Here is a 72,089-nt window from a genome sequence, read left to right on the forward strand (position 1 = left end):
ATAGGAGTACACCCCTCTTTTTGGTTGGGTGTTATGGAATCCTTGGGGTATAATCCCAGGAGAGGAATTACTGGATCATATGGAAGGTCCATGTCTAGCCTTCTGAGAGTTTTCCAGACTGCTCTCCACAGAGGCTGTACCAATTTACATTCCCACCAGCAATGTAAAAGGGTTCCTCTGTCCCCACAAGCTCTCCAGCATTTGTTGCTGCTGTCCTTTTTGATGTATGCCATTCTTACAGGAGTGAGGTGGTATCTTAGTGTTGTCTTAATTTGCATTTCTCTGACAATCAGTGACCTAGAGCAGTTTTTCATATGTTTGTTAGCCTTTTGGATCTCCTCTGAGGTGAATGTTTTGTTCATATCCTCTGCCCATTTTTGGATGGGGTCATTTGGTTTTTTGGTGCTAAGTTTGCTGAGCTCTTTATATATTTTGGTGATTAGTTTCTTGTCTGATGTATGGCATGTGAAGATCTTCTCCCATTGTGTGAGGGGTCTCTTTGTTTAATAGTTTCTTTGGATGTGCAGAAGCTTTTCAATTTGATGTAGTCCCATTGGTTTGTTTCTGCTTTAGTCTTCCTTGCAATTGGGTTTGATTCATCAAAGATGTCCTTGAGGTATAGGTGGGGAAGTGTTTTACCAATGTTTTCCTCTAAGTATTTGATTGTTTCTGGTCTGACATCTAGGTCTTTGATCCATTTGGAGTTGATTTTTGTTTCTGGTGAGATAAAGTGGTTCAATTTCATTCTTCTGCATGTTATGACCCAGTTTTCCCAGCACCATTTATTGAAGAGAGCCTCCTTCTTCCATTTAATCCTTTGGGCCCCCTTATCAAAGATTAGATATCCGTAGGTGTGGGGATTTATTTCTGGGCTTTCAATTCTGTTCCATTGGTCTGTGTGCCTATTTTTGTTCCAGTACCATGCTGTTTTGATGATGATGGCTTTATAATATAGTTTAAGGTTTGGGAGTGTGATGCCTCCATTTCTGTTTCTTTTCCTTAAGATGGTTTTGGCAATTCTAGGTGTTTTCAGGTTCCAGATAAATGATTGTAGTGTTTGTTCTATTCTCTTAAAGAAGCTTGGTGGAACTTTGATGGGTATTGCATTAAATTTGTATATGGCTCTGGGGAGAATATTCATTAAAAATTATTTTATTTATTTGTTATTTAATAGAGATAGGGAGACCTTGAGAGGGGCAGTGGAGATAGAGACAGAAAGAGATAGAGAGACACTTGTAGCCTTTTCAGCTCTTGTGAAGTTTTTCCCCTGTAAGTGGGGACTAGGGGTTTGAACCTGAGTCCTTATATACTGTAGTGTGTGTGTTTAACCAGGTGCACCACCTCCTGGGAAATTTTCTTTTTCTTTATTTAAAAGATTTTCTTTAACTCTATTAAATTTGACAGGACAGATAAATTGAGAAGTATGAGAGACTGAGAAGTAGTGAGAGACAACTGCAGTACTGCTTCACCACTTGTGAAGCTTTCCCCATTTGAGTGGGGACTGGGGACTTGAACCTGGGTCCTTTTACATTGTAGTGTGTGTGCTTAACCAGGTGTTCTACCATCCTGCCCACAGAAAAAAAATTTTCATCTTTCTTTAAACATTAAGTATGATGTTGGCTATACATGTTCTTTATTATGTTGGGGTTCATTCCTTCTATACCCATTTTATGGAAGTTTTTCATAATAAAAGTATTCTGAATCTTGTCAGTGCCCTTTATGTCTTTTGAAGTGATCATTAGTTCCTCCCCTTCATCCTTTTTGCTACTGTGATGTATCATGTTTATAGATTTGCATATATTGAACCACTGCCTACATTTTATCCAAGGGACTAGAAAGGTGATTTCCCCCTCTGATTATCAGGGTTCCATAAAATGATATTTTCCTATTTGATTTTCCTTGTGTTTTTACTAGCTGGTATGAATCATAGCATTGTATTTTTGTTGTTGGGTTTTTTTTTTTGAAGCCTGGAAGAATGACTGTAGTTTAATTGAATAAACATATTGGTAAATGAGTTTGACAATATACTATGAACTCAAAGAGACTTAGATTCATTGTGGAATCTTTGAGGTAAGAACCCATGTCTTCTGTGATTTCAGTAACTCCCAGTGGTCTGGTATAATGCCATTATTATGTATGTCTGATATTACCAGTCACTTCTATACTGAGCAGTAGATAAGAAACATTTGCACAGTGAAGCATTAAACAATCTTGTTACTGTTAAACTTTTAGAAAGGAAGTAATTGGAAAGAATTACCCAACACTGCCTGATCAGTCTTTCTTTTTTTGCATGAGTATAGAAGGCAGATAAGGTGGAAATGGGAGAGACTAGGGACATTTCTTACTGGGAAACAGAAGCACTGCTTTTCTCCCCCACCATCATGGTATAAAGGAAGAATAAAGTTAGTTTACTTTCCTAAGGAAAACAAGTTCTTTTGTGATGAATGTATTCTAAGTTAAGGCACTTGTCATTTGCTCAAGAGTTGCACCTCACATACATTAATTTTTAAAAAGATTTTATGTATTGATTGATAAGAAAGATAGGAGGAGAGAGAGAACCAGACATCACTCTGGTACTTGTGCAGCTGGGGCTTGAACTCAGGACCTCACGCTTGAGAGTCAAGCGCTTTATCCACTGCACCACCTCCTGGACCACACATATATTAATTTTTATCCTCCCTTGTGATTGGAAGATAGCTTAGCCTTAAAGTGCAAAACTTGGCACTGCAATGCCAGAGAAATTATCTTGTCTCTCCTTTTCTCACACAGTCTCTCTCTCTCTTAAATATGAATGTCTAAATCTTTATATAGTTATTAGTACTTACCAAATGTGCTACTATTGTACTCCTAGCCCTTGTAATAGAGACAAAGAACTAATCTGGGAGCATATCTTAGTGGGGTAAAAGGCTCAGAGGACATTTAAATACAGTTTTGTCTTAGTTCCTGAATGCTTAATAGTGCATTACAACAAAACTTTATTATTATTATTATTATTATTTTTAACACAAGATTTTGAGGTTGATATTCCTGGCAGGTGGATTTCCTCTACACAATGAATCAGGGAACTAGGCTTCTTTTAGTTCTATTCCACAAATTGTTATCAATGTGTCCATCTGGTGGAGAGGGATTGTTCCCCCCCTCTAAAGTTTATTTATTTATTTAAAGATTTTAAAAAAGTGTTTATTTCCTTTTGTTGCCCTTGTTGTTCATGGCTGAGCTGAGAACGCAGTTCAATCTTTATTCATGAGTGGGGATGCGGTTCAACAAACTAATCTAATCTAATCACAACCCAATTCTGTCCTCCATCTCTCCTCCCACGGAAGAGTCAGGAACCAAGGAAATACATACGATAGGGGGCGGGGAGAAGGAAGAAGCACGAACCAGCGATGACTAAACCAAATGTCCCAGAGGTGGGGTGGGGGGGAGACCAAACCAATATCCCGGAGGCAGGGGGTTGCCCAGCCAACAGTGGATGTGCAAACAGAACACATAGCAAGCAACACAAGCAACACAAGTGAACCCAATGTGATGATAGAATCAGAAGGCTTCACAAGCAGAATCCAGAAGCATATCAACAATTCCCCCTTTTCTTTTTAACTAATGGCCATAGTATCAGGAGTGTGGGGTGAACAGAAACCTATATTGTACAGGCATTAAAAAAAAATATTTGGAAATATTGTGCTTACACTCGCTAGATGGGATAGGAGCTCAAATAAGTGTTCATCAAGGAAGAAGGAAGGAAGCTTGATGAAACTGCTTAGATGAAAGGGGGAGAGAGCCCGAGAGAGAGACCTTGGTGGCTACTTCAATGGTATGCTATATATGCAAGTGCACATCCAGTAGCTGGAAGGTCCTTAGGAAGCACTCTTTATAACTTTACTTGATTTTCTAGTGATTTAGTATCTGCCCAATTCTCTTTAGAAGTTTATTTTGTGTTATATATCCATGTTTATTTGGCTGTCAGTAAGATAGATGGTTAGTTTGAATGTATATGGGTACTCAAATTATGCATGCATTATTTTATTATTTTATTGAGTGTATTTATTCCACAAATGACTTTTTTTCTTTCTTTCTTTCTTTCTTTTTTTTTTTTTTTACCTTTGAAGTTGTTGCTGGGGTTGGGTGCTACAAATTCACTGCTGTTGGTGACCACTTTTTCCCCCAATTTTTATTGGATACAACAGAGAGAAATTGTGAGGAGAGGGGGAGATAGAGATAGAGAAAGAGAGAGAGAGAGAGAGAGAGAGAGAACTGCTTCACTGTTTGTAAAGTGACCCCCCTGCAGGTGAGTAGCTGTGGGACTCAAACTGGGATCCTTTGCTTCATACTATGTGCTCTTAACCCTGTGTGCCACCACCTGGCCCCTCAAATTTTCTTTAAATAAAAGAGAAAATAAAATTGAGGAAGGAAGCTATATTACCTGTGCAGCAAGAATAGAATTATAATAGCTTTGTAATTTCTTCTAGGAAAAAAGGCAGCAGTGGTCATTGATGAGCATTTTCCTGCTGTGTCTCTTGGCCTGCACCATTGCCACCGCAGTGGGAGTACTGATTTTTGCGATGGTTGATACAAACATCTCTCAACCTCAGTTACAGCCTGGAGCCCAGGTTCCACCAGTATATCCCACAGTGAAAGAAGTTGTTGACCCCAAATTCTAGTTTCTTAACCATCTACCTAAATCCAAGGTAGGAATCACACACTTTAGGAAAAAGAACCACTTATTCTAAGTAATAATTTAGGGGACAAAGTTTTCATGATTTGTTTGTAAACTCTGTTCTGTGGGTCATCTGGTTAAGAGGAGCTGACAGGATAGAGAAGAATCCTACTGATACTTGCCTGGGGCTGTTCTATTTAATAGGTATTTTTGTTTCTGGCTAGAGGGGAGAAGTACAGGCAGAGAAATGGAGATGCTTCTATTCTCTTGCCAAGACAGATGCCTTTTTAATGCCTATCGGGCTAAACTGATAGTGTAGTCTCGCACCGCTGTAGTCCTTCCTGCTGTCTAGCAGACTTCTTTCTATTCTTTCTCTGGGACTCTTGTTCTCACCTCACTACCACTGCTTTTGCCAATTTTCCCCCCTTCTATTTTGTATGCCACACTGGCCTCACACTCTAGGTAGTGACCTTGTCGATGGTTGCTTGCTTCTAAATTTTCAGGTGTTTGAGTTTCCTGGTGGTGCAATCCAGTGGGCTAGATACAGGAACGATGTCAAAGGCTATCTCAGCATTGAAGAAGAGGCCTTTGGCACTAGCTTGAACACACTGAGATCACAGTTGACACTGGGGACCCGGAGAATAAAAAGCAACAGCCTGAGGGCCCCACACTGGCACTTCAACGCTAATGAACTTGGCTATCTTGTACAGGTATAAGCAGTTGGCCAATTATTCCACTGAAACATCTATGCTGTATGTCTTTAGGCTATTATTTTTGTTGTTGAAAAATCTGCTTAACTATGGAATAGCATCCAGGCTTCGCTTATGCATTCTATTAGATTAGATAGCAGCGCCCTGAAGCATTCGCCTGTTTATTTTAATGATTCTTGGTAGCACTTTGAACCTCTTTCAATTAAATGAAATCACTCTTTACATACTACTGTTGAAATAATACCACTATTCCATCTTTTGAGCCACAGCTAAAACTAGTAGCTCTGATCTGATGATCAAAGAGATGGCAGCAGCTTCCCCCTAAGGGGAAAAAAAGAAAAAAAACAAAAAACCAGCACTGGAATAACATACTAGTTTTCTGTAGTTCAGTCTTTTCAGCCTCGAGTCCCTAAGCCCAGGCCAACTTGATGCCTTTTTGTGGGTCAGCTCTTTGAGACTTTTCTGGAAGTGAAATAGAGCTGGAGGTGAAATGAATATACTTAATTGAATTTCAAACAATTTTTTAATTAGAAAAAGAAATTGTTAGTTCCCTTCTTGTGGTCAGGATACTGTGAAACCTGTGGTGTGTTAAGCCTTCACAGAAATCACCTAAGTTGGGGGTGAGAGTGTTTTGCAGATATCTATTGCAAGGAGATGAAAAGTTGGACCCATGTGTCAACAAAAACTGTACTGTAACTCATTAATTTCTCCTAAAGATAAATAAATAATAGATAAATAAGTAATATTTAAAAAAGATAAAAAAGATCTCACAGAGCTTTTTCAGAGTTTGGTCTTATTCAAGTAAAGCTATTAATAGACTAGCTAACTTTATGCTACAGTTCTTTTTTTTGCTGTTAAGAACTCCCATTTTTGTACTTGAAAATTCATCAGTTTTAGAATTTACAACAGAGTGAAAAGCTACAGTTTCTATATATGAGACTAACCTCTCTGGACAGGGCAGTGGCACACGTGGTTGAGTGCACATGTTACCATGTGCAAGGACCCTATTTCAGGACAGTGACCATTGTGTGTGTGTGTGTGTGTGTGTGTGTGTGTGTGTGTGTGTGTGTGTGTTAGGACAGTGACCATTTTGTGTGTGTGTTTGTGTGTTTAAGCATTGGTCAATTTGGATTAATTATATATAATAGTCTGGAAGGGACCAGATAAGAGATAGATAAGTCAGGGGGCTTTTGCAGCCCCCCAACTAGATGATGATGGTTGCCTATCCAACAGCATTTTAGAAGGGAAAGAATTGTTGTTCACAATGACAGAGTTGACAAGACCTTAGAGTTGACTGACTTACTGCATAAATTTGAGACTGGTGTTTAGGATAACTCTCAAGTTTTCTGACCAGGTCTCCCCTGAGTCTATCAACAACAGCAACAAAAAAAGGTCACTTAATTTATATTAAAGTTTTCAGGAAAGCTGGCAAGTTAGGGAAGTATGGGTCTATTGCAAGTCAGTATCTTGGGGACATGTAGAATTTTCTGTTAGCAATTCTTAACACAAAATTTTTGGTGACAGAAAAGCTATATATTTTCTTTTTGTGATGTCATTTAAAAGTATTTTATAAAACTTTACCTGATTCAGGTTCAAAAGAATATTAATTTCTAAGAGGAGTCATACAATGGACACAATATTGGAAAAATGAAAGTGTACTAAACAACGGAAAAAACTTTTAGTGAATTCCTGAATCACGTAATTGAGAAACATTTTTGTTTTTAATCAGAGTAAGATTCAACTCTGGCCACTGGTGGTGCTGGGGACTGAACCTGGGGCTTCTTATATGCAAGTCCTATGTACTACTTCTAAACTGTCTTCCCAGCCCCCCAAAAATGTTTATCATGATGACCATCATGGATGAAATATAAGATTTATTGACTTCATCCTTGTCTTAGGAAAAAGGCAAAGGAAAGGACCACTCAAACACTGGTTGTTTGGTCAATTTTAATTGAGGCCTCAGTATAGATTTGGGAATTCCTTGATAGGTGTCATTAGTTGGGTGAAAAGACTGGTTATTTGTGGTTTTTTTACTTTCATTTATTTTTAATGTTCTTGGGCTCTATTATATAATGATTAAGGCACATCAGTGATATGAAATTCCAATTCCAATTCTCTTCCTAAAACTTTAACTTTGTGATTAGGTAACCTCCCCACCAAGCTAGAATTTAATTTTATTATCTGTAAAATGTGTAAACCAGTACCAAAAAATCATATCAGTTTTTTAAAAAAATTATTTCTTTGTTGAGGGATTAAGGTTTTACAGTTGACAGTAAATACAACAGTTTGTACATGCATAACATTCCCCAATTTTCCACAAACAGTAAAACCCCTAGTAGGTACTCTGCCATCCTGTTCCGGGACCTGAACTCTTATAAGGTTTTTATAAAATAAAAAAAAAGACATAATAAATGTAAATGACATAAATCAGCATGTTATCAGCAAGGACCACATAAATTTTAGTTATGTTATATTTACATGAATTGTTTCTTAGAGTGTTGACTAAATAACTCAATTTCTTTTTTTTCCCCCTTCTTTTTCTTGTTCAAGCATCCAAATGCCCTAACTCTGAGTACACCCAGAATTTATAGCAATGGACTCTGACAGCCACACTGCCATTTAAATGCAAATAAAATGGGATATGTAATACATGGATGTGGAAAGGTAATTTCTTTTGAAGCACAACTTTTTTCTTTTCTTTTTATTTTGCCTCCAGGGTTACTGCTGGGGCTTGGTGCCTGCACCACGAATCCACTGCTCCTGGAGGCTATTTTTTTTTCCTTTTGTTGCCCTTGTTTTATCATTGTTGTGGTTATAATTATTGTTGCTATTGATGTCATTATTGTTGAATAGGACAGAGAAATAGAGAGAGGAGGGGAAGACAGAGGGGGAGAGAAAGACACCTGTAGACCCGCTTCACTGCTCGTGAAGTGACCTCCCCCTGTTGGTGGGGAGCCAGGAGCTTGAACTGGGATCCCTACGCTGGTCCATGTGCTTCATGCCATGTGCGCTTAACCCACACACCAACACAAGTACACCAAAAAAATAATAATAAATATGACTCATGTGCGCTTATTGCCATGTGTGCTTAACCCGCTGTGCTCCCCCTTGAAGCCCAACTTTTAAAGTTTCTTTCTTCATACAGAAAGAAGCAAGTGGTAAGTATATTTTATTATATAAAATTTATTATTTATTATATAAAAGGACTGGGTATTTCTCTGGACTCAGTTTCCACAAAGGATATCATGGGGCCTTCTAGGTTGTTTTCCAGGTTAATTGTAGCACGAAAAAGGGCTGAGATCATCTTAGACGTTACAAAGAGGTTAGCACTTTAGATGTCATATTTGAGACACCTGCTTAAGTCTTCAGAGTATTGCATTTACAGTACAAGGCTTATTGTGCTGCTTTTTTGGGGGGAATATGAAATCACTGCCTCTCAGTGTAATATGTGGTTGGGGGGGGTGGAGAGCCAGATAGGTGTTTATTGATTCCTTTTATCTAGGTTACTCCTCTTAGTGAAACTGACAACACCCTTTCAACTCCTCAGAGAGTCCTGGCTTGTAGGATCAATTGCCATAAGACAAGTCAAATTGAGTCTCATGTTATAGCTGAGATTTGGTTGGAGTTTTTCTTAACTTTTATACAGCTCCTTGTTGAAATCTACAATAATCCACATATGTAGAACAGGCTTCCTAGCTTGTGCTTGTTTCAATTTTGAAATGAATAATCAAAACAGATTGAAATTCACTGATTAAGTCATTCATAGCAATAGTTTTGCTTTCTGCTTTTAGAAAAAGCTTGAAGATTCTAATAACTCTTCTTAAAAGGACATTGCAGTACTTCATGAGTCATATTTATTATTATTTTTAGTACTTGTATTTGTGTGCAACTTTAATCTATAAACCTTTTAAAAAACTATTTATTTATTTTAATAAGAAGGGTAGAGAGGGAAGGAGATAGAGACACCAGAGCATTGCTCAGCTCTGACTTACGGTGGTGCTAGGGATTGAACTTGGGACCTCAGCGCTTCATGCATGAATGTCTTTTGCAGAACTATTATACTGTTAACCTCTAAACCTTTTAAGGGAGATTCATAAGATGCTGCTCTCCCAGAAGACAGCAGTTCTCTAATCAAGTAGAAAGGAGGGGCATGTGGGTAGTAAAACACTAAAATTTAGCTCTTCCATTACATTAGAGAATGTAATCTCTAATTAAAATATAGTGATGCTTTTATATGATATTCCAACATATTGAGCTCACTAATGCATTTGGTGAAACATTTGCTTAAAGAAGAGGAACTTCTGATTTTTGTGGGGCCATGCGTCAATGTCAAAAGATTCTCATCTAAAGTATGACCTTTGTCTTACATTATTTAGCTTCACTAAGAAGTCCCTGTATAACTGTGGGCTTTTATTCATCTGGTCTTCAATATTTATACACATCAAATGAATTTGCTTTTATTTGCTTAACATCAGCATAGTTTTTTCCTTCTCTAGGTGGACATTATTAATACTCAGGATACCATAGAGTTTGATATTCACATTGGAGATGTGGTGTTTTTTTCCCCAGAGGAGCCCAGCATTATATTAAGAGCACACGTGACAAGGATTTGCTTTTCATTCTTGCATTCAGCACTGGAGAACAGGTGAGTGAGTTTCAGAGAGTATGGAATGCCAAGGATGTGTTATAGTAAAAAAGTAAAAAGTTCTATGGACTTTTGCTTGGGGTTTATCTAAATGGCAGGCTTATTAGATACATAACAAGGAGATGGAGAAAAAAAAAAAAAACTCAGGAGAAAAGGCTATTTAGACATGTGACAGGAGCCATTAGTCCTTAAACTTAGTTCAACAGTGTTCAGCTACAATGTGCGGAGGTTTTGGAAGAAACATATCATGGTGGTTTGGGAAGAAGGTCAGACAGGAACTGCAACAATGGAAGGGAGGCAAGAGCTGAAAGGGCCAAATTTCTGCCAGTGGCTTGCCTGAGTAATCTCCTATACCCACAATCCCTTGTGACATTTGTCATATGCTCTTGACTTCAGCCCAATGTCAGCCATATGCTAATTATGTTCATGTCCCAAAATTCCTTTTGCTCACTATCAGTACAAGTGTTCCCAACAATGTATGGCATTGAATCTGGATCACAGGGAGCCCATGGAATGTTTGTTGAATAAATTAATTGATTTAGTGTGTGAAGAGGAATATCAAACAATCTCTTCAACACATTATAAAGGAACCCAGTTTATCATCATCCCTCTTTATTTCCTGTTTCAAAACAACTGAGGGAAACAAAAACAATGAAGAATAGAGATCTGTGAAATCATCTTTATGACTAATAAAGCAGAGAGAGAACCTGACTATGGGGGCAGCTGGGTCCAACCCCTAGATGTGAGCAGGCCTCACCATCTTAAGGGAGATAAAATTTACTGTGACACAAAGGCTAGACAATTAAAACCTAAAACTATGAAAGGATAAATATGACATTTGAGAAGCATACAAACAAGTCAAAAATTAAACAATATATCAAATATTTTAAAGAAAGATGAGAATTTTTTTTGAGTGAAAAGAAATACTTTTAGAGGATGATCAAACAGGAATGAAGTGAGTTAGAATTTTAGGAAAATTTACTTGATCTCTACTCCTATTCTCAGGAACATCTGATATGTACCCTGAGGAGCTAGTTCCCCTCTAGCACCCCATATAAGTAGGTCATGAGAAGGGCTGCTAATGGGAGTATGTTCTGAATAAAGAATATAATGCAGAAAAATGAGGAGGGGAGGATGAGGAAAGAAGTAGTGGGGTGGGGAGAGAAACCTATGCCCAGTTACAGAAATGGAGACATACAGAGAAATAGGAGGGGAGAGAGACACATGGAGAAGTAGTACAAATACACAAACAGGAGTTATACACACAATGAGGGACAAAGACACAGAGACCTATAAAAAAGGATATACAGACACATATGTTCACATGCACATGGACCTATACAAAGAGGGACACACACACACACAAACCCCAAGGTAGATGGCCAAAGTGACGCATACACACTGACATGGTAAGAGATGCAGAGAAAGATAAGCACAGACACAGGTACAAAGAGATACACACATGCCCACATTAATAGATGGTGATTGAGGAAGAAAGGTAGTACCAGAGGGAAAGAGAGAGAGAGAGAGAGAGAGGAATATAGTGTGTGACATAGAGAGCAAGGATGAATAAGAGTCATCCCAGATGACTGCACTGTGAAGTCAAACACCCTGAGATTATCCACCCAGTAGAGAAAGATCCCCACTTGCTTGGCATTGAGGTTTGCCTCTGTCATGTGCCTTCGATGGTGGTGCTCTGAGAAACACTTTAGTCACTAATTTTTGCTCACAAAGGGGTCTTGATCCCCTTCTCACTAGTCGCTACTACTTCCCAGTGGAATGAAAGTCAGTTCTAAAGAAAGCTTCAGATGCCTCAGCACTTATGAGATTTTCCTTATTCTCAGAGTTGAGAAGGTGAGCTCTCCTCAGCAAGGGAAGACATGCTAAGTGACCTTTTGCAGGAATCCACAAACTGTCCATGTGCCATGACAAGTTCCTATAGTCATGCAAATACCTTGATGACTTGAGATCTCTGGAGGTAGTTTGATACTGATAATCTAATTTTGGTTTCCACTGTCAGCTGCAAACCTTGACATGGACGATTATCTCCAGGCCATAGCAGACTACACCCTCGCCCAGTTTTTCTCCAAGAAGCAAAGTGATTTTAAGAAGATCCCCAAATTCAAAGAAGACCAGGCAATCAACATGCCTTAGATTTTGCTGACCAGTTAATATCTACTATTCCTTCTCTACGTGCTGTTATTTTATTTTTTTTTTCCCTCCAGGGTTATTGCTGGGCTCGCTGCCTGCACCATGAATCCACCGCTCCTGGAGGCCATTTTTTCCCCCTTTTGTTGTCCTTGTTGTTGTAGCCTCGCTGTGGTTATTATTATTGCCATTGTTGATGTCGTTCGTTGTTGGATAGGACAGAGAGAAATGGAGAGAGGAGGGGAAGACAGAGAGGAGGAGAGAAAGATAGACACCTGCAGACCTGCTTCACTGCCGGTGAAGCGACGCCCCTGCAGGTGGGGAGCCGGGGGCTTGAACCGGGATCCCTACCCGGGTCTCTGCGCCTTGTGCCACATGCGCTTAACCCACTGTGCCACCGCCGGACTCCCTGTTATTGTTTTTTTAAAGCTTTTTATCTTATTTTATTTATTTATTTATTTATTTATTTATTTATTTATTATTTTCCCTTTTGTTGCCCTGGTTTTTATTGTTGTAGTTATTATTGCTGTTGTTGTTATCATTGTTGGATAGGACAGAGAGAAATGGAGAGAGGAGGGGAAGACAGAGAGAGGGAGAGAAAGATAGACACCTCACAGACCTGCTTCACTGCTTGTGAAGCAACTACCCTGCAGATGGGGTGCTGGGGGCTCCAACCTGAATACTTACCCGGTTCCTTGTGCTTAGCGCCTTGTGTGCTTAACCCACTGCGCTACTACCTGACTCCCACTGTTAACTGTTTTTAAAGAAGAATAACTTGGAGTTCTCCTGAGAGGATAAGAGAAAAAGCAGTTGCCTAACTGCCTTCTGGGCTCCATGAGCTGATGAGTGCTTATAGGTAGTTCATGTTAAGAGAACATTCCAGTATACACTATAGATTAGTAGTTATAACTATATTTTTGTATGGATTTAAATTCATTTTTATTATGCATATCAGTGAAACTTATAACCAGGCATGCATATATTTTTTGCTCTCAGTTACTCAAAAGGAAGTAAGAGGCTATTGGAACCCAGGTACTCAACCTTGTGTGGAGAAATTATAGAATTTTAGTTTGGAAATTCCCAATACTTACGTTGGAATGGAAATACCAACAGTAAATACAATAGTTTGTACATGCATAACATTTCTCAGTTTTCCGTATAACAATACAATCCCCACTGTCATCCATTTTGAACCTGTATTTCCCCCCCCTACCCACCCCAGAATCTTTTACTTTGGTACAATACACCAACTCCAGTTTAGGTTCTATTTGTGTTTTCTCTTCTGATCTTGTTTTTCAACTTCTGCCTGAGAGTGGGATCATCCCATATTCATCCTTTTATTTCTGACTTATGGAAATACTTTTTAAATAATGTTTAATTTTTATACACTTGCTCATATGGATAATTCTATACTTATATATTCACTGAGAAAATAATGATAAACTAAATATGAATGTAACATCATCTTTAAGTGTATTTGGATTTTATTGATCATATCATTAACTATTAACATGAAGAACAGTTATTCATGCAGGTGAATATGGGATGTTTAATCTATTGACAATGCTGACTGTGTGTCTGGATTTTGGTATAGTTGATCAGACTTTATTAAGATACTAATTAAAATGTTAATCAGAGACTGGTGGTCTCCAAGGTGAAGGCCATTGTCTTAAGTAGAAAATAATTTGCCATTGCACTTCATTGTATTTGGAACGCTCCATAATTTCTGTAACACACTATACAAAATTGTAAAGCTTGTATAGCTAGTCTTTTTTCTTTTTTTAAAAATATTTATTTTATTTATTTATTCTCTTTTGCTGCCCTTGTTGTTTTATTGTTGTAGTTATTATTGTTGTTGTTGTCGTTGTTGGATAGGACAGAGAGAAATGGAGAGAGGAGGGGAAGACAGAGAGGAGGAGAGAAAGATAGACACCTGCAGACCTGCTTCACCGCCTGTGAAGCGACTCCCCTGCAGGTGGGGAGCCGGGGTTCGAACCGCGATCCTTATGCCGGTCCTTGTGCTTTGCGCCACCTGCGCTTAACCCGCTGCGCTACAGCCCGACTCCCATATAGCTAGTCTTAATGTCTTTGATCACCTCTTCATTCTTCCCATAACTTGAAGAGCTTTGCGATATTTTATAGAATGTTTGTTTCTACATTACAAAGTTATATGTTTTTCTCCACTCTGTTCCACAAACACTATCAACAGCCGGCTTTGTGCACTATCAGTATAATATAGAGTGAGAATCAAGAATAGCTCATCTTACTGGTGGGACTAGCCATCTACCTAATACATGGACTCAGAGGTATATTATCCCATAGAGTCACATTACTGTGTATGTAGTTTAGTACTCTTTCTGGGAGAAACATCAGGATTAAACATTGGATATAGGAATAGTAACTTGGTGGGTGTTGTTTTAAGGAGGCTATATAGAGAAAAAAAGATCACCATTCAAGAAAAGAAAGATGCCAGGAAAAGAGCAGGAGAGTGGGAGTATAGGATGATGTCCAGATGGGCAGGAAATAGTCATAAAAGGTAAGTGGCAATGTGAAGAGACAGATTTAAAAAAAAAAAATTTATTTTTGAGAGAAATGCAGAGAGAGAGAAAAACAGAGGGAGAGAGACAGAGAGAAACACCAGAGCACTGCTCAGCTCTGGCTTATGGTGGTGCGGGGGATTGAACCTGGGATTTAGGAGCCTCAGGCATGAGAGTCTGTTTGCATAACCATTATGCTGTTTCCCCTGTCCAAGAGACAGATTTTTTTAAATTTATTTTTTATATAAGAAAGGATAAATTAACAAAACCATAGGGTAGGAGGGGTACAACTCCACACAATTCCCACCACCCAATCTCCATATTCCATCCCCTCCCCTGATAGCTTTCCCATTCTCTATCCCTCTGGGAGCATGGACCCACGGTCGTTGTGGGTTGCAGAAGGTGGAAGGTCTGGCTTCTGTAATTGCTTCCCTGCTTCTTCTTCTAGCGTTTGCCCTTCTTCCGTAGCCAGTCAACAGCGTCAGGTTGAGCCTGATGTAAAGTTTCGAGACCTCCTTTGAATCTGGAGAGGTGGCAGTCGTTGACTATGTGGGTCATAGTCTGTCTGGAGCCGCAGGGGCAGTTCGGGTCGTCTCTGGCTCCCCAGCGATGGAACATAGCGGCGCACCGGCCATGGCCTGTTCGATAGCGATTGAGGAGGGCCCAATCATAACGTGCTAGGTCAAAGCCGGGTTGATGCTTGCAGGGGTCTGTGATGAGGTGTTTGTTCTTTACCTCAGCTGACTGCCAACTCTGTTTCCAAGAGTCTGGAACAGAGAGGTTCAGTGTAGGCGTAGGGGACCAGATTGGGTGACGAGACGTCAAGCGTTGGACAGGGTGGGCGAAGATATCCACGTATATTGGCAGGTCCGGTGGAGCGTAGACGTGGGAAATGAACTTAGATGATGCCGCATCCTGACAAATATCTGGCGGGGCAATGTTGCTAAGAACTGGCAGCCATGGAACCGGGGTGGAACGGATGGTTCCAGAAATTATCCTCATGGAGGAATATAATTTGGAATCGACCAAGTGGACATGAGGACTACGGAACCATACTGGGGCACAGTATTCTGCAGTGGAATAGCATAATGGCAGAGATGATGATCATAGTGTGGAAGCGCTCGCACCCCATGAGGAGCTTCCCTGCTGAACATGGACGTTGACTGGTCGGTCCATACTCCCAGTCTGCCTCTCTCTTTCCCTAGTAGGGTGGGTCTCTGGGGAAGCGGAGCTCCAGGACACATTGGTGGGGTCTTCAGTCCAGGGAAGCCTGGCCGGCATCCTGATGGCATCTGGAACCTGGTGGCTGAAAAGAGAGATAACATACAAAGCCAAACAAATTGCTGAGCAATCATGGACCCAAAGCTTGGAATAGTGGAGAGGAAGTGTTAGGGGGTTACTCACTGCAAACTCTAGTGTACTTCTGCTTTCAGGTATATATTTTGCACTGGTTTATGGATACGTGTGAACATATGCTCTCTCTCACAGAACCTGGTGTATATCTAGGTTTTGGGACTTTGTTAGAAAATGAACCATCTGGGGTGGAATTAGAGAATACTATGAAAGGAAAGGTCTCACCCAAGTAATGAAACTGAAGAGTTGTCATTCCACATGTGAAGTCTCTGGACACAGTCTGAGCTGAAGCATGTTGAGGTGGCAATCGTTGTGTTGATTAGGTTGTGGTCGGCAGATGCAATATTATTTGATATGGATTGGGAGAGGCATGTGGGAAAGTGGGCCCTATCCTAAGGTTCCAGGACTGGGGGAAATATAGGCTCTATACTGGAGATGTGAGGTTCCTGCTGCAAGAGACAGATTTTTATCTGCATTATTTTTTTTTAAGTTCAGGATTTATTTTTTCTATCAGGATTATTGCTAGGGCTCTGTGCTTGCATGATTCTACTGCTCCAAGCAGCCATTTTTTTCTCTCTTTTAAATTGAGGTTGAGAGACAGAGAAAGATAGGCAAGGAAAGAGACAGAAGGCAGACACCATAGAATTGCTCACTGTTTATGAATGTTACCCTATAGGCACTCCCAAGTGGTGGCTGGGGGGCTAAAGCCTGTGTCCTTTTCCAAGGAATTGTTTTATAAATTATAATCATTTCACAATTAATTGCTATCTGACCATATCATAAACATTGTATGAATCTTTTTATACTATTTTGTCAATGATATTTTTAATAAAAATATTTTTATAGTTTTGTGTATTGAAACATTATTTCATTTCCTATACACATACCTGAAATGTGATTATTTTATTACCTAAGGAAATACAAGGACTTGTTGGAGATGTTGTAAATTCAGTTCCAGACCACTATAATAAAGCAAATATTGCAAGAAAATGAATCATAAAGCTTCAAGTTTCTTGCTGCATATAAAACTTATGCTTACCATATATAGTAATCTGCTATGTCAAGGGGACATTTTTGGCAAATTTTATCTGTTGTCTGCATAGAAAAAATTTTTATCAGCCATGAGGCTCTTTGACTTATCATTTATATGAACATTAGCATAACACTTTAATTTCCTTCAAAAATGTTTCCTTTGCATTAACAATTCAGTTAACTGTTTGGTAGATGAAGCCTGGCATTCAGACTTTGCTTGGCTCTTGGTGTATCTTTTTTTTTTATATTTATTTTACTTATTTTTTCCCTTTTGTTGCCCTTGTTGTTTTATTGTTGTAGTTATTATTGTTGTTGTCGTTGCTGGATAGGACAGAGAGAAATGGAGAGAGGAGGGGAAGACAGAGAGGAGGAGAGAAAGATAGACACCTGCAGACCTGCTTCACCGCCTGTGAAGCGACTCCCCTGCAGGTGGGGAGCCGGGGTTCGAACCGGGATCCTTATGCCGGTCTTTGTGCTTTGCGCCACCTGCGCTTAGCCCGCTGTACTACAGCCCGACTCCCGGCTCTTGGTGTATCTTAACTTTCAACATACCTTGGATATGAGACTTAGTCATTTCTAGCTTTTGATTTAAAATGAGATATGTGCAATTCCTCCTCTCGTATGAACATGTAGAGGTTACTATAGTGTTAGTCATTGGCCTAAATTTAATATTGCTGTGTTGCATGGGGTTTGGAGGCTGAGGGAAGGGAGATAACTGGTAGATGGGGCATTCAGACTAAAGTTCTTCATGATCCAGTTAAACTTGTCCAGAGACGGGTGCCATGCCTGGGATGTCAATCCTCCAGCTCAAATACTATGCCACCAAGTTGCGGATGCTACCATGACTCCAACCTGCCTTCCCTTGGCAGATGACCTCACCAAAGTGTCCTGGAACCTCACCTCCCCAGAGCCCTACCCCACTGGGAAAGATAGGAACAGGCTGGGGGTCTGGATCGACCTGTCAGCTCCCATGTCTAGCAGAGAAGCAATTACAGAAGCCAGACCCCCTACCTCCTGCACTCCATAGAGATCTTTGGTCCATACTCTCAGAGGGATAAAGAACAGGGAACCTTCCAATGGAGGGGATGGGATATGGCACTATGGTGGTGGGAATTGTGTAGAATTGTACCCCTCTTATCTCACAATCTTGTCAATCATCACTAAATCACTAATTAAAAAAATAAAACATAAAGCAGAACTTGGACTGGGTTTGGTATATTGCATCAAAGTAAAAGACTCTGGTGTGGGCGGGGAAGGGTTCAGGTCCTAGAACATGATGGCAGAAGAGGAACTAGAGAGGGATGAATTGTTAAGTGGAAAACTGAGAAACTACTACAAACTACTGTATTTTATTGTTGACTGTAAACCATTAATCCCTCAATAAAGAAAAAAAACCCACATATACACAACATTAATTGGTTTCCTGTTGTCTATGGCTGTGGTTGATGGTGCCCCTAAACAATAACAATAGAAGCATCAAAGATCATAGATCACAGATCACTGGGGCATATAATAATAATTAAAAGTCTGAAATATTGCAAAAATTAGAAAAATATGATGACATAGAGACACACCATGAACAAATACTATAGGAAAAATGGTGCCCATGGAAATGGAAAATGAAGCATTGTCACAAGCTTTCTTCTCCTCCTCCTCCTCCTCCTCCTCCTCTTCCTCCTCCTCCTCCTCCTCCTCCTCCTCCTCCTCCTCCTCCTCCTCCTCCTCCTCCTCCTCCTTCTTCTTAACAAGAGCATTGCATTGCTCAGCTCTGGCTTATGGTGGTGCAGGAGATTGAACCTGGGACTTCGGAGCCTCAGGCATGAGAATCTCTTTGCATAAATAGGCTATCTACACCTATCTACCCCCACAAACAAACTAACTTTCTTTCGTCTCTCTCTCTCTCCCCCCATCTCCTTCCTTCCTTCCTTCCTTCCTTCCTTCCTTCCTTCCTTCCTTCCTTCCTTCCTTCTTTCCTTCCTTCCTTCTCCCCCTCCCTCCTTTCTTCCTTGCTCCTCTGGCTACTTTTTTTATTTTTGGGGGGCAGAGAGAAATTGAGAGAGGAGGGGAAGATAGAGGAGGATCAAGAAAGACTCCTGCAGACCTGCTTCACCACTTGTGAAGCAACCCCCTGTAGGTGGGGACCCAGAGGCTCAAACCAGGATCCTAAGCAAGCCCTTTTGCTTTGTACTATATGCACTTAACCTGGTGCACCACCACCAACCCCCACAAACTTTCAGTATGCAAGAAACATAACATCCATAACATGTAACAAGCAATAAGTTATGGCTGTGTCTTATGGTGATTGATCTTACTGTTTTTTTTTTTTTTTTTGAGAAAAACATACTTGAAGCCTGATCTATGTTGAAAATACTGTTTGTTTATAAAAGACAAATCCTAGAAATAATCTAACGAAGACAATTCACTTAAAATGAATTTGGTATATATTTTAATGGTGAGACATGCTCTTAGCTTTTATGCAATTGTTCTAATTTCAGTCATTTTTTCTTATCAGAATGCTGATTTCTCATTTTCATACCAGTTTATTTTCTGGAGTTACTTCATTAACACTCAAGTGTTTTTAGGTTTTTTGATATATTTACTTTCATTATTACTAAATAAATAGGCTGAGGAGTGAATTGCTCAATCAGATTGATTATTTGGCTTCATGCAGGTAAAACTCAGATATTTGACTGAAAAGATCCTTCAAAATTGAAACTACTTTAGCCGTTTTAGATGCATAGTCTATAATAGACCACATTTTAGTCTATGATTTGTATTCGTGTGTCCTTAAATGTCAAAAAATTATTTGGAGAACTTCCTTTCAACAGTTAACTTTGAATAACTGAATGGAATGAATTAGTTTGAACAGAGGAAATACAGCTTAGGTAAACATCTGCTGAATATTCCTTATTGCTTCTAAATAGTTAAAGTGGGTTATAAAAAGTTTCTTTGTTCCCACATTCATTCTTTCCTGTTGAAGAGTAATCAGGCTGCTTTTTATTACCCAACTGACTTAGAAAAGGGAGAAAGATTACTGTTACTATATAACTTGGTTCCCAATGATCATAATTTATCAACTGTTGAAATCATTCAGCAGTATAGTATTATTACTGTAAAACAAACAAAAAAAGAAAGTCATTGTGGTTTTGTGCTATAATTAGAAATTATAAATGGCTATACTCTGTATAGCCATAGCTTGATTTATGTTTTTTTTTAATATTTATTTTATTTATTTATTCCCTTTTGTTGCCCTTGATGTTTTATTGTTGTAGTTATTATTGTTGTTGTCGTTGTTGGATAGGACAGAGAGAAATGGAGAGAGGAGGGGAAGACAGAGAGGAGGAGAGAAAGATAGACACCTGCAGACCTCCTTAACCGCCTGTGAAGCGACCTCTTGCAGATGGGGAGCCGGGGTTCGAACCGGGATCCTTATGCCGGTCCTTGTGCTTTGCGCCACCTGCGCTTAACCCACTGCGCTACAGCCCAACTCCCTTGATTTATGTTTTATTGTATTATATTATTTATTTATTTTATTGCCACCAGGGTTAATCCTGGGGCTCAGTGTCTGCACAATGAATCCACTACTCCTGGTAGCCTTTTTTCCTTTTTATTATCTTATTTAATTGGACAGAAAGAAATTAAGAAAGGAGGGGATAAAGGAGGGAGAAGGAAACAGAGACACCTGCAGCAGCAGCAACAACAATAATAATAAGTAAACCAAGGAGCACCTTTCAAAAGTGGGGAGAGGATATGGACAAAATCTTCACCAAAAGAAGAGATTCAAAGGGCCAGAAGACATGGAAAAATGCTCAAAGCATTCTTTGTCAGCGAAAGGCAAATAAAGACAATGACTAGATCCCACTTTACTTCTGTGGGAGTCATACATCTGAGAGGCTTTCTCAGTCTCCAAAAATTCTTTCCACTCTCTCTCTTTCTCTTTCTGTCATACATCAGAAAGGACAATATAACAACAAATGTCGGTAAGGTTGTGGGTATAAAGGACCCTTCTGCACTGCCAGTGGGAATGTACATTGGTCCAACCTCTGTAGAAAGCTGTCTGGAGAACTCTCAGAAGGCTAGAAATGGACTTACCCTATGACCCTGCAATTCCTCTCCTAAGGATATACCCTAAGGAAATATACCCATCCAAAGAGATCTTTGTATACCTATGTTCATAGTAGCACATTTTTTTGTTAATTTTTTATATTTATTTATTTATTCCCTTTTGTTGTTGTTGTTACTGATGTCATTGTTGTTGGATAGTACAGAGAGAAATGGAAAGAGGAAGGGAAGACAGAGAGGAGGAGAGAAAGATAGACACCTGCAGACCTGCTTCACCGCCTGCTCGAACCAGGATCCTTACGCCTGTCCTTGTGCTTTGCTTTGTGTCACCTGCGCTTGCAGCCCGACTCCCCACACAATTTGTTAATAGCCTGAACTTGGCAATTTGGGGGGAGATACACTGGTTAGGAAATTTAAACTTCATGTAGAAAGCTCCTACTTGTAGTCATTCATCCAGAGTGGACTAGTTGGACATTAACATAAACTTGAGTTAATATTTGAGGACTTTCCTTAAAGTGCATCTGTTCAAAGGAAATGAAACCTGGTCCATTAATTGTTATAGGCCAGAATTGTTTGATACCTGCTGTGACATTTCCATGCTCACCTGGAAAGCAACGTGACTTTTTCTGTGTTGTAGAGAATTCTGCATATGGAGTCACCCAGCTCCATTGGCACTATCTTCCTCTCCATCACTTGTCTCCACCTGCTGGGAAATTGTGCAGATGCAGTCACATTTGCCATGTTGTCCCCTCAGGCTACTGCTAGTTCTTGCAAGAGTTGGGACATTCTCGGAGTGCCTGTTCAGCCATGTTGTGCCCTTAGGGCATTGTCTATATCCCCGCGATATTTGGAGTGCTTTGGTCACTCCTCCCCCCTCCCATTCCCATTATCCTATCCTGGAGTGCTATGGTTACTCCTCCCCCTTCTCACGAAAGCTACTCCTATAAAAGCCCTTCTTCTTCTGCACCTCGTTCTCTTGTCAGTGCTTCACTTCGGTGTTCAGAGCAGGAAAGGTTACTGCGTGAGGCGGCCATTTTTGCTACCTCCACGTGGCCCAACCTGCCTCTCTAGCACCCAACTCTGAGTTGCCAGTGCAAATAAAGATTTGTGTTTCCTCTTCGCTCCAGACCCCTTCTCTCTTTTCTCCGCGGCCTGCGCACAACAACATCCACCCCTCCAGGAAGGCTGTAAGATATAAAGGGATCCTCAGATATAGAAAGGATAATTATGATATGATCTCACTCGTGGACAGAAGTTGAGAATAATAACAGAAAGGGGAAACAAGGTAGAACTTGATCCGGGTTTGTCTTATTGGATTCTGGGGGCAGGGAGGGTGTTTTTAGGTCCTGGTTCATGATGACCTAGGCTGGGGGTAAAAACTGAAAAATTTTACACATGTATCAACAACTGTATTTATTGTATGCCATTAATCCCTCTAATAAAACATTGCTTCTCTGCTGGACATGGACACTGGCAGGTCGATCTATACCCCCAGTCTGTTTCTGTCTTTCTCTAGTGGGGTAGGACTCTGGGGGAGGGGTGAGGTTCCAGGACACATTGTTGAGATCATCTGCCCAGGGAAGTCAAGTTGGAATCATGGTAGCATCAGCAACTTGGTGCCTGAAAAGCATTAAGATATAAAGTAGAACAAAGTGTTTAATAATGAGGAACCTAAAGGTAAGAATAGATCAGATGAGACTTGGGGTATTCATGTTGGAAAAAGCTAGGAAGTCTATTTTAGATCTATTCTAAGGGGCTCATTACTTTACTAATTTTTGCCTGAGCCCCCCAACAGCTAACATGCAGGTGGACTGAAAGTATTGTTTAGGAAGATGGTGTCACAGTTGGGAATGGGACCAGAAAGCTGGATCAGGGCAGAGAGTAGCTTTTCCCAAATTTGGGGAAAGTATATATGTACCATTAACTATAAACACCATCCATCTGACCTAGGACCCATGTCTATACATATTTAGCACAGAAGCCTGTGCAACCTCTGCATCCCCGCTGATCTGAACTTGCATTCCATGGTCATAGCTAGGAACATTCTAGGCTGCACTCATTTCAGGACCAGTCTTCCTTGAGTGGCAGAGTATGTTGACCAAGCCTCCTTTCAGAGAGTGGGGCAGTTTCTACCATTATTGTTCTACAATGAGGGCAGGGTAGAAGCACAATTTTTAATAGCCTAAACTTGGAAGCAACCAAGAAAATCAATGACAAGTGGCTAAGAATGTTGTGATATGTATTCACAATGGAATACTATACAGCTGTTAAAATGACAAAGTCATTTCCTTTCCTATATCTTAACTAGAATTTATAGGTATCTTTTTGATATAAGAAAGAAAAAGAAGTAGGAATACTAAATGACCTCTCATAGTTGGAACTTAAGAAGCAAGGATAATAGGGTTAACAGGAGCTGAAACTTAGCTGAAGGATTTTGGAGAAGGAGGGATGAGGACGGGATTGAGGGACTTTGGAGTCCTGGTCTATGTTGGGGGGAGACTTGCAGTCATGAATTATGTAGACAGAACAGGTTGTACCTATGTGTCAACAACTGTACTATAAACTCCCATGCCCTAAGTGGAAAAAAAAAATACAATACTGACTGCCTTTTTCATCCAGAGAGAAGCTAAGATCTCTGCCTTTCTGTGGGCTCAGTGTAGAGCATATGTTTTGTGTATATAAGGCCTGCTTTCAATGCACAGGACCAATAATAAATAACAAAAATCTGCTTCTCTCAGTCCTTCACTATTATCCAAATTCCACCCGTCTAAGTCATAGACATTTGAACTATGTCCTTTTGCCTCTCCATGGTCTTCTTTTTTAATTGGTGATTTATAAGATTATAATATAATATAATATAATATAATATAATATAATATAATATAATATAATATAATATAATATAATGTAATATAATATAATCTGTGCCCAACAACACCCTCCAACCCCTAAGGTTAACCGCTATAATTCTTTCTTCCAGGGTCTTAGAGACTGGTTGGCTACTTTTCTTTTTTTTTTTTTTTTGCAAGTTAATGTGTTTCAGTCCTTTATATTCCACAGGGTTAAAGTCATCCAGTAATAGTAGTTGTTAAAATGTTTTATCTCCAGTGTAGATAAAACTTTTTGGGGGGATTGGGCAAGTACTTCCCCCCCCCCCCCATTCATTGAATTTCTTCTGCATTACTAAGAATGGAATGCCACACATAGTAGGTGCTTAATAAATATTAGTTGAATGAGTGAAATATAGTATGTAAGCTGTGCCTTGAAAAGATTCAGGCCACATGTGTAAGATGAATTGACATGAAGAAAAATAGGAACATCAGCTTAAAGAAGTTATCATTGTCTACGCCTCGCTGGCAAGGAAGTCCATGGAATATGAGTGAGTGACTTTAGTAGGATGATAGTGAGCCTGAAATCAGATCTGAGCCTGAAGCCAAGCTGCCTCTGAACATCAGATGGCGCTCACACACCACCAGAGGAATTTTTTGCAGCCCGTCTTAGCCTGAAGATTATGTTTTATAAGAGGAGATAATTGTAGTTCTAAACAGAATTCTGCAACAAATTGATTTACTGCAGATTTCTGGACCAGAGCTCTATTCTTCAAAGCAAGATGCAATATACATTCATGAAAGCCTGATTCTAAAGCACTCAGTTCAGACCACATTAAAAGCTAAATCCTGTTTCTGTGAACAAAGTGACAGTCTTTACTTGTTTGGTTTTTGTGTCTTTCAGTCTTCTTAGGATGAAAGAAAAGACTTAGGTTTAGATCAGAAAGGAAGACGAGAGAGAGAGAGAGAGAGAGAGGGAGAGAGAAAGAGAAAGAGAGATTAACTAGGTTCAGAAATTATTACTGACCTGCAGAGAAACTCAAGGCACAAACACTTTAAACAAAATAATTTCCCCAGGTGGGGAGTAGCTAGCTTAATGGTTATGCAAACAGACTCTAATGCCTGAGGCTCCAAAGTCCCAGGTCCAATCCCCTTTTACCACTCTAAACCAGTGCTAAGCAGTGCTTTGGTAAAACAAAAACAAACAAATGACTTTCCCAGACCAAGCCTAAGCTTCTTCTAACTTGCTGTTCGGATTCTTTCTTGATATCTTTGGTTCTTTGTAGAGGTCAATTTTTACTACTATGTACTGTCAACTCTCATCTCCGTATTTGGCAAGAACCATTTCGTTTAGCTTTCTGTCTACTTTTTTGCTTCCTGGGAACTTTATTTTCAGTTTGTAGGGATGAAGTGGTGAAATAGATGACAGGACCTGTTAATCACCATTTAGGTTTTGAGCCTCCATTTACTTACCTGGAAAATGTGGTTAACAACATATACTTGGAAAAGTAATTTTAGTGAAAATTGAACCAGATGATATGCTGAATCATAATATATGCTGAATCATTTGCCTATAAATCTGCATAAATAATTAATGCAGAAAAACACTAAGAACTTGAGTCAAATCTTTATGATTCTTTATTTATTGGATAGAGACAGCCAGAAATCAAGAGGGAGGGGGATGATAGAGAGGGAGAGAGACAGAGAGACACCTGCAGCCCTGCTTCACCACTCATAAAGCTTTCCCCTTGCAAGTGGGGACTGGGGGCTCAAACCCGGATCCTTGCGCATTCTAATACATGCGCTCAACCAGGTGTGCCACCATCTGTTCCCCCTCTCAATTTCTATCCAGTAAAAAAAAAAAAAAAAAAAAAGAAAGAATAATCCCTGACCTTGTGGAATGTATGTTCTGTGGCATAAATAACAATAAGTAAATAAACAGGTAATGTGTGATTATAATATTTATTATGAAGGAAACAAAAAATGGTTTGAAAAATAAGTACAAAAGCTGTATCTTAGAATGGTCAGAGGAAACCTGTCTGAGAGGGAAATTAACATACAGAGGAAATGGAGAGGAAGGTGAGTATTTCCCATGGAGCAGGATATATACAACTATCCATGAACAACTGCTAGAAGATTTATTTTTGTTATCTTTAAATAATAAATATAACTAGCTCTAGAATGATAACACCACCTACTTTATAAAATTTTGCAGTTTCTATTAATGTTTTTTTGGAGATTGCATCAAAAGTTAGAATTTTAGTCTAGTGTTTTACTTTTAACCAGGTTCATCATAGGAACTTAGAAAGTTTTTATGAAATTAATAAACTTTTTCTATGCTCTTTTAGTGTAATCTAGAAAGTGGCTTTTTGAGTGGCTTTTGTCTTTTTTTTTTTGCTGACAGGGGAGTGACATTAGAACTCAAATCCAAATCTAACAGAAAATCTTTACAGAGTTCTTTTTGATATTCCAATCTCTAGATTTACATTCTTATCCTATGTTTAAAGTTCTCTTGAGTATAGAATGTCTAAGTGATTTACAGTCTTTATATCTGACAGAAAACCAGTGTACTCTTGTAGCAAATAAATTCTTTTTACTTAGTACTGGTGCTAATCCTAGTGGAATATCCATCCCCTACACTCCACCCACAAATTTCTGAACAGGTTTACACCATATAATGGTTGATTCTTAGGCAGGTTTCACAAACCAGTGATTAATTACAAAATTCTAATGCTTCTGTGAGATGTCATTAAGGAATGATTTCGAAGGTACAGGAAATATGTGTGGCACCAACCTACTTTGTAGAAAGTCAATCAGTATTTTAGGAGTGGATGATATATGTCCTTCACACTCCCATCTATGTTCATCCCTCTCTTGTAGAAGATAAAGTCTAGAGAAAGCTCAGTTGTGTAGTGTGAATTTATGTATTAAATAGCCAACCAAAGAGAGAATTTTGAATAAAATGATTTGAAGGTAGGATCTCTTGCCAGAAACATCTTTATGGGAATCTGGGAAATAATGTAACCCAATACCACTGTTTCCTCATTTTATGTAGAAAGCTTGACCTTGCAGCTTTTATTTAAATACAAATCTATTAATCATACTACTGTGCTAAGTCCTGGGAGAGATGCAAAGAGAACATGAATTTTCCCCTCCCCCAAATGCGTTTACTCATGAACTTATCATTATACATGTTCCTGAGCACATACTATAGACCAGGTCATATACTAGGCCCTGGAGGAGTCAACTAGCAAACATAATTTGAATGGTGACTATGAAAAGACAGATTATTTAAAAGTAAATGCTTTTTGTGTTTTAACTCTTAGATTCATAATTTCTATTTAAGAACCAGAAAGTGGAGTTTGGAGAGATCAGGTGATTTCACTGATCAGGTGATTACACTGCTAGAAAGTCATAGTGACAATCTGGTTCCAGGGTCTGAGCTTTAGCAAGGTCCAATTACAAAGATGATACTGTGTCCTTTGGGACCAATTATGCTTGGCAAAATAAACAGAAAGGTAAAGAGATGTTGAGATGAAAGATAACTACTGGATGGTTTCACTCATATGTGGAATCTAGAGAACGGATACACATGAACTTGTAAAAACAAACAAAAAATACAAACGAAACAAGAAATCTAGAAGCAAACAATCTCTAGGACTTCGTGAGAGCTATGGTGGTTCTCATTGGGAGGGTGGGGGCACAGAACTTTGGTGGTGGGTGTGGTGTGGAACTACACCATCTAATCTTACCATCTTGTAAACCACTATTGATCACAAAGAAAAAAGGCTTTTAAAAAAAGAAAGAAAGAAAGAAAAAGCCAGGGAGAAAGAAAATAGGTAAATGCACTAACATGAGCATATTTATCTGATAACTCTTTGCTTGCTCATTGTCAAAATTTTGTGTCTTTTATCTCCTTTCCCTAAATTAAAATATCATCACTTACTTTGCCTGTCTATATTCCTAGGGAATATGCTGCTGGGTTTCTCAAAGACTGACCGCAGCAGTCCATGGACTTTGTAGCCAGCAGCCTTGGGGACTCTATAGGCCACGCCCCCTCTCTCTCCCTCCCTCCCTCCCTCCCTTCCTTCCTTTCTTTCTCTCTTTCTCTTCCACCAGGGTTGTTGCTGGGTCTCAGTGCCTGTAAGACAAATCCACTGCTTGCAACAGGCATCTTTCCTTCTTTCTCTCTCATTTGGATCCCTGTTCTCTGACACTGCCCACAAGATGGCATGACTACAGCAGCCCCTCCCGAAACCAATGATGTGACCTGGCATGACCTGAAGAAACTGATTCACAGACTCCAAAGCTCACTCTCGACAGAAAAGTGGAATTACAGTGGTTGACCTTCCCCATCGAGACAGACATATAGCGTTTCATCCCCTGGCATTTTATCCGTGGTCATCTGCTTTGGACTGACACTTCTGTTGAACTTACTGGCACACCTCTTGGACACTTTACACAACTTTACAGCAGTTTCCCTTTACACTGCTGCATTTCTCAAAGACTGACCACAGCAGTCCATGGACTTTGCAGCCAGCAGCCTTGGGGATTCTATAGGTCATGCCTCCTTGCCTGCAGGCTCTGTCCACAGAGGTAGGAACCCCCCCTCCTTACTAGGTCCTGCCCACAGAGGTAGGAAATGCCCTTTGAGGCATGAAATGCCCCCAGAGGCAAGAGATGCCCACAGAGGCAGGAAATGCCCTCTGAGACATGAAGCGCCCCCCAGATGCAAGAGATGCCCATAGAAGCAGGAAACACCCTTTGAGGCATGAAATGCCCCCAGAAGAAAGAGATGTTCCCAGAGGCAAGAAATGCCCTTTCACCTGATAGGCCTTGCCCTTTGAGGCAGGAAACGCCCCCTCAAGCCTCCCCTTGGCATCACACTGGTTCTTGCTGCTCTCTTACTTTTTCCTCCATGTCTTCTGCCAGTTCTTTTGAAAATGCCTGTATGAGATAGGTTTCTGTTCACCCCACACTCCTGATCCTATGGCCATTAGTTAAAAAGAAAGGGGGAAATGTTGGTATGCTTCTAAATTCTGCTTATAAGACCTTCTATTTTGATCATCACATTAGGTTCGCTTATATTACTTACAATGTGGTCTATTTACATAATCACTGTTTTACCTGGGTCCCGCCCTGCCTACAGGGTATTGGTTTAATCCCCACTGGCTAGATGGAAGCTTTCTATGTTCTTTTCCTGCTCTTTTTTTTGCTCTGCACCCTCTCCTAATCATTTCCTTTCCCTTGTCACTTCTGGTGAACAGATGCATAAAAGGCGATGTATCTGATTAATAAATGAGATACTGCTTCCCAGTTCAGCCATGAGTCCCTGGTCATCTCTCTCCCGCTTGCGAAGCTAGACTGGCAACTGGCGCCCTGAACAGGGACTGGCATATGGTGCCCAACCAATGTGGGACCTAACCTGCCCATCCCCCAGATAAGTAAATTTGGCTACCTATCCACTATGGGCTGCCTTTCTACTTAAGAAGAGGTTTCCCAAAGCCTCTACTCTTTTGTCATGAGACAGTTTCTCTGTCTCTGGAACATTTGAAGCAGAATTTAGAAGCAGACCAACACCTTAGTTAGACTTGTTCCTGGGAAATAAAGCACAGATATTAAAGTTCACTAAAAAAGCTGGTGAATAGAAAACTATACTAAGAGGGTTCAGGCGGTAGCGCCTTGGGTTAAGCTCACATGGCATGAAGCGCATGGACCGGCAGGTCTGCAGGTGTCTATCCTCTCCTCCTCTCTGTCTTCCCCTTCTCTCTCGATTTCTCTCCGTCCTACCCAACAACAACAGCAATAGCAACAATAATAATAACAACAGCAAGGGCAGTGGATTCATAGTGCAGGCACTGAGTCCTGGCAATAACCCTGGAGGCAAGACAAAACAAAAAAGGAAAGAAAGAGAAATGTGTACTAAGAGGGATATCTGCATTTTTTGACACTTAGCACATAAATTCTGGGGAAATAAGTTAATGAATATTACTTGATTAGAGCCTAACAAAATTTAGCATCATGATGGGCTTTGAAATGGCAGGGAAAACAGCTGTGTGGGGAGCAGAGTTTGCAGCTAGAACTTACCTGCTGTTAGGAAAGGAATTATTCTCGTCAAGGAAAAATTTAAAGTACATGGTGTTGGCTTAGTGCATGATTGCAAATGTCAAAATTCCATTAATTTGATTTTTAAAGTTTAAGGTATTCTGCCATTTGGTTACTCAGTATATGAATAGAATGACATTTATTCTACTTGGCTCTCTGTAAACTACACATGCACATTTGTTTGAAGGGTATCATTTATCCCTCTAATGAGTATTTTGGGAACATACCATGTTGGGCTAAATAGGAAGTGTGATCTAAAGGAAAAGAAAATACTCTGAAATTTAGACTTTAGTGGGAGATAGACCAAATATACACAAATGTCTTGAGTTATGAAAAACAGTATGGGGTTATGTGACAATGAGTCATCTTTAGATTAGAGTTCAATGAATGATTGTAAAGCTTTATAGGAGAAATAAGATTTTACTAGACTTTGCAGGGAGTAGAGGTTATAGTGACCCATAGTAGGAATGGATAAAGTTTGCTTCTCAATAAAAGCTTATGATCGTTTTTTCTGCCTGGAGTGGGGATTTTTTTAAAAAAAGCTTTTCAATTTTTAGAGCTGGGCCTCTTGCATATATGGTCTCATCCATTCCAGGCCAACTTTTCCTCCCCTGCAGATAGAAAGACAGAGAGAGACACATAAGGAGAGACAGAGACACTGCAGTGTCAGAGGCACTTCTGTGTGGTGTTAGGGATGAAACCTGGACCTTGTGCATGGCAAAGCATGTGAACTACCCAGTGAGCTATTTCTCTGACCCCTTTTTAAGGTGTATTAAAAAAAAAACAATTGCTTATTGTTGTGTCAAGTATTAAGGTGCATCATTTAACTTAACCCATAGTATATAGCTTTATGAAGAAGCTATTGCTAACTCCATGTCCTGATGAAGGAACTGAAGTTAAGGGAGACAGTCATTTATCCAAGGTCATATAATTAGTTAGTAAGGTATAGAGGCTAGACACAAGTCTCTCCTTCGCAAATGCTTTTTCTCAAAGGACACAATATTCTGATCCATTTTTAAAAAACTTTTTTATTAATGATTTAATATTGGTTTACAAAATTATAATGTAATGGGAAAAATTCCACACTGTTCCCACCACTAAGAATTGTATCCCCATTCCCTCCATTGGAAAGTGCAGTAGTTCTCCCAAGGTCACAGTTGACTATTGTTTATATTATCTGTCTGCTTATCTATCTATCTATCTATCTATCTATCTATCTATATCTATCTATCTATCATCTATACTTTTGCTCATTTTTTTCTATGACCCTGCCTTCTCTTCCTTTCTAAGTCACACTTATACCTATTACTACTTCCAAATATCTTCCTTTTTTTCTCTTCTCTGAAAAAATAATGGTGGCTATTATTCTTTTTCTTAAAAATTTTTTTTTGGGGTTAGAGACAAATTGAGAGGGAAGGGAGAGATAATTCCTGATGGAATTAGGGTTTAATGCCCTTTAGTGATATTCCCATAACATTTCTCCCTTTTTGGGAGTATGAACCAAAATTATTTTTGGGGTGCAGAAGATGGAAGGTCTGGCTTCTGTAATTGCTTCTCCACTGGACATGGACATTGGTAGGTTGATCCATACCCCTAGTCTGTTTCTATCTTTCCCTAGTCGGGTAGAGCTCTGGCGAAGTGATGTTCTGGTAGACATTGGTGAGGTCATCTTCCCAGGGAAGTCAGTATGGAATCATAGTAACAACTGTGACTTGGTGTCTGTAAGGCAGTTATGATATGAAGTAGGACAAAATGTTTAACAAACAGGAACCAGAAAGTAGAAACAGAGCAGGCAAGAATAGGGATTTAAGGATGATAAGAAGCTAGAAAATTTATTTTATGTATGTTCCTAGGTCTTACCCATTTTTTAAGAATTTCTTTATTGGGATTCATGGTTTACAGTAGACAGTAAAATACAGTCGACAGTAAAATAAATCACTTCTTTATTTAGCTATTCAGTTTTTCCCAATACTGTATACTGAAGAGACTCTTTCTACTCCATTTAGAATTATGGGTCCTTTTGTCATAAATTAGGTTTTTCTTTCTTCTTTTTTTTTTTTTTTTAAATTGTCACCAGAGTTATCACTGGGACTTATTGCCTGTACAACAAACCCACCATTCCTGGTGGCCATTATTTTTTTCCTTAAAAAAAATTTTTTTTTTTTTGGGTTAGTGACAGAAAGAAATTGAGAGGGAAAGGGGAGAGATAAAAGGAGGAGAGAAAGATCCTTGCAGCACTGCTTTATAGCTTGCTCAGCTTTTCTCCTGCAGATGAGGACTAGGGCTTGAACCCAGGTTCTTCTGCATAGTAACATATGTACTCTATTGGGTGCCTGGTCTGGAGTGTTCGCCTCTTTCCCTATCTCTCCCTCCTTCCCTTCCTTCCTTCCTTCCTTCCTTCCTACCTTCCTTTCTCTCCGTATCTCTTTCTTTCTTTTTTTCTTTCCCTTCTTTCTTCCTTTCTTTCTTTCTTTCTTTCTTTCTTTCTTTCTTTCTTTCTTTCTTTCTTTCTTTCTCTCTCTCTCTCTCCCTTCCTTCTTTTCTTCTCTTTTTAAAGTTTCCCCCTTCCTCCTCCTCTTCCTCTTCTTCCCTCTTCTGTCAGACCACTTATAAACTCTCTCATGTTGGTACTGGGGATTTTGCCTGGGACTTTTGGTGACTCAGGTATGAAAGACATTTTGCATAATCACTGTTATCTCTCTAGCCCCAAGTGCTTTTTTCTCAACTCTCAATTCTGTTTCATGCATCTGATAGTCTGTTTTTGGCCCACTAGCATATAATTTTGGTTGCAATAGCCTGTAATATAGTTGTAAGTTAGGAAGCACATGTGTCTATTATTGTCCTTTTAGAATTCTTTTCAGAATTTTTCTGGGTCTTTTGTGATTCCAGATAAACTTCTGTAGCATTTGTTATCTTTAAAGAAGTTAACTGGGATTTTGATAGGGATTGCATTAAATCTATATACTTTGGATAAGATTTCTATTTCAGTAGTGTTAATTCTTATCCATAAGCATAGGATATTTTGCCATTTCCTTGTATCTTATTTTTTCATACTGATTTATAACTTTCAATGTATAAATATTTTGTCTTTTGCCAAATTTACTCCTAGATGTTATTTTTTGATGCTAATGTAAATGATATGGCTTTATTTCTTCTAGTTTACTACTTGTATATAGGAATGCCACTGATTATGTTTAATTTTATGTCCTCTACCTTACAATATTACTTACTGGTTTCTAAGACTTCTCCTAGATTCTTTTGTATTTTCCTTATGTCATCTGCAAATAGTGATAGTTTTCCTCCCCCCCCCCCCCATTTGTGTCCTTTTTATTTCCTTTTCTTGCTTAATTGCTATGGCTGTAACACCCAAGACTATATTGAGTAGTAACAGTGGCTGGAAAGATTAGTCTTGTTCCTGATCTAAGAGGGGAAGCTCCAACTTTCTCGCCATTGAATATGGCATTGGCTGTGGTATTTTGTTTGTTGTATATAGCCTCCACTAAATTGAGGAATGTTCTATCAAGCCTCATATTTTTAGAAGTTCTAATTATAAAAGGATAGTAAATCTAGCAGGAGGTTTTCCCTGTATCTACTGAAATCATTATGTGATTTTTGATTTTCTATGTTGATATAGTAGATTACATGAACTGATTTGCTATATTGAACCATTCTGTATCCAGTACATGAATCCTCCTTGGTCATTATAACCTTGTTTTTTTTTTTTCTTTTCCCTCCAGGGTTATTGCCTGCACTACATATCCACTGTTCCTGGAGGCCATTTTTCCCATTTTGCTGTTACCCTTGTTGTCATTATTATTGTCATTGCTGCTGTTGTTGTTTGTTGCCGTTGGATAGGTCAGAGAGAAATTGATAGAGGAGGAGAGATAGAGAGGGGGAGAGAAAGATAGACACCTGCTTCACCACCCATGAAGTGACTCCTCTGCAGGTTATAACCTTTTTAATGCGGTATTAAATTTGGTTTGCTAAAATTTTGTTCAGAATCTTTGCATCTATGCTTGTCAGAAATTTTGTCATATAGTTTTCTTTTTTTTCTTTTTTGTTTCTAGTGTGTCAGCTTTTGATAGCAAGGCAATGCTGACCTGACAGAAAGTATAGGAAGGAATTCCTGTGTCTTCACTTTTTGGGAAGAAATTGAAGAGTATAGGCAGTGGGTCTCCCCCACAGTTTTGATAAAACTCATTGGTAAAACCATTTACTTTTGGACTTGTGTTTTTGGAGGCATTTGGTTACTGTTTCAGTTTCCTTGGTTGTAATTGGTCTGACATGTTTTTTAATTCCTTCTGGCTTAATCTGGAATGTATATATGTAGAAATTTGTTTATTTTTTTCTATATTTTTCATCTTAGTGGCATATTATTTATATAAATCAAAATTATTCATATTTCTTTGACTTTCTTCTTTTTCCCCAGAAAACTGCTCATCTTTGGTTCATAATGGTACCTGAGATTGAACCTGGGATTTTGGAGCCTCAAGCATGAAATTCTTTAGCATAACCATTTTACTGTCTCCACATCCTAGATCTTTTGAATTTCTTTATTGTTGTGATTTCTCTTTTCTACAATCCTACCCGGAATTGTCTTCTCCTCCTTTTCCTTCTCATTCTTCTTCTGTTCTCCTTCTCCTCCTCTTCCTCCTTTTTTATTGTTAGTTTTGTTAAGGGCTAGTCAATTTGCTTCCCTAGTGGGAGAACCAACTTTTAATTTCCATGATTCTTTGTGCTGTCTTCAATGCCATTTCCCTCTCTTCTTTAAAAATAGAGAGTGAGGGGGCCAGGTGGTGGTGCACTTGGTTGAGGGCATATGTTACAATGCACAAGGACCCGGGTTTGAGCCCCCGGTCCCCACCTGCAGGGGGAAAGCTTTGCAAGTGGTGAAGCAGTGCTGCAGGTGTCTCTCTGTCTCTCTCCTTGTCTATCTTCCCTCCTCCTCTCAATTTCTGGCTGTCTCTATCCAATAAATAAATAAATATAATAAAAAATAAAATAAATAAAAATAAAAATAGAGAGTGAGAAAAAATGATGGAGAGGAAAAGAAAGACAGGAAAAGAAAGGGAGACATTGCAGTACTGCTCCTCTGTTCTTGAAGCCTTCTCTCACTGCTGTCACTCCCATGTGGTAACCTGGAGCTCAAACCCTAGTCTTTTTGTATACTAAAGTGTGTATTATATCCTGTCTTTATGTCCTCTCAGATGAAAAAAAAAAGAATTTCCACGGGGAAAGTAAAATTGTGTAGCTGCAACACTACCAATAAAATCCTGGAAGGGGGTGCAGACAAGAAGAAACAAAGTAAAGAAAAAAATCTGTCACAAGATTGGTGATCCTATTCCAAGTTAACAGAGTATTTTCCTCTATATATTCTTCCAGAGGTTTGTTGTTCTAGTTTTTTTTTTTTTTTTTTTGCCTCCAGGGTTATCTCTGGGGCTATGTGCCTGCACTATGAATCCACTGCTCCTGGAGGCCATTTATTCCTTTTCGTTGCCCATCATTGTTGTTATTATTGTTATTGCTGTCATTGTTGGATAGGACAGAGAGAAATTGAGAAAGGAGGGGAAGATAGATAGACACCTGGAGACCTGCTTCACCACTTTTGAGGTGATCTCCTGCAGGCGGGGAGCTGGGTTGGGGCTCGAACCGGGATCCTAACACCAGTCCTTGTGCTTAACCTGCTGCACTACTGCCTGGCCCCTGTTGTTTTAGTTTCTATGTATAGTTAAGTGATCAACTTCATATTAATTTTGCTTGAAGTGAAAGGTAAGAATAAGTAGTCATTTGATTACATATGTATATTCAATTATTATTAGGACTTTTCTGAAAAGAAAAAAAATGTAGCTTTACTATGTACTTTGGAATTCTGCACAGGGAAAGGTGAGTCTTAGGGGTGGGTATAAGAGTACAGTGCTCTTCTGTCAAGCTTTCCTCTCAGAGTTAAGTGACTTAGACCTGTCCTCTGAGAATCTAGGGCTGGGCAGCTTGGAACCACCTTACCAAGAGCACACCTACCCCACCCTTCAACTTCCCTGTCTCTGGGATTTTCTTCCAGGGGACCATAGGCCTGCTCAGCCTTGGGAAATTTAGATTTCACCTAGACTTACACACCAAATGATAAGTTACCACTGGAGAAATCAGGGATATTAAAGAGAAAGATTTTCTTTTTGAAAATCTGTAACTATTTAATTGCTATTGTTTAAAAGTTATTAAACAATCTTGAGAACTTTCTGTTATAACTTTCTCTTTCTGATGAAAAGGGGAGTCCTTGAAATCTAGTGTTTTTTTTTTTTTTAATTGAACCTTAAGCTTGTAATCCTGAAATCCAGTGTTTTGATTGATTCCATAGAGTTTTTTTTTTTTCCCCTCTCACTTAGAAAAATGAGATTGGGGGGAGTCAGGCGGTAGCGCAGCGGGTTAAGCACAGGTGGCGCCAAACTCAAGGACTGGCAAAAGGATACAGGTTTGAGCCCCCGGCTCCCCACCTGCAGGGGAGTCGCTTCACAGGCGTTGAAGCAGGTCTGCAGGTGTCTGTCTTTCTCTCCTCTTCTCTGTCTTCCCCTCCTCTCTCCATTTCTTTCTGTCCTATCCAACAACAATGACATCGATAATAACTACAACAATAAAACAACAAGGGCAACAAAAGGGGAATGAATAAATAAATAAATAAAATTTAAAAAAAGAAGAAAAATGAGATTGGGTAGGGGTAACAATTTGTGTTTTGCTGACATCTCAGAGATTACATTTTGACGATGTCTGTCCTCTTATTATTCCCTTGCTCTTCTACCACCAGAATACTCGGTATTCTTTTCATTTAAGGACAGATATTTTTAAAGTGAAAAATAATTTGCAATTATTTATTAAAGCTTTCTATTTTTCCATATAGTGAGTTCTGGAAAAGATAGATCTACTTAAGGTGTGAAAAGGATCAGAAGGAGATCTGGAAGAAAGAAGGCAGTGGGTGTGTCAGGGATTTCTGCTTTTGTTAAACTAGGCCTCAGCCTTCATCACCTTTCACCTGCTTTCCCCTCAGAAGAGAGATTAGGTTTATCCAGTGGCTTTGCTTTTCCTCTGCAGGGCCTGTTGGAAGTTTGTATTTGCATAATGCTTCTTAATGCTATGCTTTTAACTCTGCTCACCTTCAGAGTTTCCAGGATTCGGTCTTGTTAAGTTTTCTTTTGTGTGAAATAATTTAGCATCAGTGCCCTGTTTTATGTCAAAGGCTGGGAGCACAAGTAGTGTGGTGGGATAATTGCCGAGATATCAACTGGTTTTTTCATTATTTTCTATTTGAGGGAGAATACTAGTATAGTTGTTCTGTTTTTTTCTGAGTTTTGTGGAATATAAAAAAGAAGCAACTTTCCTTTCCTCTCCCTTCTCTCCCATCTCCCTTCCCTCCCTTCTTTCTGTCTTTTGGGAAAGACTTGCTGATTGAAGCAATAACGGGGATGTCCCATGCAGGGAGAAAAATAAGACCTTTGAAGGTCTGTAGGAAATAAAGGTGCCAATTCTACTAGTAAGAGAAAGGTTTGAAGGGGGCCGGGTGGTGGTGCACCTGGCTGAGCACATCTTATAGTGCTCAAGGACCTGGTTTGAAGCCCTTGGTCTTTACCTGCAGGGGGAAAACTTCACAAGTGGTGAAGCAGGGCTGCAGGTGTCTCTCTGTCTCTCTCGCTCTCTATCTTCCCCTTCCCTCTTGATTTCTAGCTGTCTATCAAATAAATTAATAAAGATAATAAGAAAAAAAATTAAAAAAGGTTTGAATCTCATGGGAGTAGGAAAAAGTGTTTTTTATTTTCAGGTAATTGCTGATAAAGTGGGAAGGCCACCTAAAATGGCACCTGGCAGGGAAGAGACTTGAGAATTATCAAACTAGTAAAAGATTACTATTGCTTCTAAGTCTTTTCTATAACGTAAGGTGCTGATGTTAAACTCTTTCACACGCAAGATGTAATACTCAGAAAATGCTAGGGCTTGCAGGACTCCTCTGGGCTTAGAGACTGGGAATGTTCCTGCAAGACTCTTCCTGTCTTTACTGCAGTACATTTAATCCTCACTTATTCTGGTGCAACCAGGAATGGAAGGGGTGTTCCTAAGGAGAATGCAGGCTTGGCACCGTATGAAGTTGGTTAAAAAGCAATAAAACAACAATATTCTTTGAACACCTGAGCATGCAGATTGAGATTCATATCTGTGACGCTAGAATTAATTCATGGTTAATTAATTTGAGGGAGAAATATTGATCTTTCATACCAAAGGCGAGTGTCTGCAGCAGCCCAACAAAAGCAGGCACTGCAATGTAGCATCTTGTACTCAGGGAGGAGTCAGGAAGAAAGTGTAACATAATTGTAGAAAGTATTTTTGTAAAATCAATGTATAAAAACCTTCTACACACACACACACACACATGCATGCACGCATGCACGTACACACACACACATGATCTAAAGGATTGGAAATCATTCTGGGAAATCTTTGGGTGTGAGTGAAGTGGGGTTTACTGATATTTCTTTCCAATTGTTCTATCTCTTCCATAGTTTCTAGTGCATTTTCTCATTTGTAAAAAGTGCTGTGAGGTGGGCTTCAGGACTCTGGACTTCAAACTTTGGTGGTGGATAAGACATTTAACTTCTGAATGTGTAAGTGAGTGGCTTGAAGATGGGGAGTTGGTGCTGGGGAATGTGTGGTGCAGAGAACACTAGATCTACTCTGAGAACTGAAGTCCGAGTTAGAGTTTTAATACTAGCTTTTATGACCTTAGGTAAATATTTTTAGTTTTTCCCAATCTTAGTTCCCTATGCTGGGAAATGTTAATCATTTGTTGTGATGATGACTTGCAATAGTATAATTGGAGTGTCTGTAAATTACAAGATGCTATAGGCATTAAGGACTTCTTAAAAGTCAATCAACAAAGGGATTTGCAAGCCCTAAATATGGTGCTTCGATTGGATTGGAAAGAAAGGAGAAATAAGTCCTCCATGACTTCAGGATTCAGGGAAATTTTGGTCCAGATGAAGAGAAGGATATTAATATATACAAACAACTAAAGGATGCATAGTAAAAAAAAAAAAGGCTGTAAAGAGAAGAGGGTTTATTGAGGTAGTATATAAAGAACTGGTTCATATTGTGGTCTGGGAGGTGGCGCAGTGGCTAAGACACTAGACTCTCAAGCATGAGGTACTGAGTTCAATCCCCGGCAGTGCATGTGCCACTGATGTATGGCTCTTACTCTCTCTCTCTCTCCTATCTTTCTCATTAATAAATAAATAAAATCTAAAAAAAAAAAACCAAAGAGCTGGTTCATATTAAAACTTAATGAAAAGATACATAATATCCAGTTGTTCACAAAGTCATTTAATGCCTACCTGGGAAAATCCAGATATAACTTCCATTTAAAATTTATTTTTCCCTAACTTTTTAAATATCATAACAGCAAACAGTTTCCATTCCAATCAGAGATTTCAGACAAGTTTTTAGAAGCATTTTTCCACTTTAAAGTAAGAATATCTATTCTAAATTGTTATTTGTTGGAGTAATCAGTAAAGATGATGTTTCAGGAAAATCAGTACTTCCTTTTTACCTAAAGCTTTTCTAGAAATAATATCGGGATCTTGAGTCCTAAGCTCACATATATGTGATAACTAGAATAAAAGAAAAAGGAAACAACAGAGTGAGAACTTGAAAAGACAGAGTAGAAAAACAACATGTGTCAGATTTATTTTAAGACAATTCACTTGAATTTCGTGCATATTGTGAAGGTTTTTTCTCTTTGCTGAGGTATTTAATTTACAAAGATTATTTCCTTTCTACTAGGACATCCTGTCATTTAAAAAAGCCCTAAGCTCTACTATTAAGTCAACTCTCTGACAATAACATCCTTTCATTTAAAATCAGGTATTTATGTGTTCGCATACTTACCTTTTGGGCCAAAGTACCTGTACATTTAACAAATAAATCACCTTTAAAGCAAGCCTATTAAATAAAATGCACATACAACTATAAATCATTTTGAAAAAATATAGAGATCTATAGCAAAGCTATTATATGAGCAACAACAATAACATTTTGCAGTTGTGATGGCTAGAACATCTCTTTTTTAAACCCTACACACCTTCAAACATTTAAGGTGTCTTTTGAAGAATGAGGAAGAAATTAGGGAACACCTAGTGCTAATTAAATTAAATTAAGAACACCTACTTAGCTGCGATACTAAAAAAAACGATACAAGCTGGCAAGTTTAGATGGAAAAATTTCATCTTGCATTAAGAGAACTAGATTGAGTTTCACGAAACTTTGATTATCCATCAATAAAAATTTATAGCGCATATTTTAATCCAAGCAGAGTTTATTGTAGGTGGTGATTCTCAAGCTATCATTGTTTACAGGAGCCATATTTGCTTTCTCTCGAAAAATTCAAAAACAGACAAAAGTTTTTACTTGCCAGTTGGTCTCTAACTATGAAAATAAAGAAAGGGAACAAAATTCACCATACATATGCCATCTAAAAATGTAGAGCAGGAGTTTGCTATAGTGTGTGTGTGTGTGTGTGTGTGTCTGTGTGTGTGTCTGTGTGTGTATTTGAAGCAGGAGCTTTCTCTACTGTGGCTATGAAGAATGGATATGCCTTGCCTCTTGTTTTCTCCAAAGTATAAAACTCTGGATCGAATAAGAGGGTAGATTTTTAGCTTCACTATAGGGGGTTAGGGATTGGTACACAGACCTTTGGTGGTGGATAATGGTATTAATATACACTCCTATTATCTTATAATCTTGTAAATCAATATTTAATCAATATGTGAGGGGAAAATAGATTGAAACTCTCAAACATTTTTTTATGAATAGACCCCTAGCTTGGCATATATATTCCTTCATTCTAAGCACTTAAGGTTTCAAATAGGTAACCTGACTGAATTTTAACAGTGGGTTCAATTTTTTGATACATTTCTAATAACTGTTTAACTGAAATATTAAACCATCTATAGTCTTAGACTAGGAAGTCCAGAAGCAACTGCTTGTGTCACTATGAGTCTGTCCAGTTACTAATCAGTGACTGCAGCTGACAGGTTAGGAAATGGTTCCTAGAGTTGTTAAGGGGTAGGGATGTCTGTTAAAAATGCATTGACCTTTGTATTGTGGAGAGTGTAATATGTGCTTCTCAGACACGAGATCATGGATTCTGTTTTTCCATGGTCAGCAAAGACACAGATTTTATTTTATTAGTGATTTAATAATGATTTATAAGATTGTCAGATAATAGCAGTGTAAGTTCATACAGTTACTACCGCCAGAGTTCGGTGTCCCATTCCCTCTACAGCAAACTTCCCTATTCTTTATCCTTCTGAAAGAATGGACCAAAATTCCTTTTAGGGTGCAGAATGTAGGAATTCTTACTTCTGCAATTGCTTCTCCACTGGACAAGGGCATTATCAGGTCGATCCACATCCTGGTTGGTTCACACCCCCAGACTGTTTCTGTCTTTCCATAGTGGGGTTGGGCTCTGGAGAGGCGATGTTCCTGGACACACTGGTGAGGTTATGTGCCCAGGGAAGTCAGGATGGAATCATAGTAGCATCTGTAACTTGTAGCTGGAAGATGGTTAAGATAGAAAGCAGGACAAATAGTCTAATAAACAGCAACCAAAAAGTAGGGATAGAGCAGATGAAAATAAAGATCTTTGGGTGGGAAGAAGTTAGGAAGTCTATATTAGGTATGTTCTATGGGGCCTATAACTTTGGTAATCTTTGCTTGAGCTTAATAGCTAATATGTAGGTGGACTAAAAAGGTTGTCTGGGGAGATGGTGTCAGAGTTAAGAATAGGGCTACAAAGTTAGATTAGGGCAGACAGTAGCTCCCAAATTTGAAAAAGTCTGTAAATACAATTAACTGTTTACTCCATCAATTTGACCAAGGGCTCATATATATTCATATTTAACACAGGAGCCTGTATAACCTCTGAGTCCCTGCCAGACTGAGCTTGTAGTTCATGGTCACAGCTGGGAACTTTCTAGGCTTCATTCATTTCAGGACCAGTCTTCCTCGAGTGACATAGTAGAATGATCCAGCCCCTTGGAGAGTGGGGCAATCCCTACCATTGCTACTTTATAGTGAGGGCATGAAGGAACAAATCTTCTCACAGAATGCATTATACATGTGATGCAGAAATGGGTGAAAATGCTGCACTAATACATTATATCCGTTGCCACTTTGCAGTGTAGTGGAATATATCACTAATATCCTTGCAGTGTAGTGGAATATATCACTAATATCCTTGAACCTGGACCCTCACACATGATAAAGCGTGCTCTCTAACATGTGAACTGTATGTTGACACTTCAAAATGTTTCTGAGAGAAAAATGAAGAGGCTTTATGTGAGATTATATATATGGAAACTTCTTCCTGTCCTTAATCAAACCCACTTAAATACCTGGAGTTCCAGTCTTGCTTCTGTATCTGTAGAACAAGTGTTAGCTGATATATTATAAATGTAGAGAAACCAAAAATTAAATTATCATCTGATATAGCTGAAAGTCAAATCTGCATATTTGGAATGTCAGTTTACATGTAGTTGCTTGGGGCAATGTACCAGCTGAGACATCTTGAGGAGTGACTAATGGTTCTTTCTATTTTTCATTCTCTCTTTCTTCCTTCCTTCCTTCCTTTCTTTCTATCTTTCTTTCTTTCTCTTCTCCTTCCATTGTTTCTCTCCTCCCTTCTCCCCCCCACTCCTTTTTTTTTTTTTTTTTTTTTTGCTGCTAGGGTTATCAGTATGGCTTAGTGCCTGCACAATGACTTCATCATTTCTGGAGCCCATTTTTAAATAGAGAATGAGATACAGAGATAGAGATGGAGGGAGACAGACAGAGAGAATGAGAGAATGAGAGATACTTGCAGCACTATCCATCACTCATGAAACCTCCCCCCATGCAGGTGGAGACTGAGGCTTGAACCTAGCTCCTTATCATGGTATGTGTGCACATTACCTGACGAGCCACCACCTGGGCTGGTCCCTATTTCATTTTTAAAAAATTTTTTATTATCTTTATTTATTGGATAGAGACAGCCAGAAATTGAGAGGGAAGGGGGAGATAGAGAAGCAGAGAGACAGAGAGACACCTGCAGTCCTGCTTCACCACTTGTGAAGTTTTCCCCCTGCAGGTGGGGGCCAGGGGCTTGAACCTAGGTCCTTGTACATTGTAATGTGTGCACTTAACCAGGTGCGCCACCACCCGGCCCTGGTCCCTATTTCTTTATGAGGATGAAGTGATTATCAACAGTTTAGATAGAGTGTGTAGATTTCAAAAGTATTTTATGCCTATTTTGAGCCCAGTTATTGCATCCTGGAAAAGAATTGTGTCTGAGAAGGCAGTGAAACGTAAGAACTGACAAGAAGTTTATTTCATTTTATCCAATCAGCTTAATATTTCAACTGTACGTGGTTTTCTGTACACATTATGTAGTTGATTGCTTCAATTTTTGACTTTCTTTTGCATGTCTAGACAGATCATTAGAACTGAAAAAGAAGATGAGCAAACTTCGGTGGCAATCCCAGCTCCATAGCACAGGGTCATAAGATGAATACAGATGAGTACGATTCTAGGGACTTATTCCTTTCCTGAAAAAAATACATATGAAACATGACATAGCACCTGGCAGAATAGCTCACTTAAACAGTGTGCTGCTTTGTCCTGTGCATGACTCAGGTTCGAGCCTGGCTTCTGCTTCACCAGAGGAAGCTTTGGAGCTGTGATGCCTTTCACTGTTTCCCTATTTACCTTCTCTTTCTCCATCTAAAACCAAAACCAGAACCAAAATCAAAACCAAAAGCAAAACAAACATAAAAACTCCCATAAAAAATGGCATACAACTTATTTGTACATAGAATACTTCTCAGCTTACCAAGAAATTCGTATCCATAGACTTAACAAATTCACTTATGTGCAATTTTTATAGTAGACTCAATGAAATTTTTATGACACCTTTAATAGGCTATGAACCTGGTGTATCATTTTACAGTCACCTAGACAAAACAATCCAAAATTTTTATGGGAGTTCTGAAGGAATGTCTCTACAGATTCACCAGTACACTGTATACCTTCTATCCATTTTTCTCTAGAATCGTCTCATTATTGCTGTTTTCTTGCCAGCAAGAAAGAAGGAAAACAATTTCTTATTCTCCGTCTCCCTCATGAGAAGTAATAGATTAATTCTGTATGAGGAGCAATGTCGGTAAAAATTCTTGGGAGAGTAACTTTGCCTAGAAATTCACACTTATAAAGGGTAGAAAACTACTTTCAGAAACAGTGGGACTCATTCCTATGGAAATTTTTATAATTTCCTATTTGGATTTTCAGATTTATATGACCCTTATTTCACAGGTTAGTGCATCCTCTCTTGTTTGAAAGACAAGAGAGTTTCTTAGTGGGACTTTGGAACCCAATATTCCTTCCTCCAACAGTGAAAACTTGTTTCATGAGATTTATGACTTGAATATATCTGCAACTCCCTCTAAGCCTCTGTTTCCTCTCCAGAACAATGAAGATAATAATAGCTACTACAGAATAGGTTGTGGTGAGGATTAGAAGGAAAATGCTTGTAAAAATCTGATTTAGCAACAACCCTGGTCTACAGTATGGAATCCGTGACTGTGAATGACTATTTTAGTTAGTATTAATGAGTGTGACAAAGAAGTAGGAAGATAAGTCATTCATTACTTTTTTAATATTGATGCTGGACTTCCATTTTCTATTCTCCGTTTACAGTACTGGCAAACATTTTTGTATCTACTGTATAGGGTAAATGGGCATCTTATTAGTGGAAAAAGATACCAACTGGTACTTTTTAAAAATAAATGTGATAAGCTTACTGTTTGCATGGTAAACCTCATAAAATAAAAGTAATGAATGTGTTTTTATTTGATACTTTTATATAAAGTGAGAGCTTCTGAATTTTGAAGCTATGTATATAACTATTTATGTGAAATAAATAAAGCACCTAACTAAAAGAGACATCAATATATTGTTTGAAAATTCTCATTTCTCTAAGATAATTTTCTCAGCTATATATTTTCAAATGTTCAGAAAGTTTTGGAAATAAAAGTGAACTTCCAGAGAATCAATGATATAAGCAATCTATGAAAGGATACAATCAGGGGCTGGGCCTGTGGGACCCAGTTAAGTGCAAATATTGCCTTTCAAAAGGACTTAAGTTCTAGCCCCTGCTCCCTACTTGCAGCTGGGAAGCTTCATGAGCAGTGGAGCAGGTCTGCAGATGTCTCTTTTTCTCTCTCCCTTTCTACCTCTCCCTCTCAATTTCTGTCTGTCCTACCTAATAAAAAAGAAAGGAAAGGAAGGATAAACAAAAAGAAAGAATGGAAGAAATAAAGAAAAAGTGGCCACTAAGAGCAGTGGATTCATCCTGTTGTAACTGAGCCTCAGTGATAACCCTGGTGGCAAAAGTAAAATAAAATAAAAATAAAATGATATAATGGTAGTGATGAAAAACAATTGTAATAATGTAGGTTATATGCTTATAAGAAATTGACTTTAATGACCCTGGGTCCATGCTCCCAGAGGGATAGAGAATGGGAAAGCTATCAGGGGAGGGGGTGGGATATGGAGACTGGGTGGTGGGAATTGTGTGAAGTTGTACCCCTCCTACCCTATGGTTTTGTTAATTAATCCTTTCTTAAATAAAAAAATAATAAAAAAAGAAATTGACTTTAGATATAAATTAATATTTTAAAAGTAAAAGAACAGAAATGTATCATAATGCTAATCAAAATAAAGTTGGAATGGCTATATTAACATCAAGCAAGAGAATTTCAGGACAGAAAAATATTATCAAGGATAAAGAAAGTAATGTCATAATGATGAAGGGGACAATTCACCATTTTTAGTAGCTAAGTAGTATTCCATTGTGTATATGTAGTACAACTTACTCAGCCACTCATCTGTTGTTGGACAACTAGGTTGCTTCCAGGTTTGGGCTATTACAAATTGTGCTGCTATGAACATAGGTATGCACATATTTTTTGTTTATTTTTGCCTCCAGGGTTATTGTTGGGGCTCGGTGCCTGCACTAGGAATCTGCTCCTCCTGGTGGCCATTTTTTTCCCCTCCATTTTATTGTTTGTTTGTTTATTGGATAGGCCAGAGATAAATTGAGAGGAGAGGGAAAGATAGAGAGGAAAAGGGAATGTAGAGAGGGGGAGAGAAATATAGACACTTGCAGACCTGCTTCGCCACTTGTGAAGTGATCCTCCTGCAGGTGGGGAGCCAGGGGCTTGAACTGGGATCCTTGAGCTTCCTACTATATGTGCTTAACCCAGGGTTTTACTACCCAGCCCTCACACATCTTTTTGGATGGAAGTGTTTGGTTCTTTATGATGTATCCTCAGGAAACGAGGTGCAAGGTCATGTGGTAGGTCCACTTCTAGCTTTCTGAGAGTAGGATGGTCTCAACCAGTGATCTCAGCTTTCACATTAGAAACCAGAACAAAAACAAATGAATTCCAAGTAAGTATAAGAAAGGAAACAATACAGACAAGAGGAACTCAATAAAGTGGAAAGCTGAAAAACAATGGAGAAAAATTAATGAAACTAAAACCCGATTTATTAAAAAGAACAGTAAGGTTGATAAACCTCTAGCCAGATTAATCATGAATGAATAGAAAAGACAAAGTATCAATAAGGAATGAAGAAGATCCCTCAGATATTAAAAGATTTCAAGAGGATAATATGAATACATTCTTGACAATTAATTCAATAACTTAGATAAAAATTGACAAATTCCACAAAATGAATATATTCTTAAGTTTTTCAAGATGCCTATAGTCTGAATAGCTCCACACATATTAAATGTAGTCCCAATAAAAATTCCCTTAGAACATTTCTATTTCTTTAGAAACATGAAAATGCAAAGGGCTTAGAGCAGCTCAAACAATTTTTTGTTTTTGTTCTGGAAACTCAGTGTGTGATTGTGGAGGAAGACTTGGGTTGGCGGTGAAAACGATATGTGGCCACCTAGCACAGAAAGTTGAGAAATTGCCCCATGTGATATCTGGTTTATAAGTATTACTTCCCTAATAAAACAATCAAATTAAAAAGCTTTTTTTAAAAACCAGAAGACTTATAGTAGCTGATTTTAAGACTTCAATATAAAGCTACTAGAGAAGAATTAACATGATATTGATGTCAAATTAAGTAGACATGTGAAACAAAAAAATTGTGAAGTAGATTATGCTTACATGCCATTTTAATATTGAAAAATGCAAAAGGCCATTTAGTGGAAAAAGATGGTTTTAAAGAAATGCTGCTGAAACAATTGTTTAGCATGTAAATAATATCAATTTTGATTCATTCTTCACATAGTGTAGAAAATCAACTTAAAGCTACTTTAGACCATAATGCTTTTTAAAGCTTAATCTTATAAACTCCTAGCAGACAACATGGGAGGAAATGTTTGAGCACTTAGGTTATGCATAGATTTCTTAGGTCACTGGCAAGCACAAGTCTTAAAGTTTTTGACAAATTGGTCTGCTTCAATAATTATTTTTTAAAAATCACAGTTAAGAGTAATGGTGATAGCACAATTGTTTATACAATATATTTTCATGCCCAAGGGGTTGGAAGTCCCAATTTCAATAACTGGCACCACCATAAGCCAGAGACAAACAGTGTTCTGGTCAAAAGAATAAGCAACAAACAAAAACCAGAAACAACAGCAACAACACAATAAAGTTAGAGTAATGAACGACAAGCTTTTTTTTTTTTGGAAGTATATATTCAAAAATTGCTTATTATGTGTCAGCCTTTTCCCCAAATCAAATAAAAGCACACAAATCAGTAGGCAGAAAACCAATTGCCCAGTCATAAGATAAGGAGTCAAGTATTTAACCAACTGATATACAGAAAATGAGCATGTGAAATGACGTTTTACATTTTTAGTAACTAATACTCAAGTAAGATACTACTCTGTACCACTCTGAATGTATAAAATATTAAATACTTACTATATCAGCTCTTGGCAAAGTTGGTGATTGAAGCTACTATGCTCCGTAATATAAAATGGTACTGTGACTTTAGAAAAATGTTTGGCAGTTTTTGAAAATTAGATATAACTTGCTATGTGATTTAATCATTCTACTCTTAGGTATTAACTCAAAAAATAAAAGCATATGTATGTAAAAAGACATCTATACACTTTTTTTTAATGTAAATGTTATTTTAGGCCAGGTGGTGGCACACCTGGTTAAGTGCACACATTACAGTGTGCAAGGATGCTGGTTCAAGCCCTTGATCACCACTTGTAAGGGGAAAGTTTCATTACTGGTGAAGCAGTGCTTCGTCTGTCCCTGTCTCTTTTCCTCTCTATCTCCTCCTCCCCTCTCAATTCCTCTGTCTCTCTCCAAAAGTAAATAAATAAATAAATAAGAATAGTTAAATAGGGAATCGGGCTGTAGCGCAGTGGGTTAAGCGCAGGTGGCGCAAAGCACAAGGACCCGAATAAGGATCCCGGTTCGAACCCCAGCTCCCCACCTGCAGGGGAGTCGCTTCACAGGCCATGAAGCAAGTCTGCAGGTGTCTATCTTTCTCTCCTCCTCTCTGTCTTCCCCTCCTCTCTCCATTTCTCTCTGTCCTATCCAACAACGACAACAACAATAATAACTACAACAATAAAACAACAAGGGCAACAAAAGGGAATAAATAAATAAAATAAATATTAAAAAAAGAATAGTTAAATAAAAAAGAAATGTTATTCTAGCATTCTAGAAATGGAAACTGAAAATTCCATCAGTCAACCAGAAGGATGGATATATTCCTGTAGAATAGCTACAGAATTATTTCTGCTCAACAATAAAAATGAATTAAATTCTATTTCATTAAATTATATGAATAAAAGTTAAACAATATAGAATAAAATGCTATAAAACTGTAGATAATGTGTGATTCTATGATTTAGAATATGGGAAACTGGGGAATGTTATGCATGTACAAACTATTGTACTTACTGTTGAATGTAAAACATTAATTCCCCAATAAAAAAAAATCAGAAAAGAAAAAAAAGAAAAAAAAAGAAATTCTAGAAAGATGAGTGATTGGGTTGGGATGAATCAGTGTGAGAAAGAACAGGAAGAAGGGTTTAGAAGTTGCCCCAGGGAAGTTTTGGGGGCTGGTGGGTCAGTTCATTGTCTTGATATTAATGATAATTTCACAGGCATATATCACATACACTTTATAGCTTGTTGTATGCCAATTACATATCAACAAAGCTGTTAAAATTGACTGCTCTGGAACATTAAGAAAAAGTCTTTGACACTTCAGAGAAAACTGATCTAGAAACTATGGAATATATTGGTAAATGTGATTGTCAATTTACCCAGATCTCTGGTGCTTGGGCAGTACTATTTTTCTGTGGGGACTAGAGGGAGTGATTTAAGATGGCTCCTCACCACAAGAAAACAATGTCCTCATTCTTCTGTAGGACTGGTGAAAAAGTTCACTTGGACAGTGACCTGCCTTGCCAAGTACATAGCCCAAGTTTGAGCATATCTCTCCTGCACTGAGGGAAGATTTGGTGTTATGGTATCTTTCTCTCTCTGCCTCTCTCACTGTTTCAGACAAACAAAGTGATTAATTAAAAAAAGTATATGACCTTCATGTTTTGTGAGACAAGCCAGGAAAACTAAATGATTTCACTTATAGATAGAACTTAATAACAAAGAACAACAAGGGATAGTGGATCCATACTCCCTGCCTGTCTCTCTTTTCCCTGTGGAGCAGGACTCCAGGACACATTGGTGGGGTTGTCTGCCCAGGGAAGTCAGGTTGGCATCTTGGTACCATCTGGAACCTAGTGGCTAAAAAAGAGTTAACATATAAACCGGAGTAAATCAATGACTAGTCATGAACCTAAAGACAAGAATATTACAGATGAAGATTTGAGGTCTCCATTTTGGAAAAAGCTAGTAGGTCAATTTTAGGTATATTCCAAGGGGCCCATGACTTTACTAGTTTTTTCAGAGCCTGACATCTAATATGCAGGTAGATTTTTAATGGGCAAAAACACGGGGACATTATTCAGAATTACATACACAACTAGAAAAAAAAAAAAGGCAGAAATAAGATGGGAGGTCAAGATGCTTCTCCCAGGGATGGCCTTCCTCATTAGGTGTTGGCTCTCTGACATACATGTGTGTCACCGGGGTCAGAAAGCACTGCATCTAAGCCCCAAATAATGGATTTAAAGCATGTGTTCAATTGCATACCCTCTGAGTAATTAAAGTAATTTATTCTAATATGCAGAAAGGTGGGGCTGAAATCAGGGCCTTTTGAATTTTACTTTTGAAAAATTGACAGACAGGATATGATTTTCTTTCTTCTTTTTTTATTAAAGAGGAAATAATATGAAAATTTCAATTCCATTTATCATAATATAAGGAACAGAATAAAAGGGTACGAGAGAATAAGGAAAAGGGCATATAGATTACAAAGATTTAAAACATGTACATTGTAAAATGTGCCATAGAAAAGTGAAATATTCATTGGAAAAACACCACCCAGATAATTAAGGTTGCACAGATTGTTTCTGTAAAGCCAGTAAAGTGATTATTTCTTAATTGAGGAGGAAGAACTTAAAAACATTCAGAGCCTTTTACTGTCTCCACATTTTTGAAATTTAGGGGCCAGGCTGAGGTGCACTGTAGTTCCAGATGATACAATCTCATCTTACTAATTGCAGAATACTGCTCTATTTTGTATACATCTTACAATTTCTTTATCCAGTCATCTGTCATTGGCTATTGAGGTGGCTTCCATATTAGGGATGTTGTCATTAATGCAGCTATGAACATAGGGGTGCACAAGTCATTTCAAATTAGTGCCTCCATGTCCTTTAGACTTACCCCTAGGCATGGTAATGCCTGATCATAAGGTGTTTCCATTTTGTTTGCTTACTCTCCTTACTGTTTTCCACAGGGAGGGCTCCAGTTTACATCCCCTCCGATAGTGTATCAGGGTTCAGTTTTCTCTACATCCTAGCCAACACTCACCATCCTTTGATTTGTTGACTTGTGCCATTTTCTCAGGTTAACATCATACTTTGATATTATTGACAACACACTGCTGAAACTAAATCGCCTGTTGTAACGGGAAAATTCCAACTCCAGGTTCACAGACCTCTGCGGAGGCATGTCCTACAATGGTGTTATGACCTTTCTGAAGTCACACCTTGGAGGAGTGGTCTATTAGATTCCATGTGGGACTTAGGGCCAATCAGACTTTTGTTCGTTTCAAATTCTTCTTTCTTCTTCTTTTTTGCTACCAGGGTTATATTAGGACTTAGTGCCTGCAAGCCTTCACTGTTCCTGGTGACCATTATTTTCTTATGGCACATGAAAGAGCAGATTAAAGAGGACAGACACCCATACCACTTGTGAAGTACCCCCTGCCCCTGTAAGCAGCACTGGGCCCTTAAGGTATGGTCCAGGTCCTCATGCTTAGTAATGTGTGCACTCTACTGTGTGTGCTTATGCCCTCAAACTTTGGCTTGAATATCATGTCTCTCCCTTTTTTTTCTTTTTGGTATGCAGTGTGACCTTGGTCAAGTTAATTTACTTATTAGCTCTTATTTTCTCATTTGTGAAATAGGACATGGGTAGGTAGTACTCTCCTGCCAGGTATTGTTATATGAATTTAATGAGATGATTTAGGATCTCTCACCTAGAAAGCATTCTACAACTATTGATTCCTTCACCCCACAACATACCTATTTTTTTATTCGATGGAGATGAAGAGAAATTGAGAGGGGAGAGGGAGAGACAGAGAGACACCTGCAGCCCTGCTTCACCACTCATGAAGCTTTCCCCCCGCAGGTAGGGGCCAGGGGCTTGAACCTGGGTCCCTGTGCACTGTAATGCAAGCACTTTACCAGGTATGCCACCACCTGGCCCTGACATACTTATTTTTAAAGTTGCTTACAAGTTTCAGTTTTCATAAGGAATTATAGTCTCTCAAACTATATTAAAACCTACTGAGAACTAACTTTGGAAAACACAGAATAAACAAACTTTATGATCTCTTTCTTTCTTTGTGTGCCTCTGCTTTCTTCCTCTACTCAGAATGTTCTTTCTGGCATTACCTCACACCCAAATCCAGCTCATGCTTTAAGGTCAAGTACACTGTGGTTCAGGCAGCTTTTGTAAATACCTTGACTGGTGACCACTCCCTTCTTATAATGCCCAAAGCACTTTATATGAACCTTTCATGTGACACTCAAATTTGAGTGAGGCAGTGATGATTTATACAAGGACAGAGCCTTGGGGATGAACGGGGGGAATATCCTTCTTATAACACAGTTCAGCCAAGGTTTGCTAGGAAACAATTGCAGACATATCCAACCCTTGGGGGCAACCACAGTTGAAAGCTATGACAAGTAATCCTGTTAAAAGGATTACTGTCTCCCCATCAGCCATTTCATACAGTTGTGCATGCACCCACAGAAAACAGTCTTGCCATCAGCCTCATTTCTTCATAGGAAAGGAAATGAAAGACTAGTGTGTATGGTGAGGTGAGGCTGAGCTTCTTGGAATCTAAATGATAAGAATGTCTGTTTCTGGAAACTACTTGCAAATGGATATTGCTCAGTGAATCAACTGCTGTTGCTTTGAATAGGAAGCCAAGTAAGTTGTGGATCAGTTTCTGAAAGGTAAAGGTAAAGGTACAAAGAAGGATGGTAGAAACTGGAAAACAAGGCCATTGGATAGAGAAGACCCAACCACAGATCTTTCACTGAGATCAGCTAAAGAAGGGGAGTTGTCAGGGCAAACGTGTGGCTTTTGCTGCCAGTGGTGAGGGTAATTAAACTAGTACAAAAAAGCCTACTCCAAGAAAGACCCAAGGTGTATAATGTGTGAAGTAAAACAGGTCCTTCTCCATGCAGAATCCCTGCCCTTACCTTAGAGATCCAGTAATGACTGAAAATAATTTATTTATTTTTTGTTTTTTTTAAATGTTATTAGTAATTTAATAATGATTTATGAGATGAGATTATATGATCATGGGGGAAGAGTCCCACACCAACTCCCACCACCAAAGTTCTGTGTACCCTGTCTCACCATAGTTCTTCCAAGGTCTAAGAGATGGTTTGGCTACCATTTCTTTTTCTTTTGTAGCTTTGCAAGTTCATGTTTTTAGTTCTTTATATTCTACATATGAGTGAAACCATCTGGTAGTTGTCTTTCACTTCTTACTTATTTCACTATGCATAATCATAATCACATCCAGTTCCATTCATGCCTTTTTTTCTTAGAAATCTGATCTTATTTCAGATATTATCAATACATTATTCACTTATACTTACATAGATTATTGTTCAAAAATGTTCCAAATATATTTATACACAATGAGAGTGTCATGAATATTTAGTATTTGGAATTATAGAATATGCAGTAACTATCTCTATCAGTAAGTGCTAGATTATGGGTAAATCACTTTATTTTTTCTAAGAAATATATAAATTTCTTCTAGAAAATGTTTAGCTAAGACAGCTAAATGATACTGAGTTTGTAATCCTATACTTTTCAATTACAGAAGTAGACTAGAATTAAACTAAAACTTAAGTAAACATTAGTTATATCACGTGATTAAAATTTCAATGATTTTGTAATAATAAATAATATTAAATTATCTTTATTTTTTTAAGAAAGGATTAATTAACAAAACCATAAGGTAGGAGGGGTACAACTCCACACAATTCCCACCACCCAATCTCCATAACCCACCCCCTCCCCTGATAGCTTTCCCATTCTCTATCCCTCTGGGAGCATGGACCCAGGGTCATTGAGGGTTATCTTTTATAGTATGATAATTCAAGTGAAAATTTGAGAATTACTGGGCCATTATATCTGTAATGGAGATATTAGGTGGTGGTGTACCTGGTTGAGTGCACATGTACAATGCTTAAGGGCCCGGGTTTGAGACCCCAGTCCCCACCTTTGTGAGTGTTGAAACAATGCTGCAGGTATCTCTCTGTCTCTCCCTCTCTGTCACCCCCTTCCTTCTAGATTTCTGTCTGTCTCTACCCAATAACTAAAACATAGATAATGAAAAATTAAAAAACAAAAGAAAAAATATTAAAATAAAAGAGATAGTAGTTTCAATTTTAGTCTAATAGATTAATGAAAACTAAGAGCAACTTTATGAAATATTTTATGCAAATTCTAAAATATTTCAAAAAGTATGCCTATTGAGAATTTGAAGATTTACTTCATAGTTAGAATTTATGGCTTTTAGAATTGCCACTAATTTAATCTTTTAAAAAATTTCTTTATTGGGGGGTTAGTGGTTTGGAGTCGACAGTAAAATACAATAGTTTGTATATGCATAACATTTCCCAGTTTTCCACATAACAATTTCATTATACAAAAGGCATATATGATAATGTTAATCATCATTTCTCAAATTAGTCCAGACATTAAAATCACCTGGTAAACTTTTGAAAAAGAAAATACAAATTTTCAGCCTCCATCTCTGACCCATTGATCAATCACATGGAAATGACTATTTTGAATGTTGGATTTTCCCCATCCCCATAAGCTTCCCAGAGAATTCTAACAATTAGTTTAGCTGAGGATGCCATGGTGTAGAGAGGCACTCAGGGGTGAGGATTGTAGGTTCTGAATTTGAATTTGGGCTTTTACACTCATTCATTGAGACATCTTGCATAGATGTATAACTTTGCTCTCCTCAAACTTGCTCCCTTCCTTATCTTTTTGGGAGACTCAAAAGACTTCATTTTTATGAAAAGTACATTTTCAAACTCCTCTTCCCAATAAAATAAATCACTCATATAGTATAAAAGTTTCTCACCAGTTTGGAACATATTTTTAGAGGAAGTACACTTAGCTAAAATCAAGTACAGAGTAATAGAGGGGGTCTTGTTTTCACCTGTCTTGGTCTGCTTTTTTATTTATTTATTGTTGTTGTTATTGATGCCTTCGTTGTTAGATAGGACAGAGAGAAATGGAGAGAGGAGGGGAAGACAGATAGAGGGAGAGAAAGACACCTGCAGACCTGCTTCACCGCCTGTGACTTCCCTGCATGTGAGGAGCCAGGGACTCCAACCTTATGCTGGTCCTTGCTTGCTCCAAGTGTGCTTAACCCGCTGTGCTACCACCCAACTCCCTATCTGTTTTTTTCTCACTTAGCATGTTTTGGGAAGGTAAATACATCAGAGTGCGCAGAGTGCCCAGAGAACACAGAATAAGAAAATCTCTAATGAAATAGGATGCTCACAGAAACACTTGAATTGATTTGAAAGTTTAGCAGATAGGTGGACACAGACACAGAAAGACATACAGTGCAGAACTAAAAGTATGAGTGAAGATGCAAATACATGATATCGATGTGTGCAGCTCTTATTTGCCTGTAGTGTTGAGAGATGGGAAGAGGGAAGCGAAAGATGTAATCAGAGTCTGGGTAAAATGAACCCTTTGTGATCTGTGTTAAGAATGCTGAATTTTTATTTGGGGGGCACTGGGGAGAGGGAGAGTAGAATTGTAGAATGAAAAGTGGGTACAGCACTTTCAGGATTTTTAAAAAGAAATTTGAGAAATAATTTTAGTTTTAGAGTAGAAGGGCATATATACCTTTCAACCCAGCTTCTATTGACGTTCACAATTTACCTAGCCACAAAACAGCCCTAACCTGAGAAATTGACCAAGGAACAGAATTTTATATGATTCCTCAAGCTTTAAACTATTGTTTCTTATCTGGTTTAGAATTTGTTCTGGAATTCCTTATTGTCTTCAACTTTATTGCCTTAGTTTGTAACATTTCATTAGTTTTTTTCCTTTTTTTGTCTTTTATGATCTAAAATGTTAGAGGAACACCAGTCAATTATTTTGTAGAATATTTGTAGTTTAAAACTGTCTGTTGTTTTCTTATGATTAAATTAATTTCAAATTACACGCATTAAAAAGGCTAATAGGAATTATATGACCTTGATGTATCATGTCAGATAGTCATTGATACCTGGAGATATTAACCTTTATCACTTGACTCAGACAGTGTCTGATAACATTCTTCACTATAAATTTAATTTTTGCCTTCATAATTACTAAATGGTTTTGAATTTTAAATTAAAAAAAATCAGAAGAACTTGTTGGAGATTTGGATGTACCGAAGAGATGATATCAATATTGCAATGCTCAGTATGCACTTTTTGCTGTTTTTTCTACATAAAATATTGCAAACAAAAACCTTTTTTGTTCTTATTTCTCTGGCTGAATATGAACACACCACCTAGTGAATTAGAAAGTCAAACACAAATTTTCCAATAAAGAAATAAATTAAAAAAAAAGTCAAACACAAGTATACTGGCTTTTATAGAAGAGGCAGGCTTCACGGCAGCCTGGGGCACAATGACAGTAGGAACAATGCTCATATCTACCTCTGTGTTTTTTGTTTGTTTGTCTCGGGGCATATTTATGCGTACAGAAAGAGAGTTTAGAATGGTGGAAATGGACTTAAGTTGAGGATGAGAGTGTTCTGCAGACCCCTATCATGAGGAGATGAGAAACTGTATCTAGATGTCAACAACTTTACTGTAAACCATTAGGCCCTCAGTAAAATAATAAAAAGGAAACAAAACATACAAAAAAGAAAAAGATGAGAGGCTAGAAACTTCTATCGTGTATATTTATTGAAAAACTGGAGGTGGGGCTCAGGATAAGTAGGATAGGGCTTTGAGGTGATTAGGTCACCTGGCCTTTTGCATTATCATGGGTTCTCTTCTCAGTTCGTCCTTGTAAAAGGTTTTAAGCTCTGAAGTTTACCCTTAAGGTAAAAGGCAAGCAGGAACAAAGTCTGTGTGTGGGTTTTTATTTTTATTTTTACTTTTATTTTTTTGCAGGTTGTCCTTTCTTTATAAGTTCAATTTTAACTTCCTGTATCTTGCAAAACAGTTTCTGTTATTATTTCTTACCTAACCCCATTTATCAATGTCATAATATCATCTGTTCCCTGTAGGGTGATATCTGGCTGCCCTGTCTCTTCTTTGAGGTCACAGTTTCATTTCCACATATTTACTTCATAGTCAATTTACAGGACATGTAATTACACTTTAGATCCTCTTTCTGTAATTGACCCACTTCATGGTAGTCTGACTGCTGCATCAGGCAATTAAAATTGGTTTTGTCAGAATCACAGCAACCTTACATTCTACACTTTTCAGTAATGATTTTAATTTTAATTCTTGTAGCACTTGACATCGTTGACCATGACCTCCTTTCTTAAATGATTTTCTCTCACTTAAACACACGAATAATATTTTCTCTGGATTTTCTTTCTATTTTTCTGTTTGCTCTTACTTTTTTTCCTCTTTAGCATATATTTTAAAAAGATTTATTTATTCCGTTTTTTGTCCTTGTTGTTTTCTCGTTGTTGTTACTGATGTCATCGTTGTTGGATAGGACAGAGAGAAATGGAGAGAGGAGGGCAAGACAGAGAGGGGCAGAGAAAGACAGATACCTGCAGACCTACTTCACCGCCTGTGAAGGGACTCCCCTGTAGGTGGGGAGCCGGGGCCTTGAACCCGGATCCTTGAGCTGGTCCTTGCGCTTCGCACCATGTGTGCTTAGCCCGCTGTGCTACTGCCCGACTCCCTCTTTAGCATATTTTAAATCACCTTGCTATTAAATAACATGAGAGTCATTCTGCCAGAGTAGAGAAAAAAATAGAAAAATATTCTCATAAATATGATCTGTATTGAAATTAATACCTTAATAATGGCATGAGGTTATATTGGAGAAGTCCAGAAGGCAAAGTTTGAGAGGTGTCCTTAGACTACTCCAGTCTCTGGAGAAGATTGCAACCAACATCTACATGCCTGAAAATAAAATCCTAGTCATCAGAAAGCATCATTTAAAAACATCTATTTATTTACTGATCAGACAGAGAGAAATTTAGAGGGAAGGGGAGATAGAGAGGGAGAGAGAAAGAGAAACACTTGCAGCACTGTTTCACTACCTGTGAAGCTCACCCTCCAGAAGGTGAGACTCTTGGTCTTGAACCCAGTCTTTGTGCTTGGTAATGTGAGTGCTCAACTGGGGACGCCACCACCGAAACCAAGCAGCAGATAGACCTCTTGCAGGGAAAGACCGTATGTGGGTTGTTTTTCTTGCTTGCTTTGTGCTGAATCCTCCCGCAATAGCTAGCTAAGAAATGCATCCAATTTGCTCCAGTCCTATGAGCCTCAGGAATAGAAGTCCCTCAGCTATTAGAAACAGACCTATTGGGACGGGGTTGTGGTGCACCTGGTTGAGCACACATGATACAATGTGCAAGGACCCTAGTTCGAGCCCCCGTTCCCCACCTGTAGAGGCAAAGCTTCATGAGTGGTGAAGCAGTGCTGGAGGTGTCTCTCTGTCTCTCTCCGTCTCTATCTCCCCATTCCCATCCGTTTCTGGATGTCTCTATGAAATAAAGACAATTTAAAAATAAATTAATAAAAAGAAAGCTATCACTTTGGTGGCAGCTATATAAGCTTTGGCAGATATGCCAGATAAGTGATTTTTGCTTTGCCAATGAAAATCCAGTAGATGGTTTAGGTGAAAAGGAACTTCCTGGGATCCCATGACTTCCCTTGAGGCAGAGGGCTGGGGTCTAATGGGGAGGAGGGGAAAAGGAACATTCCTGACTGATCAGTAAGAAGAGATAATAGTACTAATAATAGAATAAAATAAATAATAAAAAAATTCTCATCCTATGACTGAACCAACATTCCTTCAGGTTCATTCTATCCTAATTTCCTATATTTAATTTCTAGAGTTTAGTCACTCAACATAACTGAAAATTTGAACCCTTTGACAAATATTTGTCCATATTCCTTACTGCCTTGTTGTTTACCATCTTATTTTGGTTTTTTGAATTAAGTGAGATCATTAAAGTGTCTTTCTGTATCAGACTTATTTTACTTAGTACTATCTTCATAGTTTATCTTTGTCACAAATGGCAATATTTCCTTATTTTCTGTATAAATAATAATACATTGTATCTTTGTACCACATTTTTTGTATATGGACACCCAGATGTTTTCATCTGTTGGTTATTGTGAGTAATGGGGAATAACAGCTAAGTGGATATCATTTTGAGGTAGCTATTTCCTTTGTGATATTTAGTACAGAAACTATTAAAGGTGCATTTGTATATGCTTTCATCAAGCTTTAAGATACCTGAGATAAAAGATGGAAATATGTTCTTTTCTTTACCTTCTAAGACTCATGTAGTCACAGACTCCCACTAGGACATAGCAAATAGCCTTTCTTTCTTTCTCTTTCTTTGTCTCTCTCTCAATAAAATGAAAACTGAATCCACAAGAAAAGTTAAAAGAAAGTGTTTGAATTATTTTGGTCTTTCAGAAGAGTAATCAAAGATTTGTGGGGATTAACAAAAAGGGGGAAAAATAGTCTCCAGGAGCAGTGGATTCATAGTGGTGGCACTGAGCCCCAGCAATAACCCAGGAGGCAAAAAAGAAAAAAAAAGGGTGTTGGGCTGTAGCGCAGCGGGTTAAGTGCAGGTGGCGCAAAGCACAAGGACCTGCATAAGGATCCCTGTTCGAACCCCGGCTCCCCACCTGCAGGGGAGTCGCTTCACAGGTGGTGAAGCAGGTCTGCAGGTGTCTATCTTTCTCTCCTCCTCTCTGTCTTCCCCTCCTCTCTCCATTTCTCTCTGTCCTATCCAACAACGACAACAACAATAATAACTACAACAATAAAACAACAAGGGCAACAAAAGGGAATAAATAAATAAAATAAATATTAAAATTAAAAAAAAGAAAAAAAAAGGAAAAAGAGGATGGGGTAGATAGCATAATGGTTATGCAAAGTGTCTCTCATGCCTGAGGCTCCAGAGTCCCAGGCTCAACATCCCGCCCCCACAACCCCTGCACCACCATAAGCCAGAGCTGAGCAGTACTCTGAGGTAAAAAAAAAGGAATGGAAAGAGAAGAAGGCTGGTAACTTTTTTATTTTTCCACAAAACTATGCTCCCAGTATAATAGTCAGTACCCACATCTAACTTCCTGATGAGCACCTGAAATGCAGCCAGTCTGAACTGAGATATGTTGTAAGCATAAAATGCACACCAAATACTCACAGTTTCATATAAATAGAAGAATGTCTATCACTTAAAATTTTAAATCTTATAAAAAATTTAAAATATTTCTTAGATATGCAAGTTATACTATTTTGGATATATTACATTAAATAGATAAGCTTTTATTTTTGTTATACTTTTTATCTTTTTAAAAGTGATTATGACTACTAGAAATTTTAAACATACATATTGACCTGTAGTATATTTGTGCTAGACAGTGTTGATATGAGATAATTTTTTTCTTTTTTTTCTTTCCCATCTCTTCAGACAAGAAAATCTTTATGTAAGTTTCTTCACCAAAACAAGACAAATGATTCCTATCTGTAATACGCCTGCTTTTCATTTCCTGAGTAGAATTCATAGAAGCCTGTAAAAAATGAGTATATTTGTTTATTCATTCATCAAAACATATTGTTTGTTTACTGTGTTTCAGATAATAAGTAGAATCCACTTGCTTCTGAATGATTCTCAATCTTTGCTTTTGGCAACTTGGAGAAAAGCTTAAATGGCGATTTGTTTGATGTGCATACAAAGCTATTTAAAGCTTAGAAAATTTCATGGAAAACTGCATTTAGTTTGAAAAAATGGAATCAACATAAAAAAATGTCTGAATATTCAATCCAGGAAGATCTTTGTTTACACGTTTTCATGAACCAAGATGCTACTTTCAAGCTGTTTGACCTTGATAAGCCCTGAACCTTGTGGGAATCACAGTCTCCTCCCTGATAAACCAAGTCTACCTCATGAGATTGCTCATGTGTGAGAGGCTAGATAACATGTGTGAAAAGCCAATTTAATATGAAGGATAATTATGGTTATTAGTAGAAACAATTATGGCCATTAGGTTAAAATGAGGGTACCGGGAAAAAGAGTAGTTTGGGACATCACAAAATAATTTTTAGTTTCCATGGCATCTAATAGAACTATATAAAGAGTCGTAAAAGGCATAGACTAGTGTATATTAAGAAGAATCTAACTCTTCATATTGCTTCATCATTTTCTGAAATTGTCTTTAGAATTTGTAGTGAACCAATGGATGACAGAAAACTCTTCTGTAGAAATTGCTTCTGGGCTGAGTTTGATTATATTTTATTATTTTTTTATTTTGCATCAGTCAAAATGTAAAAAGTACATCAATGTTCCTTTTTAACTCTGGTGACTTTTTGATGAATCTTAGTTATTTCCCATCATCTATCCATATGAAGGTAGTAACATACTAGGTTATAATGTATAGTTATAAAAGCTGAATTGAAATTCAGTGTTATAGCCAGGAGTTTTATTTAACTTGCTACCTTTTCTAGTTCAGAGCTCTGTAAAGGGCAGAGCCTGATTTTAGAGCTTCATGTCCAATATGGTATAGTCCAAAGCTACTTGTGGCAATTGAACATTTGAAAATTACATCTGTATTTTACATCTGTATTTCATTGTAATAAGTATAAAACTCACACCTAATTTTGAAGATAGTATGAAAAAGGATGTAAAAATTATATTAGTATTTTTTAAATTGATTACATATTGAGATAATATTTTAGGGTATATTAAGTAAAATCTATTAGTAACATTAATTTCAATTTATTTCTACTTGTTTTAATGTGGTTATTGGAAAATTTAGGATTATATATGTATCTCACATTTATGACTCTCATATTTTTAATTTAATTTTTTGTGATTATAGTGAGTTACAAGGTGGTAGGATTACAGGGTGTGGTTCCACACCACACCATCACCAAAGTTCTGTCTTCTCACCATCCCACATTCCAACTCCTAAAGATAACCACTATCGTTATCTTTGGTCCTCACATTTCTATTAGAAAGTACTTCTTAAGAAACTTCTAAGAAAAAAATTTTTTTAATTTAATTAATTTATTTTTTTTTCCTCCAGGGTTATTGCTGGGCTCGGTGCCTGCACCATGAATCCACCACTCCTGGAGGCCATTTTTTTCCCCTTTTGTTGCCCTTGTTGTAGCCTCGCTGTGGTCATCATTATTGCCATTGTTGATGTTGTTCGTTGTTGGATAGGACAGAGAGAAATGGAGAGAGAAAGAAAAATTTAAAAGCTCAAGTTTCTATATATTGGATGGAACTTGAGGGGATCATGAAAAGTGAGATTAACCAGAAGGAGAAGGACAAATACCAGATAACCTCACTCAAGGTGACCTGAAATAACTTGGGAAAGTTCTCTTCCTAAGAATTTCTTCAGTTAGCAAACAATTGGAAACTATTCTTTTTTGTTTAATTTGATCTGTCTCTGCTCCTATGTGTACTCAGTTACTATTATTATTATATGAAGTTAAAATTTACTAGTGCTTTACAAGGGATTACTTTACTCTTTCACTACACATTATACTTGAGTACCTTAACTGACCACAAATCTATACAAAGAAGGAAGTCTTATGACAGAAACAGAGGCAAACACCATATTTCTCAGTATACTGTCTACCATCTTTTCTAATAAAAAGCCATACAGATCAGAGAGGAGCCAATATTGATGGCACTAAGTCTAAAAGTCAGCAAAAGAAAGAATAATGTTTAAGATTATTTAGAATTTTTGAATGTGAAACTTCTAGTTTCCAGGGCTTTCTGCATGTAATGTGCCAGGTATAATGATAGTCATTTACAACACTGAGTTTCTTCTCTCATTGAGTTTATATTCTAGTGTGAGGAGATAGAAGATAAACAAAATGTTCAAGTATGCTTTCCAAGAAAGTCCTAATAATGACTCTCTTGGAACTATAGAAGGAATTTAAAGTGAAAGGAACAAACATGGATACGCGGATTGTATTGATTCATTAACAGAAGAACAAGTAAGATAGTCAAGCAACCCTAAAGATGTTCAAGAAATTAGAAACTTGCATTTATATTTATTGCCAGAACTAGGTTGCTGGATTGGATAGAAAACTCTTTAATGACCAGCAAGGACACAAAATAAATTTTGGTTTTATCTGTTCCATCAGCTGAGAAGTTATTTGCCTCCCTACCAGATGAAAGTCTTTTTTTTTAAATATAGTTTCTTTTAGAAATATTTTTGTTTATTTATTTACTTAATTTGGAGAGAGACAGAGGGAAATTGAGGAGGAGGGAGAGAGGGAGAGAGAGAGAGAGAGAGAGAGAGAGACTTACGTTATTGCTTCACCACTCATGAAGCTTTCTTCCTGTAAGTGGGGGCTAGGTATTGGCCCCAGATCCATGTCCACTGTGTGTGTCAATAACTGCACTGTAAATTGTTAACCTCCCAATAAAATGATAGAAAAAACAACCTTAAATAATAAGAAAAGTTAGTACTACAGTAAAAGATAACTTGAAAATTTTTGCCTCTTTTTAACTTTTGAATGGTTTTCTAATGCCAGTGATTAAGTAAAATATATAGTATTTTGAGTGGTGATAATTGCCTTAGAGAACAGTAAAAGAGATATGTGAAGTGTGTGTGTGTGTGTACACTGGTCTTCAAATAAAGTTGTGAAGGAAGTGAGAAAGTAATCAAGACTTATTCTGGAAAATGATGCCAAGATAGATGAATAGTGATTGCGATATCCCTGCAATAGGAAAATGATTGACATGATCTCAGAGCACCTATGTGGACAGAGTGGAGTGCGTATCTGGGAAAGATATAGGAGTTAGTGATAGAATTTATAGTAAGGAGTGGGTGAGATTCATTGTAACTTTGTAAACAAGGACTGTGAGTTTCTCTTTGAGGGAGACAGGAAACTACTGGAGCCTCTACATAGAGGAATAACACAACAACTCTATATTAACAAAATCACTATGACCTTTGTATTAAGGACAGACTGAAGGATCAACTAGAAGTTGAAGGTAAAATCAGAACAGCTGTATGACATGCTGTTATCTTGAACCACACTGATAGTATATGGTTGTAAGACATTGAAATTGAATTTAAGATGTGTTTTTAAGGGCCAAAAAAGATTTACTGCAACATCACATATGGAATGTAACTGAAATTGAGGAGTCAACAATGATAGCAAGGTGTTTGGCTTGAGCCTCAGGAATGACTGAATTGCCATCAATTGACAGAAAATATAATGACCTTTGATGAGAGACATAAATAGAGTCTGATAAAATGAACTAAGCATTTATTTATTTATTTATTTATTTATTTATTTTGAAATATTTTGGATACAGAGAAACTGAGATAGGATAGGGTGATAGAAAGGGAGAAAGAGAGGCACCTGCAGCAGTATTTCACCATTCCTGAAGCTTTCACCTCTGTAGGCAGGTACCAGGGGTTGAACTCGAGTCCTTGGGCATAGTAATGTGTTCATTCAGCTGAGTATACCACCACCCAGCCTTATGCCTTTTTTGGATTATTTAAAAAAAATAAAATGTAGTCTTCAAGGGTACCTTTCTTTCTTTCTTTCTTTCTTTCTTTCTTTCTTTCTTTCCTGAGTCATCTTTCAGAAGCCAAAATGAATAAAAATTTAACTTTCAAAAATTTAATGCTTAATTTGGTGAGAAGAGGAAGAAGAGGATAGAGTACAACTTCTAGTTATTAGTGTATATTATTATATAAGTAACATATCAAATAATAATATGCATTTGTTATAGTTAGCAAAGCAATATAGAGGTAGGTTTCTAAAAAACTAAAGACAAACTACCTTATTCTCACCCTGCTGAATAAACTATTGGCCATCTGCTGTGCATTTTTATTCACTTTTTTCCATACTTATGTAAATTCTTATGTAATTTTTTTCCTGACATATACACTTTTAAACAATGGAATAATGCTCTAGATATTTTTATGGGATATTAAGGAATGAACCCAGAACCTTTCACATATGCTCCATCACTGAGTTGACAGGACCTTCAGGCATCAAAAGCAGATGGCTTGATTATATTGACCAATTTCCTCACCACTTTTTATTTTACATTTATTTATTTACTTTCCCCTTTGTTGCCCTTTTTATTGTTGTAGTTATTATTGTTGTTGTTATTGATGTCTTCGTTGTTAGATAGGACAGAGAGGAATGGAGAGCAGAGGGGAAGACAGAAAGGGGGAGACACCTGCAGACTTGCTTCAATGCTTGTGAAGCGACTTCCCTTCGGGTGGGGAACCTGGGCAGAACCAGGATTCTTGCACTGGTCCTTACGTTTTGCACCACGTGCCCTTAACCCCCTGAGCTAACACCTGACTCCCCCTCATCACTTCTATGAACCCTTGGGTCTTGATATTTATCTACTCAAGGTGATTTAAAACTCAAAAGGATACTTCCACAGAGGCATCTGTTATATTGAATATAATTTATGATTTCCTGTTTGCCAAATTCTAAATTAAATACACACTTAAAACTATTCCTGAAAGTCATTCTTCTCTCTTAAAACAATTTCTGTATTGGTAGCAAGTAGTGCACTGAAGTTTTTTTTTTCTAAATTGCTCCTTTATAATAACTTTATTATTATTTAAAGATATTTAAAGACCCCTCCAACTCTTCATCTGCATTATTCCAGCCTTTAGGTTCATGATTAGTCAAAAATTTGTTTGGATATATATATATTTTGGCCTCCAGGGTTACTGCTGGGGCTCAGTGCCTGCACCATGAATCCACTGCTACTGGAGGCCATTTTTCCCCCTTTTGTTGCCCTTGTTGTAGTCTTGTTGTGGTTATTATTGTTATTGTTGATGTTGTTCATTGTTGGATAGGACAGAGAGAAATGGAGAGAGGAGGGGAAGACAGAGAGGGGGAGAGAAAGACACCTGTAGACCTGCTTCACCACCTGTGAAGCGATGCCCCTGTAGATGGGGAACCATCCTCACTCAGGTCCCTGCTTATGCCACCTGTGCTTAACCAGCTGCGCCCCCAGCTTTATATGTTGACTCTCTTTTCAGTCACCAGGTTCCAGATGCTAGTATGATGCCGACCAGACTTCCCTGGACAGACAACCCCACCAATGTGTCCTGGAGCTAGGTCCCCAGAGCTCCGCCCCACTAAGGAAAGAGAGAGACAGGCTGGGTGTATGGATCCACCTGTCAACGCCCATGTTCAGCAGAGAAGCAATTACAGAAGCCAGACCTTCTACCTTCTGCATCCCACAATGCCCTTGGATTTATACTCCCAGAGGGTTGAAGAATAGGAAAGCTATCAAGGGAAGGGATTGGATACAGACATCTGGTGGTAGGAATTGTGAGGAGTTGTACCTCTCTTATCCTATGGTTTTGTCAGTGTTTCCTTTTTATAAATAAAATAAAATAAATTAAAGGATATTTTTTCAAAATTTAATGCTCTTCTTATTCATTTTTCTCTACAGATATATTTCAGTTTAATTATGCAATATGTTACATCACACATTAATTTCGAAATATTGATATCTTCATAATATTTGTTCCAGGACTATATTAGAAGTTTATTCAAGTATATTGAAACTTTAAACTAAATAATTGTTTTAAAAATATAATTTATATCACTTAACCTAAAATAATCATGATGGTAAAGAATTTTTTAAAAATTCTTTAAGATATTTATTCATTTATTTATTCCCTTTAGTTGCCTTTGTTGTTTTTTATTGTTGCAGTTATTATTCTTGTTGTTGGATAGGACAGAGAGAAATGGAGAGAGGAGGGAAGACAGAGTGAAGAAGAGAAAGACAGACACCTGCAGACCTGCTTCACCGCCTGTGAAGTGACTCCCCTGCAGGTGGAGAGCCGGGGGCTCGAACCAGGATCCTTCCAATAGTCCTTGTGCCTTGTGCCACCTGCACTTAACCCACTGCACTACCGCCCAGCTCCCGGTAAAGAAATTTCAAAAGCATATACAGTGGGCTTCCTATGTCTGCTGGTAAAATACTGCTTTTGATTGTAAACATTAAAGAAGAAAAGAAGAGAGAGAGGGAAAAACAGAAGTTTCAAATAGTTTGATAAGTCAAAATTGATAGCTTCTAAATTCTACTTTATTTCAAAATTGGTTTCATCTAATTCTTTTTTAAAATTTCTTTATTGGGGCATTAATGGTTTATAGTCAACAGTAAAATACAATAGTTTGTTCGTACATAACATTTCTCAGTTTTCCACATAACAGTTCAACCCCCACTAGGTCCTCCTTTGCCATCATGATCCAGGACCTGAAACCCCCCTACCCCCCACCTCAGAGTCTTCTTCTTTGGTGCAGTACACCAACTCTGGTCCGTGTTCTGCTTACTGTTTTCCTTTCTGATCTTGTTTATCAAGTTCTGTCTATGAGCAAGATCATCACATATTCATCCTTTTTTTCCTCTGACGGTTTTGTCTAATTCTTATAAAAAACTTATAAATAATACACATCACTGTCATGAATATCAGTCTCTCCCTTTGTCACTTTTTCTCTGTAGGAAAGAGGTACTGTAGAAGCATCCGAGGAATCATCAGCCTGGCTAGCTGGCACTGGAACAACAATAGACTGTTTAGATTTTAGTGCCCAGTGCTATGAAGTAGTGATAACCATTCAACTGCCCACCAATGACACAATTCTTTATAAGAAACACAGGCTTGGGGGCCAGGCAATGGGGCATATGGTTGAGTGCACATATTACAGTGCTCAAGGACCCAGGTTCAAGCCCCTGGTCCTCATCTGTAGGGGGAAATCTTCATGAGTGGTGAAGTAGTGCTACAGATATCTCTCTTTCACTCTGACCCTCTCTAATTCACCATTCCCTGCTGATTTCTCTCTGTCTCTATTCACGAAATAAATAAATAAATAATAATAATAATAAAAGAAACACAGGTTCCCCACCTGTAGGGGAGTTGCTTCACAAGCAGTGAAGCAGTTCTACAGGTGACTATCTTTCTCTCTTCCCTCTATCTTCCCCCTCTCCTCTTAATTTTTCTCTGTCCTATCCAATAAAATGGAAAAAAAAAAAAAAAGGCCAATGGCCATTTGGAGCAGTGGATCTGTAGTGCTGGGACCAAGCCCCAATAGTAACCCTGGAGGCACACACACACACAAAAAGCAGGCTTTTGGTCTTGTAATTCAGTTATGAATTTGCTATTGACTACCTACAGAGGAATTATGGTAATGTATTCTATGTTGTTTTTGAAAAAGGGACTGTGTGGATGGTTTTGGTTTTTAGGCCATGAATGAAGGTTCTGAGCCCTTTATCTTGTAGCTCAAAAGTCATTGTAGGATGTCTAGAAGGAGTCTTCAGAAAAACCACCAAATAGGGATTCTTCTGTTGCTTTACTCTCTGATAGCATCTATGAGTCTGTACCCCTTCACTCTATTCCAGAAATCCAATGGATGTGTTGTTACACTGGGGATTCTTCCGGGATCCTCCACTGTATTTGATGTTAAGGGGGAAATATACAGCCCATTTAATGGTATGCCATGAGAGAAGAAAAGAAACTACCTTCCCTATTGCCTTCATATTGATAACTTTTATTTCTTGTATTTAGGTAACAAGACCCTTCAAATTAGGTTTTCTGGGACAAAGAATAAACAGTATAACTTTACTGCACTAGAAAATCAGAGGAATCGCTGAAGGATTTAGCTTGATGTCTTTTCAGTTGTGTTAGGCCACCAGCACTTATCTCATGTCCTTCTGTGGGTACCCTACAGCATTTAACCTGGCTCCTCCCCTCCCTGAGTTCTCTCTCTCTTCCAGCTTACAGTAAGCAGTCTTTGTCGGGAGCCAGATACACACTCAATATCCGTTATTCTTAGATTCTACATTTTTATATTTACCTGATCACTAAAATGTGTTTGTAATTTCACAATCAGTATTATAGCATTTTCCTACTCATTTCTGGATAAATATAGACTCATTTAAATTTTAAAAAATGCAATCTCTCAAAGTATCCAAGAAATACTTCTCTAATATTTTATAATGTCAACAAATGCACATTTCATGATCTGGTGTGCTTTTTTGTGTTTTGTGCTTTTTGTTAGCTCTTAAAAACAAACTCCACATGTAGTGCTGAAATGATTTATAGGGTTCCTAAGCCCAAGAAGATTGTGGTGTCCCTTATGGAGGAAACACAAGTACTAATAAACTTTTCTTGTGGCATCAATTAGAGAGCTGTTGGCTGAATTTTAGTGTTAATGAATCTACAGCATCTATTAAATAAGGTGACTTTCACAAACCGAGCTGACATCGAACAAGGTTCAGCACTGACTGGCCAGTGAGGATGTTGTAATCAGAGGCTTGAAGAAACTTAACCTTTTGTTTCTTCCAGAAGCTGTGGTCAGTCTCTGCTAACTCAGGATTTGTGGCCATTTTATAAGGACATTGCCAGGCACAGGAGAAGTTGCTGGATTTATTATTTATTATTTATTAAGTTGGGGACTTACTTAATTTCGATATGTTTATTTAGTGTTAAGGCATTAAAACCTAGAAGTGTGGTACAGGGTGCATCAGAGAGATGTACTATGTGGGCCACCTCTTGGGGATCTGTTTACTGGTCAGGGCAGTTATCTTGAGAAGAACCTGTACAACAAGCCAGGTGAGTCCTGATTGTTGAGACCAGGAACTCTCTGTGAACACAGCAAGGACCATGAAAATGAGGCAGAAGTGAATCTGGAATTAAGTGTTTGTCCTTTTAGCTGATCTCTACCACTATTTAAATCTGTGACTTGGAGAAATTTTCTTTTTTTTACTTCTCTTAATTTCCACTTTCTTATAAACTAAATGAGACAACTGGGCTAGGTTGCTGATTAAGGCCCAGTGAACTTAGAATGTGAACAGAGGGAGCTGGCACTTCCTGGGCTGCAACAAAAGCTTAATCCTTAAATCCTTTTCTTTCCATGATGTCCAGATGTGGAAATACAAATAGCCGCAGATGTTTCCGCAAGTCAATGCCACCTTTTCCAGATAATCTCATAGACAGTTTTGTAGAACATTTGTTCTGATCATATCTTTTGACATAAGGAAGGATCTCTTCTGCAAATCTCTTGGCAAGATCTGTGCAGAGGTTTGAGAAGCATTCAACTTGATGTCTGTAGTTCAGGTCAGATGAAATATTTTCAGTGCTTAGTATATATTCCCCTAAACAGCAATAAATCACTCAGAAAGTTATGTGCTCATTTGCACATGGTTTCAAATTACTGATTTAGCCAGCTGAGGGCATGCATTATGGTTTTTCAGCATATGATTTTTTTTTTATTTCTGGTGTTCTGATCATCCAGTAATTAGTGGATACAGATGAAATTACAAGCTGCTGCCATTGCCTCAGATGGTCAGGTTTTCAGGATGCCAACTCCCAGCTCCTCTGGAGTTGACATAAATATTATGGAAGCAAAAAATTATAGTCATTTGCAGGGAAATCATGTGTTTAATTGCCAAGTGAAGCAGAGGAAAAATAGCAGAAGCACACATCATGTATCAGTTAATGTGAGCGCATTATTGCATGTTGCAGAGGGGTCTAAAAGGACTTTTCACTGGCAAAATGAAAACAAAACTATTCTAAAAAATGCCATCTGTGAAGTCTCCAGATATGTCTGACTGGCTCATTTCCTTTCAAAAATAGTCTCTGCATTCCAAAATCTGCTAATAATGAATGGAAATAACTATGGAGTAAAAACGGACCATGACTGATGGAGTGGGACTTAATGTAAGGAGTTGCTGTTGGAATAAACATGGAGAGAAATAGTCCACAAACACAGTTTTGTACAGATATTTCAATGTTTGCTGCAGGTGGCACTTTAACACAGCATAAGACTTCTCAGATCCTACACATAGGCAATCGACAATTAGTTTCAAACTGAATTTACTTAACAGTTTTAATTTTCATATAAATACTATTTATAAACATTATTGATTTTCACTTGTTTATTTTCTATTCTTTTGTAATTTGGTAGACTGTCATAGTGGGGAAGATAATAGACAAGAATGTAGAATTTTGTCAGAACTCAATTTAATATGGAAATACTGTTATTATAGTTCTGTATTAGATAGATAATTCACCATAGAAACTTACCAAATGTACTCCATGTGCTTTCTTTTTTTTCTAAATTACATATAAAGTTAGCTGCTTCACTTTAGTCTAAAAGCTAAAATGATATTCTCGTGGGCTTTGGTACTGCTAAGCTAAAAGAACAGAACTGAGGTTGGGCTAGGGAGTAACCATATAATGGTTATTATTATAAAGATTATAAATTATAATTATAATTAAAATGATCAATTTCAGTTATAAAGACTCTGCTGGAGGCTCTGAGGTCCCGGGTTCAATCTTCAACCATAAGCCAGAGCTGAGCAGTGTTCTGGTTTCTCTCTGTATCTCTCTCATTATAATAAAATAAATAAAAAATGTTTAAAAAAGTAATAGTGGTCAAGATCATAAAGTCTGGAGACATATTTTCTATTTTAATCTTGTTTCTTCCACTTAGCACATGTATTAACAACAATTTCCCCATCTTTAAAATAGAGATGATACAGTAATATATGATTTTTCACCTACTAAATACGCAAGATATAAAGGGATAGATACTGTGGAGGCTGCAAGTTCAATAGAGGCCAATCACTGCAACCTATAAAAACAAAAGGTGTACATATCACTTAATCTAACATTCAACTTTCAGAAATAAATTTTATAGAAATAGTCACACACACATGTACGTTTATACAGAACTACTCTTTGCAGCATAAGCTGTAAGAGTAAATACTTGTGTTTTAATAGGTTATAGGTCTTTCATATTGCTGGAATAATATAGCCATTCATAAGAAAGGGGTGAAGTTGATCTATAGTAATTAAAAAAATAAAGTCTTTGTGTAAGATTTAACTGGGGTATAACAAATAAGGGAGTCATTACATCAAGGGTTATTTAGGTACATAAAAACTATGGCAGCAAAGGGGCAAAAATTAGCTAATCATGATGGCAGGGAGCCATGAGTCTTTAAGCTAGTTGCCAGAGCTTGACTACACATGTTCCTGTTCCAGGGGAA

General features: G+C 38.0%; 1 pseudogene; it reads left to right on the plus strand.

Moving 5' to 3' along the window:
* The first annotated feature begins 2,080 nt into the window (after window positions 1-2,080).
* On the plus strand, window positions 2,081-12,835 carry LOC132533008 (uncharacterized; annotated as a pseudogene).
* The last annotated feature ends 59,254 nt before the right edge of the window (window positions 12,836-72,089 follow it).

The sequence above is a fragment of the Erinaceus europaeus genome, chromosome 15, assembly GCF_950295315.1.
Source record: "Erinaceus europaeus chromosome 15, mEriEur2.1, whole genome shotgun sequence".
Lineage (NCBI taxonomy): Eukaryota > Metazoa > Chordata > Mammalia > Eulipotyphla > Erinaceidae > Erinaceus > Erinaceus europaeus.